This window comes from Pinus tabuliformis, chromosome Q (assembly GCF_031772625.1).
Source record: "Pinus tabuliformis cultivar Carrire ecotype Pingquan chromosome Q, CPIR1, whole genome shotgun sequence".
Taxonomy (NCBI): domain Eukaryota; kingdom Viridiplantae; phylum Streptophyta; class Pinopsida; order Pinales; family Pinaceae; genus Pinus; species Pinus tabuliformis.
Window position 1 is genome coordinate 732,748,447 of NC_142296.1, and position 72,089 is coordinate 732,820,535.

General features: G+C 39.7%; 1 protein-coding gene and 1 pseudogene across 1 annotated transcript; both read left to right on the top strand.

The window, feature by feature from the left end:
• The first annotated feature begins 16,380 nt into the window (after window positions 1–16,380).
• On the top strand, window positions 16,381–17,118 carry LOC149221617 (uncharacterized). The gene has a single exon (XM_089387433.1). The coding sequence runs from the start codon at window positions 16,381–16,383 to the stop codon at window positions 17,116–17,118; it is 738 nt and encodes a 245-aa protein (XP_089243559.1).
• Window positions 17,119–32,106: 14,988 nt separating this feature from the next.
• On the top strand, window positions 32,107–39,911 carry LOC149221618 (COP9 signalosome complex subunit 5 pseudogene; annotated as a pseudogene).
• The last annotated feature ends 32,178 nt before the right edge of the window (window positions 39,912–72,089 follow it).

Here is a 72,089-nt window from a genome sequence, read left to right on the forward strand (position 1 = left end):
GCCAAAGCAAAGAAGGGGAAGAGCAAGAAAGCTTCTTAGTCTGGTGCGAAAGGCAAGAAGCAGGATATGTCCAAGGTGAAGTGTTTTCACTGTCACCAGAACAGACACTATGCCACTAATTGTCCGCAGAAGAAGAAGAACAAGCAAGTTGCTGGATCTGCAGCAGGAGAGGCTCTAGCCTCACAGTTTGAGCGCTATTTTTCATTGATCGCATGATTGGTTTCAAGTGTGATGGGATTGGTGTGGTTCTTGGACAGTGGTGCGTCTTTTCACAGGACAGGAGATCGATATTTGTTTTCTGATCTGGAGAACAAAGATCTTGGAGTGCACATCGAGATGGGCGATGATGGTAGATACAGTGCGACCGGTATCGGTACCATTTCCTTTGAGAGGGAGTCTGGTAAACCCTTCGTATTGAGGGAAGTGATGCATGTTCCAGGATTGAAGAAGAATCTTATCTCTCTGGCGATGTTAGAAGACAAGGGATATGATGTTGTTTTCAGCGAGGGAAAGGCTTTCTTCCGCAGTAAGACAACTGGAGAAACCCAGAAGATAGGGGTTCGAGTGAGGAACCTTTATCAGTTGCATGTAGATGGTTGCGCAGCAATGGCATGCAAGGCAGAAGGATTGGTGAGTCGGGATGGTGGCGAGCTGTGGCACAGGAGATTGGGTCACCTTCACCATGGAGACTTGAAGATACTGCAGCAGATCACTACAGGGCTTCCTAAAGGCACTCTTGCGCAATCAGATCAGTGCAAGGGGTGTACTTTGGGAAAGTTTGTGAAAGCCACCTTTCACGAGAAGGATAGTCGCGCCACGACGATCCTTGAGAGAATTCACACAGACGTGTGTGGACCTTTCTCAGTAGCTTCGACAGCAAAACACAGGTATTATGTGATTTTTGTTGATGATTTCTCTCGTAAGTGCTGGATCTTCTTCATGCAGAAGAAGAGCGAGACATACTCAAAGTTCTGTGAGTTCAAAGCACTGGTCGAGAAGGAGTTGGGGAAGAAGGTGAAGGCTCTTAGGAGCGATAATGGTGGTGAATACATCTCTGGCGAGTTCAAGGATTTCTGCAAGGCAGAAGGGATTCGAAGAGAGCTCATAGCTCCCCATAACCCACAGCAGAACGGGGTTGCTGAGCGGAAGAACAGAACGATCGTGGGTGTTGCACGGGCGATGTTGCATGATCAGGGCCTACCCCTTCACTTGTGGGCGGAAGCATGCAATACAGCAGTATATGTGCAGAACCGTTGTCCTCACAGGATACTTGGCATGAGTACACCCGAGGAAGCTTATTCTGTAAGAAGCCTGATCTTTCTCATTTGAGGATTTTTGGTGCTAACGTTTACATGCATGTGACGAAGGATGCCAGGAAGAAGTTGGAGCGGACCATAGAGGTTGGGATATTTGTGGGGTACACTGATACGCCCCACAACTATCGTGTGTATTTTCTAGACAGTGGTAAGACTATTGTGCGACGGGATATAACATTTTAGGAGGAGAAAGCCATGAACTGTTCGTTGAGAGGGAGCCACACTTGCATGTAGATGAGGAGCTATTAGTTCCTAAAGATGAGCTTCAGGACGTGGATCAGCCACATGACGAGGTTCCTGGAGTGGAAGAGACCACTCATGCAGTGCCAACCATCAGAGGGTGAAAGCGCTTGACAAAAGCTGAGCGACTGGCTCAAGATGCAGAGAAAGTTTTAGGACCACCTACAGCCCAACACAGGTAGAGACAGTCACTTGATCGATACACTGGATACATGGCTCTTATGAGAAAATGTGTTGTGACTGAGCCATCCTCTTTCGAGGAAGCTGTGGAGGATCCCACATGGGTAGACGCCATGGTGGAAGAGTATGATTCTATTGTCAGAAACAGTGCATGGGAGATTGTTCCTAGACCGGAAGGTAAATCAGTGGTGGGTTTGAGATGGATCTACAAAGTTAAGCAGGCAGCTGACGGGAGTGTGGATAAGTACAAGGCAAGATTTGTTGCCCGAGGCTTTTCACAGATAGAGGGGATCGATTATGAGGAGACCTTTGCACCTGTCGAAAGGTATTCTTCCATACGGACGATTCTTGCTCTCTAGGCGCAGATGGGATGGCACATTCATCAGATGGATGTGAAGACTGTGTTCCTCAACGTAGTCATTGAGGAGGAGGTGTACATTGAGCAGCCCGAAGGTTTTGAGATCTTCAGCAACGAGTCGCATGTGTGCAGGCTGAAGAGAGCGTTGTATGGGTTGAAACAAGCACCACGTGCTTGGTACACACGGATAGACAGCTATTTTACCGGACTTGGATTCTCCAAGAGTGAGGCGGATCCGAACCTATACCAGATTGTGGTGGAGGGTAAGTTTCTTATCATTGTACTTTATGTAGATGATTTGATTCTAACGGGTTATGAGTTGTTGATACTTTCATGCAAGAATGATCTTGCTAAGGAGTTTGAAATGAAGGACTTCGGCCTCCTTCATTATTTCATGGAATTGGAAATTTGGCAGCGCAATGATGGACTATTTGTTTCTCGGGGTAAGTATGCTCGGGAGATACTGGAGAAGTTCAACATGCATGGCTGCAAGCCTGTTGATACTCCTCTTCCTGGTGGTTGGAGGAAGGAGGATGCCACTTCGGCAGAAGAAGTGGATGCCACTGTTTATCGATAGTTGGTGGGGTCGCTTATGTATCTGGTCAATACACGAAGCGATATATGTTATGCTGTTAACCAGCTTTCACAAGCTATGGTTAAGACAATCAAGCTCTTCTCGAAGGCGGGCAAGCATGTATTGCATTATTTGAGAGGCACATCGGGATATGGTTTGTGGTACATACAGGAGGATGAGGTGAAGCTATGTGGCTTCACGGATGCAGATTGGGTAGGGAGCCCAACGGACAGAAAGAGCACATCAGGAGGGGTCTTCAGTATCAGGTCGACAACATTTTCTTGGTACAGTAGGAAGCAAAGATCTATGGCACTCAGTTCAGCAGAGGCCGAGTATATGGTAGCAAGTTTGGCTGCATGTGAGGCTATATGGATGAGGAAGATCCTGGTCGGTTTGTTCGGTTCTCACTTGGATCCTACTGTGATTTACTGTGATAACCAGAGTTGCATTAAACTCTCGGCTAATCCTGTATCTCATGATATATCTAAGAACATTGACATCAGATACCACCATATCAGAGATTGTGGGCAGCGGAGAATCATGTTACTTTCATACATTCCAACGGAGGATCGGGATGTTGATATCTTGACGAAGGCGCTCACCAGGAGAAAATTCGAATACCACCAAGGCAAGATACGGGTTGCTGATAATCCATATCTTGTTGAGAGGGAGTGTTGAGAATGCAACAAGATGATGGAGCTTAGTGGAAAGGAGTCGCCTTCACTAAGTGGGCCCGTGGGCAAATTATGGCGCAAAGTCTATTTTTAGACTATGTCTATTTTTAGACATATGGATCATGGTCTATTAGCTGCAAAATTTTGTTTATGGATGATTGGTCATGTTGGGAAAAATAGATGGACTTCTATTTCTGGTTCACAGCAGGAGTGATCAAAGTCTATTTTTAGACGCCATGCTAAAAATAGAAAAGTCAAATATTATTGTCTCATAATAATATTTAGACTATAAACTTTATCTTATCCTCTTGGAGCACTTTAGTTTGAGCTACAGATGTGGCACATGCAGCTGTCAGAAGGAAATACCCTTTCTTTGTGGGTCAGTTGAGTTGTTGCATGTAGGACTTCAGTTAGAACTCAAGCAGTTGAGTTTGGGGGAGTTGATTGTGGAGTTGATGGAGTTGTGTTCAGTTTGACTTGGTTAAACTAGTTGTAATTAGTCTAACTACAAATAGACTAATGATGAGTTGTTAAACTAATTATTAACTCATAATGCAACTGAAGAATACATCAGTTAACTCAGTGCATGTACAGTTCAGTGGAGACAGGTGTTAGAGGTTGAGATTGCTATCAGTTGTGACTATAGTTGTGCATGAGGTCTTGCACAAGCAATGTATTGAGTATGCCAATGAGTATTGCGTAGTGTTTTCCTAGTAGAATAGCCTGTGCTCACGTGATTTCTAATGTGAGTGATTCTCAGTAGGTATTGTGCAATAGAGGCAGGCAAAGCAATGGAGAAGATTTGAACCTGTGACTTGTTCAGGTATGACTTGGTTTGTGTGTAACAGGTGGAGATAGTGCTGGATGCTTGAGAGGAGTATTGTACTATGTAATGTTACATGTTCTCAATCATTAATATACAGATAGTGTGGGGTTTTAAGCTGTAAGATTTCCCCGGGTTACATATTGTGTTAATGTGTGCATGCGATTGATGTTTCATTGTTTTTGATGTTGCTAAATTGGTTATCAACGTAGAGGAGGTTATGTATTATGCATGTATTCTGTAATAGTGTATAATCGGGATAATCTCTGTTGAATATGTGTTTATTATTCAAAATTTCTACATGGTATCGTAGTTGTTGATCATCAGATCTACTATTCAGGAAGTGTTTACATTCTATTTCTTTAGGCAGAGTCTGTAATCGATCCAGGTAGCCTCTAGATTCATCCTTCCCTTGGAAGGTGAGATATCCGGTAAAAGCCCATACAGTCAATCTCTATACGAGAAATACTTTGTTCTCATGAATCTTATATCGGAGGCAGTTGAGTTTGGAGCTGGTGGAATTCGAATTTGCAGCAGTGTTTTCTTAGTGTCAACGTTGCAATGTCTTTCAACGGATTCCGATTGGAGTATGCTCTTGAAGGTAGCTCGAACTATATTGCATGGAAGTATAGGATGAAGGCAATGTTAGATGATAATGGGCTGAAGGAGTTCATAGAGGCTGAGGTCCCAAAGCCTACTAATGCTACCGCAGCTGAGGCTTGGCAAAAGAAGATAGCAAAGTGTCGAAGGATTTTGTTAGAGGGCATGAAGGATCACATTGTGTCCAGCCTGCATGGCAAGGATTCTCCATACTTGATGTGGAAAGCTTTGACAGATCTATTCCAAAGCAAGAGCGATCAGAGGAAGCTGGCGCTCAAGGATAAACTCAAAAACATCAAATGTGAGAAGGGTGACAATATGCCCAAGTATCTCACGAAGTTCACTCAGTGTAGAGATGAGCTGGGAAGTGTGGGGGTAACTGTTGATGATGAGGAATTGGTGAGCGTGGCTCTACTTGGTCTTCTGAAGAGTTGGCATCCCTATCAAGACTTTGTCAATGGTCGGAAGAAACTGCAAGGATGGGAGAGACTTTGGTCAGATCTTGTGCAGGAGGAGATCAGGCGGAGTACCAGGGACGGATCTTCATCAAAGGGAACTGATGAAGAAAATTGTGCTTTGGCTGCCAAAGCAAAGAAGGGGAAGAGCAAGAAAGCTTCTCAGTCTGATGCGAAAGGCAAGAAGCAGGATATGTCCAAGGTGAAGTGTTTTCACTGTCACCAGAACAGACACAATGCCACTAATTGTCTGCAGAAGAAGAAGAACAAGCAAGCTGCTGGATCTGCAGCAGGAGAGGCTCTAGCCTCACAGTTTGAGCGTTATTTTTCATTGATCGCATGCTTGGTTTCAAGTGTGATGGGATTGGTGTGGTTCTTGGACAGTGGTGCATCTTTTCACAGGACAGGAGATCGATATTTGTTTTCTGATCTGGAGAACAAAGATCTTGGAGTGCACATCGAGATGGGCGATGATGGTAGATACAGTGTGACCGGTATCGGTACCATTTCCTTTGAGAGGGAGTCTGGTAAACCCTTCGTATTGAAGGAAGTGATGCATGTTCCAGGATTGAAGAAGAATCTTATCTCTGTGGAAATGTTAGAAGACAAGGGATATGATGTTGTTTTCAGCGAGGGAAAGGCTTTCTTGCGTAGTAAGACAACTGGAGAAACCCGGAAGATAGGGGTTCGAGTGAGGAACCTTTATCAGTTGCATGTAGATGGTTGCACAGCAATGGCATGCAAGGCAGAAGGATTGGTGAGTCGGGATGGTGGCGAGCTGTGGCACAGGAGATTGGGTCACCTTCACCATGGAGCCTTGAAGATACTGCAGCAGATCACTACAGGGCTTCCTAAAGGCACTCTTGCGCAATCATATCAGTGCAAGGGGTGTACTTTGGGAAAGTTTGCGAAAGCCATCTTTCACGAGAAGGATAGTCATGCCACGATGATCCTTGAGAGAATTCACACAGACGTGTGTGGACCTTTCTTTGTAGCTTCGATAGCAAAACACAGGTATTATGTGATTTTTGTTGATGATTTCTCTCGTAAGTGCTGGATCTTCTTCATGCAGAAGAAGAGCGAGACATACTCAAAGTTCTATGAGTTCAAAGCACTGGTCGAGAAGGAATCGGGGAAGAAGGTGAAAGCTCTTAGGAGCGATAATGGTGGTGAATACATCTCTGGCGAGTTCAAGGATTTCTGCAAGGCAGAAAGGATTCGAAGAGAGCTCATAGCTCCCCATAACCCACAGCAGAACGGGGTTGCTGAGCGGAAGAACAGAACGATCGTGGGTGCTGCACGGGCAATGTTTCATGATCAGGGCCTACCCCTTCACTTGTGGGCGGAAGCATGTAATACAGCAGTATATGTGCAGAACCGTTGTCCTCACAGGATACTTGGCATGAGTATACCCAAGGAAGCTTATTCTGTAAGAAGCCTGATCTTTCTCATTTGAGGATTTTTGGTGCTAACGTTTACATGCATGTGACGAAGGATGCCAGGAAGAAGTTGGAGCTGACCATAGAGGTTGGGATATTTGTGGGGTACACTGATACGCCCCACAACTATCATGTGTATTTTCCAGACAGTGGTAAGACTGTTGTGCGACGGGATATAAAATTTCAGGAGGAGAAAGCCATGAAGTGTTCGTTGAGAGGGAGCCACACTTGCATGCAGATGAGGAGCTATTAGTTCCTAAAGATGAGCTTCAGGACGTGGATCAGCCACAGGACGAGGTTCATGGAGTGGAAGAGACCACTCATGCAGTGCCAACCATCAGAGGGTGAAAGCGCTTGACAAATGTTGAGCGACTGGCTCAAGATGCAGAGAAAGTTTTAGGACCACCTACAGCCCAACACAGGTAGAGACAGTCACTTGATCGATACACTGGATACATGGCCCTTATGAGCAAATGTGTTGTGACTGAGCCATCCTCTTTTGAGGAAGCTGTGGAGGATCCCACATGGGTAGACGCCATGGTGGAAGAGTATGATTCTATTGTCAGAAACAGTGCATGGGGGATTGTTCCTAGACCGGAAGGGAAATCAGTGGTGGGTTCGAGATGGATCTACAAAGTTAAGCAGGCAGCTGACGGGAGTGTGGAGAAGTACAAGGCAAGATTTGTTGCCCGAGGTTTTTCACAGATAGAGGGGATCGATTATGAGGAGACCTTTGCACCTGTCGAAAGGTATTCTTCCATAAGGACGATTCTTGCTGTCTCGGCGCAGATGGGATGGCACATTCATCAGATGGATGTGAAGATTGCGTTCCTCAATGGAGTCATTGAGGAGGAGGTGTACATTGAGCAGCCCAAAGGTTTTGAGATCTTCAGTAGCGAGTCGCATGTGTGCAGGCTGAGGACAGCGTTGTATGGGTTGAAACAAGCACCACGTGCTTGGTACACACTGATAGACAGCTATTTTACCGGACTTGGATTCTCCAAGAGTGAGGCGGATCCGATCCTATACCAGATTGTGGTGGTGGGTAAGTTTCTTATCATTGTACTTTATGTAGATGATTTGATTCTAACGGGTTATGAGTTGTTGATACTTTCATGCAAGGATGATCTTGCTAAGGAGTTTGAAATGAAGGACTTCGGCCTCCTTCATTATTTCATGGGATTGGAAATTTGGCAGCGCAATGATGGACTATTTGTTTCTCGGGGTAAGTATGCTCGGGAGATACTGGAGAAGTTCAACATGCATGGCTGCAAGCCTGTTGATACTCCTCTTCCTGGTGGTTGGAGGAAGGAGGATGCCACTTCGGCAAAAGAAGTGGATGCCACTGTTTATCGACAGTTGGTGGGGTCGCTTACGTATCTGGTCAATACACGACCCAATATATGTTATGCTGTTAACCAGCTTTCACAAGCTATGGTTAAGACAATCAAGCTCTTCTCGAAGGCGGGCAAGCATGTATTGCATTATTTGAGAGGCACATCGGGATATGGTTTGTGGTACAGACAAGAGGACGAGGTGAAGCTATGTGGCTTCACGGATGCAGATTGGGCAGCGAGCCCAACGGACAGAAAGAGCACATCAGGAGGGGTCTTCAGTATCGGGTCGACAACATTTTCTTGGTACAATAGGAAGCAGAGATCTATGGCACTCAGTTCAGCAGAGGCCGAGTATATGGTAGTAAGTTTGGCTGCATGTGAGGCTATATGGATGAGGAAGATCCTGGTCGGTTTGTTCAGTTCTCACTTGGATCCTACTGTGATTTACTATGATAACCAGAGTTGCATTAAACTCTCAGCTAATCCTGTATTTCATGATAGATCTAAGAACATTGACATCAGGTACCATCATATCAGAGGTTGTGTGCAGCGGAGAATCATGTTACTTTCATACATTCCAACATAGGATCGGGATGCTAATATCTTGACGAAGGCGCTCACCAGGAGCAAATTCGAATACCACCAAGGCAAGATAGGGGTTGATGATAATCCATATCTTGTTGAGAGAGAGTGTTGAGAATGCCACAAGATGATGGAGCTTAGTGGAAAGGAGTCGCCTTCACTAAGTGGGCCCGCAGGCAAATTATGGCGCAAAGTCTATTTTTAGACTATATCTATTTTTAGACATATGGATCATGTTCTATTAGCTGCAAAATTTTGTTTATGGATGATTGGTCATGTTGGGAAAAATAGATGGACTTCTATTTCTGGTTCACAGCAGGAGTGATCAAAGTCTATTTTTAGACGCCATGCTAAAAATAGAAAAGTCAAATATTATTGTCTCATAATAATATTTAGACTATAAACTTTATCTTATCCTCTTGGAGCACTTTAGTTTGAGCTACAGATGTGGCACATGCAGCTGTCAGAAGGAAATACACTTTCTTTGTGGGTCAGTTGAGTTGTTGCATGTAGGACTTCAGTTAGAACTCAAGCAGTTGAGTTTAGGGGAGTTGATTGTGGAGTTGATGGAGTTGTGTTCAGTTTGACTTGGTTAAACTAGTTGTAATTAGTCTAACTGCAAATAGACTAATGATGAGTTGTTAAACTAATTATTAACTCATAATGCAACTGAAGAATACATCAGTTAACTCAGTGCATGTACAGTTCAGTGGAGACAGGTGTTAGAGGTTGAGATTGCTATCAGTTGTGACTATAGTTGTGCATGAGGTCTTGCAAAAGCAATGTATTGAGTATCCCAATGAGTATTGCGTAGTATTTTCCCAGTAGAATAGCCTGTGCTCACGTGATTTCCAGTGTGAGTGATTCTCAGCAGTTATTGTGCAATAGATGCAGGCAAAGCAATGGAGAAGATTTGAACCTGTGACTTGTTCAAGTATGACCTGGTTTGTGTGTAACAGGTGGAGATAGTGCTAGATGCTTGAGAGGAGTATTGTACTATGTAATGTTACATGTTCTCAATCATTAATATACAGATAGTGTGGGGTTTTAAGCTGTAAGATTTCCCCGGGTTACATACTCTGTTAATGTGTGCATGCGATTGATGTTTCATTGTTTTTGATGTTGCTAAATTGTTGATCAACGTAGAGGAGGTTATGTATTATGCATGTATTCTGTAATAGTGTATAATCAGGATAATCTCTGTTGAATATGTGTTTATTATTCAAAATTTCTACATCTCTATTTTCTCTTGCTCTGTTTTCTTTTTAGATGAACTTCCTTCCTTAGTGTTAGTTACCTTTCTCTTAAGATTCGTCTTTTTAATATTTACTAACATATCTGCGAGAGAAGTCTCATATTTTGAATGTTTTTCTTGTTCTGGAGGTGAATTATCCTTTATGGGTAGCTTCCTTCTACTTCTCTTTGTTTTACCACTGGGCTCTTATATTTCTGCTTCCTTGAAATGATTTCTAACTAAGAAATATTTCCAATTGTCTCCAATGTTTCTAAGATGTGCTTGAATCAATATTTTTACTAGACCATGATGATATAGAGCATTATCAATAGATTGAATTTTTATTTGAATGCTACCAGCCATTTTTCTTAAGCTTTGAAGTAGAAAATATGCTAGGTTAATTTCATTTCCATCTAGAAAATTCATCATTAATCTTGCATGATAAAAGAACATATTACCAAATCTTCCTTCACAAGTTATAAACTTTTGAATTATTAGCAGTAGGTTTCTCCATTTATTCTTCAAAATCATGTATGGTATTCCCTTTTTAAACTCAGAAATGTTCATACCTGGATTCTTGAGAAAACTCCTCCATTCTCTTTCTTCAATTCTTCTGTTCTTAAACCAACTTTCTCCAATTCTTGGAAATCCCGTCACTTCTGCTATGAAGGATTCTGTCAACACCAGATTCACGTCCCCAATTTCTACTTCGATGTTGTCATATGCCCTAGCAAAAGATTTTGTTACCTCCTTCTCATGGCCATCGAATTTCTCCACAAATTCAAGCCACCGAGCTTGCTGCAACATTTGTTTGACCTGTGGATATCCCTCCAGAAACCTAATTCCATTCGAGTCTGACCTTACAATGACCCCCATAGTAGAGGAAGTCCAACCCACAATTGCTCTTTTAACAGTTTTAAGTAATGGGAAGGAATTTGAGTATGAAACGAGTTAGGAAAACAGAGTTTAGGTGAGAGCAGTCTCAACGCTAAAATAGGGTTGAGTGAAATGGAAGTGTTCGACATGTAGAGGAATGATGAATGGAGAGGTGAGGGTGATTATATCACAGTTAAACCCTGACTTGGTTGACAAGACATTGATATTTTCATTAAACCAAAGTCATGTGAAAACAATTAAGGGTAATCATTATTCAATATGGCAGTAGCAATGGTTACTCATCTTTTTATTTCATAATTCAAATGTTTACCTTTATTATATAACTCAATATTTACATACCTTTGCTCCTTTATCTTACTGCTTTTGATTTGTATTTTGTAGTTTGTCTAGTTGCTTCAACTACAATCTTCATTGGATTTTGATTTTATCATCATTTCCATTTTCTCTGGTCATAATCTGCCAATTCAGCTGCAAAATTCTGTTAGAGCTGCAGATTGTTGACAATTCCATAGTTGCATTATTTCAAAGGAGAAAAAGAGGAATAAAAAGAAAATGGGACTAGAATAGGGAAAAGAAAATCTAAGCTACCAAGAACTCTTGGTTTTCAACTTGGATTTTCTGTATAAACATGCCAACAATGTTGGTTTTCATGTTTATATATATATATATATATATTACATTATTTTCTTTTCTTTTTTCCTTTTTTATTATTATTTTTTTTAAGAAAGTAAAAGACTAAGTTGGAGGGGAAGAAGAGTCTTCCTTGACCAACTTCAAATCAAGATTATCTTGCAAATTTCTTATGAATTCCTCCCTTGTTAATGGTTTATGATATATTCGTAATCTATGACCATTTACAAGGAAGGTCACCTTCTCTTCATCAATAGTTCTGATTTTGATTGCTCCATTATCAAAGACAATTTCAATATCATATGGACCAAGCCAATGAGTTTGAAATTTTCCTTGAAAATCTTTAAATTTTGAATCAAAAAGCAATGCCCAATCACCAGGGTGAAACTTTCTTTCCTTAATAAACTTTTCATGCCACCTAGATCTTTGTTGTTGGAATATATTGGTTCTTTCAATAGCATCTTGTCACATCTCATCAAGTTCATTCAATTGCTCCATTCTTTGTCTTTGGGCTTCTAGTAAATCAAGATCCAATTTGGTTGTTGTTTTAAAAGTCTGTATCTGGAACTCAATAGGAAACATGATTTGTTTTCCATAAACAAGTTCATGAGGAGTGCGTCCAGTTGTATTTATCCATGTGGTACGATATGCCCAAAAAAACTTCTGGAATCTTTTCTGCCCAATCCCTTCTATCCAAATGCACAAATTTGGTAAGAATTACTTCGATTACTTTGTTGGTAGATTCAACTTGTCCGTTGGCTTATGAATGATATGGTATTGGCCTTCTATGTTTTATTTTGTATTCCTCCATTATCTTATATACTAGCTTGGATGTGAATTGAGTGCCTCGATCTGTCACAATTTCCCTTGGAACACCAAAACGAGTGAAATTTTCCTCAAAAAGAAATGAAGCTACAACATTTCAGTAGCAGAAGAAAGTGCTTTAGCTTATACCCATTTTGTGACATAATCTATACAAACAAGAATATACATGTTCGTCCTAACAATGAACCACACTGATTGGTTCGAAATGCATCAACAAATGAATTTTGATGTGATTATCACCTTCTTAATAAACTTGATATTGATCACAGAAGCCTAAATTCAATAAGAATATACCTTTTTTGTCTTTATAGTGGATTGATTGGACCAACAAAATCCAAAGCCCATTTTTCAAAAGGTTCAATAAGTACCCAAGGTTGTAAAGGCATTTCACATGATGGAACATGTATTCTCATTCTCTGACAATTGTCACATCTCTTAAGATATTACTTGGCATCCTTAAAAAGAGAAGGGTAGTAATATCGTAAGAGAAGGATTTTATAAGCAGTTCTTTTATCAGCGAAATGTCCTCCACATGGTTCATTATGACAAGCCTTTAATATTTCTGGTACTTCATCTTCTATAACACATCTTTGAATGATTAGGCCAGGTCCTGTCTTGTACAATTCTTCATTTATCCGGGAATAGGTTGCACTAGTTTGAATAACCTTCTTTTTCTCTCAAGGAGACAAATATGATGGTAACTTCCCTGTAGCCAAATAATTAGAAATATCTGCAAACCAAGGAGATTTAATAGATACTGCAAAAAGATATTCATTAGGAAAATTATCCTCTACAGGAACATCATTATTATCATTTTGGATTCTAGATAGAAAGTCAGCAACTGTGTTTTGTTTTCCAGGTCTATCCAAAATAGTAATATTGAATTTTTGTAATAACAATAGCCATATTGTAATTATGCTAGCCCTAAGGGATAATTCAGTTGATCGAGTTCCTGTTGATAATTACCTCGTGTATTGGGAGGTCACAGGGTCAAATCTCCTTGACACTCTTGAGGTTAGACCTTACTAGTTTGGTTGATGAGCAGATCCCTTCGGGTTCATCTACTTGGATTTTACCGTGGATATAGCGGTCACTCAGTGTCCATGAACCACCCTTAAAAAAATATCCATATTGTCATTCTGCCATTAGTAATTGGTTTATTCATTAGATATCTAATTGCAGAATGATCTGTGTGTATGAAGGTTTCATAACCAGTGATGTAATGTCTGAATTTATTGATGGCATGTACAACAACTAAAAACTCATTTTCTGTTACAATGTAATTTAACTTTGTAGGAGTCAAATTTTTACTAGTATAGTAAATGGCATAAGGAGTTAAATCCTTTTGTCCTAATACAACTCCTAAAGTTGTATCTGAGGCATCAGTTGAAATGTGAAAAGGTAGTTTCCAATTTGGTCCTCTTAAAATGGGTGCTTCAAAGATCTTTTCTTTCAATGTTTCAAAAGCTTTTTGGCAGTCAGAATTCCAGATGAATTCACAATCTTTTGTGAGCAATTTGAAAAGTGGAGAGGCTATTTTTGTAAAGTTTTCTATGAATCTTCTATAATAACTAGTAAAACCAAGAAAACTTCTAACATCTCTTTGACAGGTTGGAACTGATAATTTAGAAATAACTTCCACTTTAGATGTATCCACTCTAATTCCATTTCCTGAAATATGGTGTCCTAAAACAATTCCCTCAGTAAACATCATAAAACATTTTTCATGACTTAATGAGAGATTTGCTTCTTTACATATAATGAGAACTTTTTATAATTTTTTAATAGCTTCTTCAAAAGAATTTCCATAGACAGTAAAATCATCCATGTAAACTTCTACACAATCATGAATTAGATCAGAGAAAATGCCTAAAACTGCCCTTTGGAATGTTGCAGGTGCATTACATAACCCAAAAGGAAGTACTCGGTAAGCATAGGTTCCCCATGGACAGGTAAAAGTGGTTTTATCTTGATCTTCTAGAGCTACTTGGATCTGGTTATATCCACTAAAACCATCCAAGAATGAAAAATATTTTTTTCCTACCAATGTATCTAAAACTTGATCTATAAAAGGAAGTGGAAAATGATCTTTTAAAGTAGCTTTATTCAATTCCCTATAATCAATGCATACTCTCCATTTTCCATTATTTTTCAGAACAATTACCAATGGTGAAACCCACTGGCTATCTGATATTGGATAAATGAAATTCACATTTAACAATTTTTGTAATTCCTCTTTAACAATTTCCCTTAAATTTGGATTCATTCTTCTCTGAGGTTGTCGGATTGGTTTGGCATTTTCTTCAATATAGATATGATGTATACAAGTGTTAGGATCAATTCCTTTCATATCAGTGTATTCCCATGCATAAGCAGAGGAATGTTCTTGTAACATCTTTATCAATTCTTCCTTTTGAGATTCTTTGAGATTATGAGTAATATTTAAAATTTTCCCTTGAAAAAATTCTATTAAAGAATTTCCAAATTTCTCCATAGAATGTAAAAACATTTGACGAGATGATAGATATTTCTTCATCTATTTGTGAAGTAGAAAATATTTGTCGTATATCAAATTATCATTTATCCATTCTTCACTTTCTACCTCTATTGTTGTTTTTGCAGGAGGGTATAATGTGAATTTCTTTGTCGAACTTCCATCAGAGATAAACATATCACTGGATCTACAACTTATAAAAGCATCAATTGTAGCTAACCATGGTCTTCCTAGAATCAATGGGTATCCTCCTAAATTCTTCTTGGGTGTCAAGACCATAAATTCAACAAGGTATTCCCAAGAATATAAGGATACAAATATATCTTCTAACACACCATCAGTTTTGATAACAGATCTATTTGCTAATTGCAATAATGTAGGTGTATATTGAAGATTAGGGAGTTTCAATTGATTCATAGTTTGTTTACTCATGATGTTTATGGCTGCTCCTAAATCAATAAATGTGTTTGGAATTTCAATACCATTAATGTGTGTTTTCACAATGGGACTTATAGGATGAATTTTGTTTTTTCCATCATGATATCTGCAATTTTTTCAACTCACTGAATTCTTTTTACTTATTTTCTTTTTCTTCCAGGTTTTTTAATACTTAACTCCCTAAGTGTCTATGAAAATATTGGTATTCCTTTGATAGCTTCTAACAGAATTATGAAGAAACATTTGCTCCAACAACTAGGTACACTACCATCAGATTATGACCTGATTAAGGAGGTACGGCTCTGCAACATGGACCATCGGAGACCCGTATGAACAGGGTTTACAGGCCGGAAACGGCCCTGTAGCCTCCCCCGACCCCGTCTCCATGCACTATTACTTATTCTCTGTGCCGAGGTTTTTACCCCTCATTGTCTCCCTGCTTGGTCCTCCTTTCCATTACCCCGCGTCTCGTTTTTTACCCTCTTTGGTTTTTACCCCGTCACGGGTTTTTCACTCTTTCGGTTGGCGCTAGGGTTACTTCAGCTTTGCCAACCGCTAACGATAGGGATTCCGCCTGCGCGACCTGGCTGAGCGCCTAACTCCTCCAGTTTTCAACCCTAACGGATTTCCCTTACGGTCGGTGCCGATCCCTGGCGGTTTCCTGGATTCGAGGTCGTTCCTAGCAGCTGGCGACATGGACATTGACGAGGTGGACTATTCGGACTCCCCGCTGGCTGAAAGCTCCATCTGGCGCTCCACGTTCTCGACTTCTGGAGGTATGTACAGTGAAAATTTCTCCGCCAGCTTTGAGGACCCATCTCTGTCGACCGATCCGTCTATTCCCACCTCTCTGCTCCCTGGTGAACCCTCCTCCTGGACCACTTTTTCTGCTCCATCTCCGGCTACCCTCGGATTCCTTGCAGACTGCTTACATTCCTCCCCTACTGTCGCCGGTCCTTCTCTTCAGCCGGGACTCCCTGTCAACCCCCTCCTGCCCACTGACCCTCTGGAGACCCCCGCTCCCACAGATCCGATCCCTCCCCCTCCCCCTCCGGCCTCATCTGGAAGCTACCACGCTATCCCCCCTCTCCCGGAGGCTTCCCCCCCCCCCCCCCACTCGAACCCTATCCCCCCCCCCCCCCAAGCTCCCCACAGGCAGAGCCCAGGGCTCCTGAAAACCCTAGACGCATGTCCTCCCGCCCCCTAAAGAAACAACGTTGTTTTAAATCTAGATCTGAGGACGTCATCCTTAGACTTGAAGAAGACATCCAGTGGGGAGACGCTATGGATCTAGCGGACAGAGTTCTTGTGGGCCGCATTCGGGGCAGACACATCTCAGCGGAAAAACTGAAGACATGGGCCACGGAGATATGGGGCCAATATCTGGCGGAAATCCCCTCTGTCCAGACATTCGTGCGAGGCTGGTTCGCACTGAGATTTGCAAGGGCGGACCACACGAGCTGGGTACTGTCTTCGTTCTGGCATTTTGAAAAAGCTCCGGTACTCCTCAAACGTTGGACGCCCCTCTTCGACCCGGAGTCGGAACAGATTGGGATCGGGCCAGTATGGGTCAGACTCCCGGGCCTGCCTCTACAGTATTGGTCCGAGGACATCTTCAGAAGAATAGGGAACTCACTGGGTACTTTCATGGAGTCAGATAAGTCTTATATTCAGACGGGGATGATGGCGTACGCCAGGGTTCTTGTCCATCTTGATACCAGAGGGGGTTTGCCTGAACACATCACCATCCAGTGGAAATCCTCCTCAAGGAAGCAGAAACTCGACTACGAAGGAATCCCTTATCGCTGCAGAAGATGCCATCAAGTGGGACACCTCTACAAAGACTGCCCTCTCCTCCAAAAAGCACAGCAGACCCCCATTACTCAGGATCAACCCACTACTGAGGGACTACCTGACCCTCCGGCAGCGGCGGTTCCCAGAACGGAGCATAATATAACCTCTGATACGGTGGAAGCGCCGCCTGCACCTCGGCAAAGGAAGCAAGGAACGATCCCGATCTAGCCTCCATCTCCTCCTCTGACGCGTTCAAAGGCTGCAAAAGGAGTTGTTTTCTCTTCGGGTACGTCTTTTCCTTTAAATGTCTCTGCTTCGCTTCTTAATTCTTTGAGTTTATCTCTCCCCTTCCCCTTGCCCCACCCGATCAAGATCCCCCCCCCCCCTCTTCCCCCTCTGCCCTTGATCTGGTCAAGGTCTCCCGCCCGCCTCATCCCCCTTCCCGCTCGCACTATCCGACCTGCCCCATCCCACAACCCACGGGCTTACCTACTCCCAGCTCCCTTCCCTCCATCCCCCCCCTCTCCTTCCCCTCGCCCTCCCCCTCGGTAAACTCTACACAGAGGTACGCCACCCGCTCAATCACCAAGCAGTATGAAGCGGACGCCATTGGGCTGTCTGCGGAGCCTCTCATCCTATCGCCCAAGCAAGGAAGAGGCAGACCTTCCTCCATCAACAAGGCTAAGATTCAAGCCGGGGACGATGTCATCCAGGGCAAACAACATACCATCAAAAGGGTTCTTAGAGCAAAGGACACCCTCCCCCACCCCCCTCCATGAATATTTTATCTTTCAACTGTAGAGGGCTGGCCAGCCCAGAGAAAAAACTAGCCCTGAAACGACTCTTTTTCTCAGAACCGGTTGATATTATCTTTCTACAAGAAACCTTATGCAAAGCAGACTCGGCCACATCCATCCTCGGCTCTTGGATGCCAGGATGGTCTTTCTTCGCCTTAGATGTCTCTGGGCGATCTGGGGGCATAGCTATCGGTTTCAAGACCAGCTCCATCAATCTGAAGAATATCTGGGGCGGAGTTGGTTTCTTGGGGGCAGACATATACTCTATGGATCTGGAGGAGGATCTAAGAATTATAAATGTCTACGGACCTTGCCTCAACAGGGAACATTTCTGGAGAAAGCTTTTCAATTCCCCTCTCCTCCTAGCCGAGAATACAATCATAGGAGGAGATCTGAACTTCTCAAAGGGCCACGCTGAATCTTGGGGACATATGGCGCAGATCGACCCGCTCTCGGATTTTTTCGAGCAGCTGCTTGAGGATCATCACTGGATAGACATTCCCTCGGCAAAGATCCAGCACACATGGAAGAATAATCGAACTGGTGATCATAGCCTTGCCAGGAGGCTGGACCGCTTTATTATCAAGGAGGATTTCCACTGTAATCATCCCAGATCCAGGCAATGGGTTGGAAGCGGAGGGATATCGGACCACAGACCGATATACCTTGAAGTTGGAGCAAGGCAACAGAAACACAAGGCCCCTTTCAAGTTTAATTCCACATGGCTCCGGGACCCCTCCTATATTAATCTAATATCAGACTATTGGAAATCACATCCTTTCCCCGAAGGAGCAGACCCGGCTTCCTGCTTCGTAAGGAACCTCTCTGAAATCAAGGTGCTATCCAGGAAATGGGCGCACCAGAAGAGGCAACAAGATGACCAAACGATCTCCCTTGCAGAGCAAGTGATTGCAGACCTAGAATCCCACTCGGAGGGAACCTATATCTCCCCGGAGCAAAAAGCCAGGTATGAAGGCCTTATCAATCAAAGAACACAAGTCCTAAGAGATCGTGAGGCAAGCTGGAGATTAAGAAGTAGAGCAATCTGGCTCAATGAAGGGGATGAGAATACAAAGTTTTTTCATCGGTTCGCGAATGGACGAAAAGTGATCAACACCATCTGGGAGCTGCAAAATGAACATGGCCAACAGATCCATACATCCAAAGAACTTGCATTCCTAGCCTCCTCACACTTCAGAAACATATATAGGGCCCCGAGAGAAGCAAGTCTGCTAGAGATCATGAGAGTAGTCGAGCTCTTCCCCAGGTTTGTGGACGAAGAGGAAGCAGCTGAGCTCACTAAAGAGATTACATTGGGGGAGCTGGAAGCCACCATACGGGGGTTCCAAAGGGACAAAAGTCTGGGACCTGATGGCTGGTCCATAGAGTTCTACCTAGCTTTCTTCGAGCTATTAGGCCAGGACCTCCTCAAAGTGATCAAACATTGCAGCCTCTCTGGCAACATCCCCTCGGCCATCAAAGCCACTTTCATTGCCCTCATTCCTAAAACCGACAAGCCTGTCTCTTACAATGATTTTAGGCCAATCTCGCTCTGCAACTGCCTCTACAAGATCATGGCCAAAATCCTTGCAAATAGACTCAAACCCATCCTTTCAGCCCATATATCCCCTGAACAATTTGCTTTTCTCCATCGCCGCCAAATCCATGAAGCTATAGGTACTGCTCAGGAACTCCTCCACTCGATGCAAAGCAAGCACCTAAAAGGAATGATCCTTAAGGTAGACCTCTCCAAAGCTTTCGATAGGGAAAACTTGCTCTACATTCGTATGCTTCTCACCCATCTGGGGTTTCCCTATATGTTTATCAAATGGATTATGAGTTGTATATCTGATGTGTCGTACAGTGTCCTTCTAAATGGTGCCCCCACCCCTTTCTTCACAGCTGAAAGAGGTCTACGGAAAGGGTGTCCACTATCTCCTTTACTTTTCCTTCTCATCATGGAAGGGCTTAGCAGGTTGATCGCATCAGAACACAGGCGAGGAAGGATAAATGGGATAAAAATCACGGAAAATTGCTCTCTCACTCACCTTCTGTTTGTGGATGATGTGCTCATCTTCTTAAACGGAAGCCTGGCCGACACCTCTGCCTTACATTTTGTCTTTGATCTATTTCAGAAGGCTACAGGTATGATTATAAATGTCCAAAAATCCACTCTCACAGCAGCTGGCTGCTCACCCCATGAGATCATCTATATGAAAAATCAGTTCCCTTTCCATCTACACCCGATGGAGGAAGGACTGAAATATCTTGGCTTCCGAGTGAAACATGGAGGCTACAAAATCGCGGACTGGACCTGGCTTATTGCAAAGGTGGAGAAAAGATTACATGTGTGGTATAACAGATACCTCACCAGGGCTGGGAGACTCACCCTTATAAAAGTTGTTCTGGAAGCAACACCGATATACTGGATGTCACTGGCTTGGATACCAAGAGGAATCTTAACCAGACTCCAAAAGATATGTTGCAGTTTCCTTTCGAAGGGGAACAAACAGGGAAACCTCTTTGCCTGGGTCAAATGGGATACCATAGCAAGGCCTAAGAAGTGGGGAGGATGGGGCATAAAAAGACTGGATTTATTCGCAAAAGCCCTGGCAGCAAAGCTAGGATGGCAACTGCTCACATCCAACAGCCTCTGGAAAAGGGTAGTAGTGGAGAAATATATCGCCCCGGAAAGCATTTTCAACTGGATTCGCAGGGAACATAGGGACAACGGAAGACACTCAATCATATGGAAAGTGGTTCTCTCATCCCTCCCCCTCATCCGGGAAGGTTTAACTTGGAGAATACATCAGGGGAACGCAGTCCGCATAGGTGTAGACCCTTGGATTGGATGTGGCAATGCCCATCAACTTCTAGCACAGCTAACGGAATACCTTATGGACCAAGGTGTCTCTCATATAGCACATATTGCAGACCAACAAAACTCCAGCTTTCTCCAACAGGCCTGGAAGACAGCTCTAGATCTCCACATCCCGGAACAGTGGTGGCAAGAATGGGAGATCTATACAGATGCCCTTACTCAAGCACACATCAGGATATCGGATGAGGAAGATGAGATAGTATGGGCACTTGCAAAAAATGGTTCATACACTCCTAAGGAAGGGTACCAACAGCTTATGCAACAATTTCAGCCTGAAAATGCACAGCAGTGGTGGAAGGCCATTTGGCATCTCAAAGCAGCCCCCAGAACGCGCATGCTTATGTGGGCCATCCTCTTCAACAAAATTCCCACAGGCTCAAATCTGAAAAAAAGGTCATTCCATGGACCTTTCTGGTGCCATTTATGTAGGTGCAATGAGGAAGACACTGAACACCTATTTCTGACCTGCCCTGTTGTCATTGAACAATGGACCCTTCTCACCTCCCATCTCCCCTCCCTCAATCAATGGCATGGACAGACAATCATCGAAGCCTGGCTGCATTGGCTGGAGCACCACTCAGGCAAAGAAAGGAACATCCCCCTCCTCATGAGCTGGGCTATCTGGACGGTGAGAAATCGTGCAATATTTGACCATAAAACTCCATCCTGGCCATCCATCAGAGCACACATCCTGGCAGATTATGCTCTCCTCCCTGATGATCCCCCTCCTGCCCCTCCTCGAACTATTACCCCTAAACACATTGACAAATCTTACCCCAGGGCCTATTTTGATGGCTCACCACAAGCAGATGGCTGTGGGGGAGGAGCCCTCCTCTTCCTTCGGGAAGCACACTGTTTCAAATTACAAATATACCTGGGAAGGGGCACAAACAATTATGCCGAGCTATCCACAGCCAAATTCCTCATCCACTTTGCACTTGAAAATCGTTGCACAAAACTACAATTATTTGGAGACTCACAACTTGTTTGCAACTAGCTCAACAGAAAATCTAACTGCAATGTTTATTCTTTGAGACATATACTGGATGAGACACACAGGCTAACAGCAGCTTTTGAAAAATTTGATTGTTATCACATTTACAGGGAGCGCAACTCAAGGGCAGACCTTCTATCCAAGCAAGCAGCGCAAAGGCAAGAGGAAGACTGGTTAATAGAGGAAGAAGTGGATGGAAGCTTCCATTGTCATTATCATAGGCCTTTTGTAGATCTACGCGCACAAAGAGATAATCAGCTTTGAAAATGGATCCATCCTATCCACACAGGTTTTTTGCATTCGGTTCTGAAGTCGCTGCAAACTCGGATGTTTTTTATATATTACAGACTTTCTATCCAGTCGCCACAGGCCGGCTTTTTGCTAGTTTTTTCTATACGGCTACATACTCTGAAGTCTCCCTGCGTGGAGCACTATAACAAAGTATATCACTGGTTTTTTATGATAAATTAAACTATATGAGTCCAGAAACTCCCTGCGTGGAGGTAAATGGTTTTTTATTGTGCTGAATGTACATGGTCGAAATAAACTATGTATAATTCTGCTACTGTTATGAGAGGCAGTCAGCCTCACTATGCATATGTCTAAACATCTACAGAATGTAATTTCTTTTTGCTAATGGAAATTACGACTTTTTCTACGGGAAAAAAAGCTTCTAACAGAGGAATTTTTATGCAAACATTCTTCAGTTCATCTATCATATCATAATCAGGCAACACATTCTGTTTTTCTACCCCTTTATCGATTTTCAATCTTTCAAGAAAAGGTGGTGTTTGAACATAAACTGAAGGTTGTTCTATGATGGGAATTGAGTTTATTGGATGGTGTGGCACTACGAGGTCATTTGTGGTGAGTGATGATGTTGGAATCAAAGTCCTACCTCTACCTACCTCTAGAATCTCTTTCCCTGTGCATACCATTTTTATTTTTATTTTTATTTTTTAATAAAATGAAAAATACTCCTATATACATTTCCTCGACAATGATGCCAAAATTTTTGGTAATTTAATTGATTTTAAGTTACTTACATAAATTATCAACCAGGGCTAGTAAACTGATGAAGTGTATGTGCATTATATGTGCTAAGAGTCTTTGTCACTCATTCAATTCCTAAGTTAATCTGAGTTATCGAAATGCACATGTTTTTCTATAGCTACGTAACCTTATACAAAATGAAATCAATTCTATTTTACTTGCTTGAATAATGATCACACTCACACTTGCTTTAAAATAAAATCACTCTTGCTCTTGAAATTACACTTGCTTAAATATGAAAAATCACTCTTGAAAACCGTCACTGCTTAAATGTAAATTACTCCCAAAGCCACACTTACTTAAATATGAATCACACTTTCTTGAATGAAAATCAGAAAAACCACGCTTCTAAAATGTAATTTTCACTTGCACTCAAATCAAACCACTCTCTGTAATAAAATCACATTACAAACGAATTTGTTCTAACTTAAAGAAGGATTAGTTATGTAAAGCTTATACTCCTACTACTATGTTAGATTGTACTTTATCCATGTGCATTTGAAATCTCTCTTCACCTGAAAAATAAAATGATTAGCAGAAACAATCTCAAACTTATATCTAAGAATCAAAACTCAATTACTCAAATGAATTGACAAAAATCTACAGGAAATATAAACTGAAATACTAATTGTTAATAAATGAAGACCTTACTATCTCGAGGGGGCCCTCCTACGAGAAGTAGGTAGCACTATCAAGCTTTCACAATTTAATTATCCACGCATCAAGATCGCACAACAAAATGGAATCAAAACAAAGTTTTTATATAACAAAACAGAGTGCTTACAAATAAAATTCAAGTCTATTTTAGCCATGCCGAGAGGCATATTTATAAAACCCTTACGCAATAAATGTTTTTAGAGCTTTACGCCTATGCTAATTGACATTGTCTATAATTAATTGAAGAGATAATATATCGTAATCTTTCTCATGATTTGCTATCAACGCAGCAAATCATGAGGCGGAAAATCTGCATCTCGTTTGCTTGATTCGCCTTTCACGATAGTTGGCTTATCCTTTGATCAAACTGATAGAGTGTCTTCTTCATCGATCGAGATTCTACAAATAGGAACAAATTGTTATCGTCGTTAATTATCAACTACCTATGTTCCCTTTTTCTCGGTTGAGGCTCTGCAACCTATCAAACCTTGGACTTAGCTGCAGAAACATTCATCAGCTACATAATCATTGTAATTCGGTAGCTCAAGTAGATATTAAGCTAAATAATAATAAAAAAATGACATTTATGAAATATAAGATGATTATGTACCTGCTATGCTTTCAACCTTATAATTTGATATCCAAATTGTAGTTATGAAGGTCAAAAAGGAAGGATTAGAGTGAAAAAGAGTTGTTAAAATGAAGCAATTTTGGGGTTCAACAGTTGTTGCAAATTCTTAAGTAGCAGCACCATTATGTTCACTCTTGTTATTTTTATCACTATCAGCATTGCAGAATCTATCATCATTGTCACTGGATTGATCATCATTGATTTTTGTTTGTGTCTACATCAAATACTCCTATGGTAAGTCTTGTGAGGTATGATTCGCTCTTAATTCCTCAATATTTTGTAAAGTGACTATGATTGTTGAGAGGTATATATATATTGATCGAGAGAGAGAGAGAGAGAGAGAGAGAGTATCAGGAAGTACAAGCAAACCCGTCAAGGTACTGAATAGGCCTATTGGCAATGGGGATATACCTGTGTGGCACCAAGGCAAACCCATCGAGATATTGAATAGGCTTGTTGGTAGCGAGGCTATGCCAAGTAAGAGAGATATGTAAAACACACATTGGCACACATATAACTCATTCCAAGCGAAGGCCCCAGGTCACATTTTGAAATAATTGTCATTAAATTTAAAGCTAGGAAGAATAAACCTCATATCTTGGCTTTCAAAGAATGTCTTTAAGTTCCTTCAAGTATTATGCTTTGAAGTTTTATCTTTTAGAAAATAAATAGGTTTTCATGGAAGTGGGACCCTTAGCGTAGGAAATTTATTGTTCCCATATAAAGGGACTCTTTTTATACACTTGGATAATGGTAATACTTCGAGAGACAGAGACAGAGATAACTAGCTCATCATAGGAATGTATCTTTTTGTCATCCTTTTTTCCCCTATTTATATCCTCTTTTCATCCATATTTAATGTCATGGCATTCAACATGATTATGTCACTTCTATTTATAATAAGGCTATTAAGGTGTTGAATTACTATCTTAGGCTACTCATGAGATGTTTTGTAAAAAAATTGATGGTAGGGAACCTATTTAGTTTGGGGGAAGGAAGTATTGCTATATTCTATGGGATGGTAAAAATGAATCTTGCAGTAGCTCAAAAATACTCTTTCATTCACTTTCTAGCAGTTGTAGTCCTTTGGTTTGAAAATAATGGAAGTAGACAGATTGTTGGACTGTTAGGGCAATAATGATTTTAGCCTTCACCTCTTTACAAGCTTCAACATCCATGTTATAATGATTGCAGTTATTCCATGGGTGTTGTTACCCCTCAAATGTTTTTACTTCGAAGGTGTTGTTAGATGATGACTAGCAACATGTTCAGATTTTCTTTGCAAAACAAGATTTATCAGTAGCCTTCATCATACATTAGTGCTCTGTTTTAGATCAAATGAGCAACATTTATGTTTCAGATTCATATTTCCTTTATGAGAATGCCTGGAAAAACTTGAGGTAAAGATTAGCTCAAAAATTTCTGATTTGTTAAAAATTTAGGGGATAATGATAAGAAACTATTGTGACCTTGGCATTTAATTTTGTCTCATATTGTATTTGTTTTTCATATCTGTTTCAACCCTCATATCCTACCAACCCACTGGTCTATATCACTCAACAAACAAGATTCAGTTCTTTCTTACCATTTGAATAATTCATGTTTACTTATAGTTGTTATTTCAGTCCCAACAAGCATTCACTTCAATGTATATTCTCCTCTCACTTTCTTTCCCTACACATGTTGGGCTAAGCTTGTTTCCAATTAGTCATTCAAGGACCATATTGGTACATGGCTTCCATCTACAAACTAGGTTTTTATTAAGTTTTGTCCCTTATGTTAATAACTCAAACCCAGTTGCATGGACCATGTGCCAACCTTCTTTATAATTTGCTTCCTTCAATTCTCCTATGTTTCCAATAAAAACTTTGCTACCAAGAGAGTTGTGTTCCTAACCTATTTTCTAAGTATCAATAATTTGTTATTTTGTGGGAATTTTAACTATAATTCTGCAAATTCACTTATGGGTAGTGTCTTCTAAAGTCTCACTTGAATCAAGACTTGTTTTGATATCCCCACAAACTACAATTAATTTAACAACAACCTCAAATGATGACTATGTTGTTATCGTGGGTGTTATTGGTGTTGAAGACTAAAATTGTTCCTTTTTTACACCTTCCTTAAAATCCATTCTCTTCCTTTTTGACCATAATAACTCCAATTAAGTGTCATCTTGCAAGGTTATTGGCAAAAACAAGTATTTAATCATCTTTTATTCATAGTTGCATTGTTTCTTTATTATTTGATTTAATATTTGCACAAGCTACCAAATTGCATCAATTTTGCAGCTAATAATTGATTCTACAACTTGAAGAATCTACAGCTTCTGAAACATCAGTTGAGGAATGAAGCATATGGATAGGTAGCTGATAACTAGCACAACAATATCCACCTATTTCTCTGATCTAGCAAGATGATAAGGACGCTCGTATGAGCAGGTCAACGTGGAAGTCAACCCACCGGAAAAGACTGAAGACAAATCAGGAAAGCGAGAAGATCATTGATTGAAGCTGATATTTGCCTCGTGATTTACTTCATCAATAGAAAATCATGATGAATCATTATCTTATTCAAGCAATGTTATTTTAAGATGTTCTATTGAGAAGGATAGGCTTAGAAATCTCCAAACAGTTTAACAAAGGAGGTTATAAAACCTGCCTCTCAGCACGATGATACACATGACTGGTTATTCTTTTAAAAACTCTTTGCAATCAATTAATTAAGCTCTTGATCCTACTATGTTGTGTGCATAAATGTGTGGTTAATCTTTGTTGATCTTTCCATACCTACACTAACGGGAGGGCCCCCTGGGAGCTGTAAGGTTTCATTTTTTATTTCTAGTTAAACTTTTTGTTTCATAGGATTAAGCTATCACAAGTGATTTTAACTTTGATTTCTAGAAAAACATTAGTAATAGTTAAGATAAAATTTGTTTTGGATTTTGTATTAGAATTTTCATAGAATTTCTTCATGAATCTAATCTCGTTGTGTGAAGGATGAAGAAAATAATCAAAGGGATTTATTATGCACATGTAAATTCTGATTGATAGATAGAAAGTAGAGTCATTTGATTTAGAGTTTGCAATTAGTTCAAGGTTTTATTCGTGTTAGTGTGAAGAAGATTTTGATTTTGTTAGTGTGATATTTATTTCTGCACTTTAAGATTAGCTTTCTTTTTGTCAATATGAAGGAGATTTATATTTGATTTTTCTATTTATTTCTGCACTTCATATTAGTTTCATTTATTTTAGTGTGATACTTTCCTTTCCTGCAAGAGTGATAATCATTTTACTTTGAGTGATTCTTAGATAAAATATGTGCATGAAAACATCCTAATTCAATTTGAAAATTACTCACATAATAAAGCACCCTAGCACAGATGGTGCACATACACTTCATTAGTTTACAAGCCCTAGTAGATAATTTATGAAGTAATTTAAGGTCAATAAAATTACCAACATTTTGGCGTCATTGTCGGGGACGTGTATATAGGATTTATTTTTTTAGGAGTCTTTTCATTTAAAAAAAATTAAAATGATAAAAAAATATTTATGCACATGGAAAGAGATTCTAGGGGTAGGTTTATAAGTAGAGGTAGGAGTTTAATTCCAACATCACCACTCAGCCCCCCAAGACCTCGTAGTGCCACACCATCCACTAAAACTCATACTCCATCATTTGCAAGTAGACATAGACTTCCTAAGTGATGCAGGAGCATTTAGCTCAACATTATCATTGTATTTTAGTAGACATAGGGGGTCTTGAGTTTCAAGGAAGTTGGTTTCCTGAGTATTGAATTAATATAATTATTTAATGTTTTGAGTGATTTTAATGAGAATAGGAATTAATTGAATATTGTGAGGCATAATTGTAAATGTTCTCGAATGTAGGAGAATATGAGAGAGTTAGGATAGCTGAGAGAACTGAGGGATTTGAGAATTGATTGTAAAATCCAGATTAGGAGTTAGTTCATCATTTTGTGGATTTGAGAGAATCCATAGGGATGAGAAAGACATTTTAGGATTTTGTTGAGAAGCTTATGGATCTAAACTAGGAATTGGTTTTAGAATCCCTTTTTGTATAAATGTAAGCCTAAAAGGCATAGACAAAGGGTAGAGACAGAGAGAGAGAGAGTTAAATAATTAGATAGATAGAGGTGTTTGTAAGCCTACAAGCAGATGATGTAATAGAGGCCATTAATTAGAAGATCAATCCAAGGAGAGACAGAGAGTCTCATTATGTAATTGTTTGTTGATATATATATGCACAAAGACTCAAATTCCAATTTGTATAAGTGCGTTATCGAATATTGAATGATGAATGAATGAATTAGCATATTCTGTGTAATAGAGAGTTGCAGGTGAAGTTCGGCGATTACACAGAGAAATACATGAAGAGGAGGATCATAATGGATTGTTGAATCCATTAGAAAGATCAAAGCCAAAGCTCAGGAGGAAGTGCGGAGTGAAACAACCAAGGGATCAGAACCTTGAAGAAACCCGAAACCATAGACACGTTGAATAAATAGCGTAAAATCATAAGCAAACATAATAGTGGGGGAGTAAAGTTTCAATGCATAGCAACCATTGGACCTCATAGATCAACAATCATCGCATGGTGGAAGAGTGTGAAAGATAACCAGCAAAGAGGTGGTTTCGAAATAGGAAGTGGTATTTCGAGCGACCTCAAAACCATAAGTGGTAAAAAGGACTAGTCACCTGATTCCATTCAGCGGAGGACACGTAGCACAAGAGTGGAGAGAGGAAAATGCTTTATCGGGCGGTTAATCCCCATATTTGTTGTCCACCCGAAATCTCTGACAGTCGTCACATCAAGTATGTTAGATCAACGGTGGAGGATTGTCATGCAAGTTGTTGATCGGCAATCGAAGATCGGAGGAGGAGTAGCGCAACGGAAGGTTTAATATGGAGGGCGGACCCGACGATAAATATGAATGCGAGTGTATAGATTTTGAGACCCACTTATGTGTTTCGGGGCGGGGTTTTGTGTATTTCCTTTGTATTATGTTAAAGTGTTGTGCTCGAGTCTTTTAAGGATTAAGCATTATTTAAACGCTTCCGATAGTCACATATCGGAGTCGAAGGGGTGATAAGAGCATATATGTGGTATGACCATGGTAAACTGTGATGAGCGATTGCGATAAAGGCAATTCTTGGGAAATGTGCAAAGGCTGAGGAAAGGCGGAAAAAGGTATGTTATGCATGTTTTTATGTGTATTCTCTTATAGGAGAATTATAATGGATTAAAGCGTCAATAGAAGGGTTTTAATGGTTTTCCAATTATAACCCAAAGTTATAAAGTGGGGTTTGGATATATGTGCGGCCATAGGAATTAATAAAGGTTTATGAGGATGTATTAAGTCCCGATAGAAAGGATTGGAAGGGCTAGACTATGTGGTTAATAAATAAATCATTCCACATGAATTCTAATTAAGGGGGCCTTAACCCATTGTTATTTATAATGAACCTTTGACCGAAAGGTCATATAAATTCCTGGGCAGAAAATGGTTTATGCATAGGTTTATATGCATACTGTGGGTAAAGCAGGGGTAACCCTGCGTCATTTGGTATCAGAGTAGAATAAAGAAATTATGTGTGAAAGTTTCTTTGGAAGAATTTAGAACATAAATATTTGGAAAGATGTGTATGCAGTCAAGGGAGATTAGATTCTAATCTGATAGTTAAGTGACCACAGTAAAGCTGGGAGATTGGTAAGAGGAATACTAATCTTGATATTTCTGCATTTTGATAGAATGTTTAGATTTTGAGAAAAGTAGAGCAAATGATTTATGGCCAATGAATCTGTATAATTGGAATTGTGAAATGTTTGAAATTGAAATTGGAGAAGAACAGTTAAGTTCTTAGAGGCAGGTGAGTAAGAATTAAGAAGAGACTGCAGAAACATAAAGAATCTACAGCGATGTTTTGAAGAATGGAGATTCACTCGGATGTGAAGAGTGGGTGGAGAAACCATGCAGGTATTGTTTTATTTAACTCTGATTTGAGTTTTGCTAGATAAAGAAATAGATTGAAGATTGATAGTTGCAGCTAATGAAGTATCTCAGCAAAAGAAGATCAAGCCTTAAGAAGCAGTAATGAAGAAAACTGTTAAGGATTTCTAAGTGGGAAAAAACTCAGCAAAGGAGAAATTGTTTCCAGTAGCTAAGCTTTGCCAAGATAAAGCCGGAAGATTGGAAGAAAGAATCAGACTCTAAATCTGATTGACAGTGGCTGAATATTGAGAATTTGTGCATTGGAAGCATGAAGATCTACTGAAACAGATTTGCAAAAATGGTGAGATCCTGAAGGTAGGTGAAGGTATGAAAATTTGTCTAATGATTAGAAGATATTGAATGAATGATATTTAGAGCAGGATTACAGTAGTTAAACTGTAAGAAGGACTTTGTAAGCTCTTGAAGTAACATAGTTTGAAGATACAGCTGAAGGCTAGTGGAAAGGACAGTCCATTCAAAAGTGCAGGTGAATGGGAGGACAAGATCAGACAGAGATCTTGAAGGAAATTCCACAAAGGATGTGGGTATAATTTCTAAGAGATAAAGGAAGTTGGTAAGAGTTTCTAAGTGAAAGCAGAAATGTGGCAGAACCTTGAGGAATTCCAACAAAGATTGGATAAAGAGGACAGTTGTGTTCTTGGAAAGTATAGATGAGTTGAAGCCTAGAAGGAGCAAAGAGAATTGCTCAAAGGAGGTTCCAGAGATAGAGAACCAATTGCTTTCCAAAAGACCAAGTACAGAGGAGAGCTTGGTGAGGTCAATGGCAGCAAGGCAGATTTGTTGTTGTAGAGGCTTTAGTGCAGCTCATAGTGAGTGAGTGAGGAACTCATAGAAATAAAGAGGATGATGACTAGTGACAGTCATAACAGAGGTTCTGAAAGAAACCACAGCCAAGGACAGAATAAAGGAGATGCCAAGGCAAATGGCATATAGAGACAGTTAAGTATAGAAGAATATGAGAGGGAGAAGGCTGAGATAGTAGTTCAGCTTGAAGTATTAATTGAAATGTTGCAGAGAAATGAGATGGACCAGAAATATGGTTATGTCATGAGAAAGAAAGTGAAGTGGCAGAGGCTACAAGAGAAGAGGAATCAGCAGGTGAATATGCAGTTAATAAAGGAGCTAAGGGAACTTGAACAAATTATAGATGCCAAATTGAAGACAGAGAAGCTCAAAAGAGTTGAGCTACAGCAAAAGGGAGATGCTGAAGAAGATGTTGAAGTTTCGATATGTGAACCAGAATGTGGACCATTACTTTTTGAAATTGATGAAGAGCTAGAGGAGTTGGATCATATGAATGATTCTAAGCAGTCAGAAGACTTGATCACTAAAGCATCAAGTGAGACCAGAAGGTCTTGTATTTTTAAAATTAATGATTTGTGTATGATTGCGGGTTTGGAAGAAGATAGGTAGTCTTTTAAAGTTGTCAAAAACATGAAAGAATACCTTCCAGAAGATGAAAGTTTTGAAGCAAAATATGACAAGGAGACTGGAAAAGAATCAGTTCACTACAGTGGACAAGTGCTGAAAGACATCATTGAAATAGATGATGAGAAGGAGAGACTAGCTGACAATCTCAAGAGTTCTTTGAGTTTGAATTAGCATACTGATATGCTGACAGAAGAAGAGAGATCAGAGCAGCATATTGCAGTGTTGCCAAAGGAAGAAGAGGTACAGAAGCCTTATATTTTTTATTATGATGATTGTCTTATAATTGAAGGTTTTGTTGCAGAAACTGGAACATATTTGGCACAGGAGGACAGCCAAATGAAAGAAGAAGAGGAAGAACATCTACTGAAGGATGTTAAGAAAGATTTAGCAGAGGAAGAAGGACCATGTGATGATGGGTCAATCACAAATGAAGAAATAGGAGATTGTGTAAAATTTCCAAAGTTCACTCCAAGTAAAATCATTGAGTTATATAGGGAATTAGACTTTCAAAGGAGGAAGTTAGAAGAGCAGAGGATAAATGTTCAGGATAAATTGCTGAAGAAGGATGACAAAGAAGTTGTCATAAATAATAATCAAGAAGAAGTTGACAGGTGCAGAAAACAGAAGCAGGAAATTGTTCTGAAAGACAATATAGTAGCAGCTAAAAAGGTGCAAAATAATAGTAAAGAAGAAGGTAAGGATGAAAAGGCAATCAGGATAAGTGAAGAACAAGAAAAAATGAGAGTTCATCAATCAAGAGATGGAAACAGTCAACAAACTGAGGATATACTAGACAGAGAAATTGAATTGATAAGAAGGTTAATGATGAAAGTGTCTCAGAAGAAGACAACAGCAAGGAAAGATAGGAGTACCAATAAGAGGAAGAGAGCAGCAGACTATGAAAGTAGGGCAAGTGGAGCATTGCAGCACAAGGTATGGAGACTTGGAGAGCAGCATTAGACAACAACAGTAATAGAACAATGGACAAGCAAAGATAGATTACAAAATAAAGTCTGGGATCTAGGAGGAATCAATTATCCAGACTTATGACCAGGAGGTCATAAATTTTCTTACATGGGGAGTCTGATACAAGAGCATTCAGCTCAACATTATCATTCTATTTTAGTAGACATAGGGGGTCTTGTGTTTCAAGGAAGTTGGTTTCCTAGGTATTGAATTAATGTAATTATTTAATTCTGGATTTTAGACATCTGTGGTTTATATCTTCTGAGTTAGTTACCGGAGAACCCACGGTAATAACCATATTCTGTCAACGTTTCAAATCCCAACATGGATCCATCATCAAGACTATTTCTAAATGTTTTGAGTGATTTTAATGAGAATAGGAATTAATTGAATATTGTGAGGCATAATTGTAAAGGTTCTTGAATGTAGGAGAATATGAGAGATTTCGGATAGTTGAGAGAACTGAGGGATTTGAGAATTGATTGTAAAATCTAGATTAGGAGTTAGTTCGTGATTTTGTGGATTTGAGAGAATCCTTAGGGATGAGAAAGAGATTTTAGGATTTTTTTGAGAAGCTTATGGATCTAAACCAGGAATTGGTTTTAGAATCCCTTTTTGTATAAAGGTAAGCCTAAAAGGCATAGACAGAGGGTAGAGACAAAGAGAGAGAGAGTTAAATAGTTAGATAGATAGAGGTGTTTGTAAGCCTACGGGTAGATGATGTGACAAGGCCATTAATTAGAAGATCAGGCCAAGAAGAGATAAAGAGTCTCATCATGTAATTGTTTGTTGATATATATATGCACAGAGATTCAAATTCCAATTTGTATAAGTGTGTTATCAAATATTGAATGATGAATGAATGGATTAGCATATTTTGTGTAACAGAGAGTTGTAGGTGAAGTTCGGAGATTACATAAAGAAATACATGAAGAGGAGGATCATAATGGGTCGTTGAATCCATTAGAAAGATCAAAGCCAAAGCTCAGGAGGAAGTGCGCAGTGAAACAACCAAGGGATCAAAACCTTGAAGAAACCCGGAACCATAGAAACGCTGAAGAAATAGCATAAATCATAAGCAAACAAAATAGCGAAGGAGTAAAATGTCAATGCATAGCAACCGTTGGACCTCATAGACCGACGGTCATTGCATGGTTGAACAGCACGAAAGATAACCAGCAAAGAAGTGGTTTCGCAACAGGAAGTGGTATTTCGGGCGACCTCAAAACCATAAGTGGTAAAAAGGACTAGTCACTCGATTCCATTCAGCGGAGGACACGTAGCACAAGGGTGGAGAGAGGAAACTGCTTTATCGGGCGGTTAATCCCCGTGTTTGTTGTCCACCTGAAATCTCTGACAGCCGTCGGATCAAGTATGTTAGATCAACGGTGGAGGATTGTCGTGCAAGTTGTTGATCGGCGATCAGAGATCGGAGGAGGAGTAGCGTAGCGGAAGATTTAATATGGAGGGCCGACCCGAAGATAAATATGAATGCGGGTGTGTAGATTTTGAGATCCGCTTATGTGTTTCGGAGAGGGATTTTGTGTATTTCCTTTGTATTCTGTTAAAGTGTTGTGCCCGAGTCTCTTAAGGCTTAAGCGTTATTTAAACACTTCCGATAGTCGCATATCAGAGTCGAAGGGGTGATAAGAGCATATATGTGGTATGACCATGGTAAACTGTGATGAGTGATTGCGATAAAGGCAATTCTTATGAAATTTGCAAAGGCTGAGGAAAGGCGGAAAAAGGTATGTTATGCATGTTTTTACGTGTATTCTCTTATAGGAAAATTATAATGGATTAAAGTGCCGATAGAAGGGTTTTAATGGTTTTCCAGTTATAACCTAAAGTTATAAAGTGGGGTTTGGATATATGTGTGGCCATAGGAATTAATAAAGGTTTATGAGGATGTATTAAGTCCCGATAGAAAGGATTGGAAGGGCTAGACTATGTGGTTAATAAATAAATCATTCCATATGAATTCTAATTAAGGGGGCCTTAACCCATTGTTATTTATAATGAACCTTTGACCGGAAGGTCATATAAATTCCTAGGCAGAAAATGGTTTATGCATAGGTCTATATGCATATTGTGGGTAAAGCAGGGTAACCTTGTGTCACTAAGGTACATACATCTGAGATCCAACCGAAAGATTCACCAACTTCTTCTACTGAAGTCGTAGTAGACAAACCTACATCCTCAGTAGAAGGAGTAATCTTTCTATCTTCAACTGGAGAACCAATTATAGGACAATAATTGGAAGTCCCTAGTGAGGAGGAAGAAGAAACATATTGTATTCCATTGATAGAAGAACCAAAAGTGGAGCTATAAAATTCGAGTAAAGAACCCTATATTAGCTCTGAGAAATATACAATGGAAGGGGAAGTATACATAATGTGAATGATGAACTTAGAATTGGAGGTGGAAGAGGTGGAAGACATAAAGGAGAAAATTGAGGAGGAGGTGGAGGAAGAGGTGGTAGAGGAGATTCAAAACCTTTTGGGTTTCCCATCTTAGATGAAGATACCACAGTTACAATGAATAATATCTCACCCTCCATCCTCACTAATTTCCATGGAGTAAGACATGAGGATCCTGAAACATTTCTTTTTGAGTTTGAAGTCTTGTGTAGATCTTATGACTACTTGCTTGATTCTCAAAAATTGAAATTGTTTCCAGCCACTCTTAAAGACGGAGCACTTAAATGGTTTATGGGATTAGGAACACATACCATAAGAACAAGGGAAGAAATGAAAAATGTGTTCTTAGACAAATACAAAGATTATCGTATGCCTCATAACCTTAAAGATGAAGTCTTTAAAATGATGCAAAAAAGAGGATGAAAATCTTGAAGATTTGCTTATATTGTTAAAAGGGCTAAGATGCATAATCTAGATGAAGAAACTTTGAAAGTTATTTTTCTAAAAGCCATTAGAGATGAGTGGATAGATATTCTCAATTTAATGGGCAAAGGAGATGTTTCTTAGTTATCATTTAGAGAAATTTGTGAATTGTGTATACACATTTCAAGAGGAAAGGCTAGAACCAGGAAAAATCCAAGAGACCTTGTTATGTCTAGGATTAATAAATCTACAACTGGGATAGTAAGTAGAGCAGAAATAGGCAATTTGTTTGACAAATTCAAAACAGATATTTTAGGGAGTCTTAGTGAACAAATAGATACCCTTAAGATTCAAAACAAGCAAAAAGATGAAAATGTTGCATTATCAATTTTTTGTCCTAAATGCAGAAATAAACATGCTCTAAGAGAATGTCCTCTTGATAGTGTATAAATATGTGTTATCTGTGTAGAAATTCATAACACAAAAGAATTCCCTTCAATCCCTAGACTTAAAGCAGTCTTTCAAAATGAAGCTGAAACGAGGCAAGTTGAGTCACTTTGTTTCATTGGTAAAATACCATGGCCACCAAAACAGCCAAACATAGTACAAGGTCTTAATCCCCAATACCAATCATATGCACAACCTTAGAACAATTGGAATACCCCAATGTCTTGGCAAAATTGTTCATCTAAAAATCCATTATGGACACAAGGTTGGCAATATCCTCCTAGGAATCCTCAGTATAATCAATTTCAACATCCATTTATCCCATATCAACCTCCATATTATCATCCTCAATCAAACTCCTTTCCATAATCTCAAATTCAAACTCAACCTTCTAATCAACCACTTCCATGACCATCCACATCATACCCAAAAAAAACCAATCAACTACCTACTTAGCCACTTTCAAATCCAAATAATAAAAATTCACAAGTTGTTTACAATATAGAAGGTCATAATTTCCAAGCTTGCATGAGAACTCCATTACATATAAATAATGTTTGACTTAGATCTGGTAGAGTTTTGTTAAAGAAGTTACCATCTATTGTTATTCAGGAATATGGAGAGGATGAACCCCTTGAGAAAGAAACATTTCTTAATCAAGAAGAAATTCCTCAGAAAGAAAGAACCCTTATAAATGATACTTCAATAAACTCAACTCTCATTGCAGAACAACCTTTTGTTTCTGTTCAAAATCCACCTTTTCCTGAAAGGCTAAATTTGACAAAGGAATATAAAAACAAATTGTGTTGCCTGAATATGACATGTTAGATGAACTAAAGAATGTTTGCATCAAAATTTCTTTGTTACAAGCTATAAGGGAAATACCAATATTGGCAAAGACAATTAGGGAGTTAAGCATTGAAACACTAGGAAGAAAAAGAAAAGAAGTTAAAACATCAAGTTAGTTGGAAAAATTGTAGATATTATGATGGGAAAACCGACAGTTCAGAAATATCTAGATCTAGGTAGTCTCATTGTAAAAACACACATTAATGGTGTTGAGATTCTAAATGCATTGATTGATTTAGGAGCAGCTATCAATATCATGTGTAAACAAACTATGGATCAGTTAAAACTTTATAATCTTCAATACACACCAACATTATTACAGTTAACATATAGATCTATTATCAAACCAGATGGTGTGTTAGAAGATGTATTTGTCTCCTTAGATTCTTGGGAATATCCTATTGATTTTATGATTTTAACTCCAAAGAATAATCAAGGAGAACACCCATTGATTCTAGGTTGACCATGATTAGCTACAGTTGATGCTTTTATAAGTTGTAGATATTTTGATATGTTTATCTTTGATGGAAGCTCTACTCTGAAATTCACACTATATCCTCCTGCAAAAACAACAATAGAAGTAGAAAGTGAAGTTTGGATAGATGACGAAAACGAAGACTTTGATATACAACCAATATTTGTTATTTCACAAATAGATGAAGAAGATCAAATTTTAAATGTAATGAATAATAATGATTCTTCCTCATATTGTGAACAAAACCAAAATTTTCAAGAACAATGCAATGTTTAATATTTATCATCTCATCAAATGGATTTACATTCTACAAAAAAAATTGGCAATTCTTTAATAGAAATCTTACTAGGAAAAACTTTTAATATTAATGATAATCTGGAAGAATCCCAAAAGAAAGAATTGATAAAGATGTTACAAGAACATTCCCCTACTTATGCATGAGAATATATTGATATGAAAGGAATTGATCCTAATACTTGTATGCATCATATCTATATTGAAGAAAATTCCAGACCAATGCGACAACCTCAAAGGAGGATGAATCCAAATCTAAGGTAAATTGTTAAAGAGGAGTTACAAAAACAGTTGAATGTGAATTTGCTTTACCCAATATTAGATAGTCAATGCATCTCACCATTAGTGATTGTTCCAAAGAAAAATGGAAAATGGAGAGTATGCATTGATTATAGGGAATTAAATAAAGCTACCTTGAAAGATCATTTTCCGCTTCCCTTTATAGATCAAGTCCTTGATACATTGGCAGGGAAAAAGTATTTTTCATTCTTGGATGGTTTTAGTGGATATAACCAAATCCAAGTAGGTCTAGAAGATCAAGGCAAAACAGCATTTACCTATCCATGGGGAACTTATGCTTATTGGGTACTTCCTTTTGGATTATCTAATGCACTTGCAACATTGCAAAGGGCAGTTCTAGTTTCTGATCTAATTCATGATTTTGTGGAAGTTTACATGGATGATTTTACTATCTATGGTAATTCTTTTGAGGAAGCTCTTGAAAATTTAGAAAAAGTTCTCATTAGATGTAAAGAAACAAGTCTCTCATTAAGCCATGAAAAATATTTTATGATGTTCACCAAGGGAATTATTTTAGGCCACCACATTTTAGGAGATAGAATTAAAGTGGATGCATCTAAAGTAGAAGTTATTTCCAAATTATATGTTCCTGCTTGTCAAAGATATGTTAGAATTTTTCTTGGTTTTAATGGTTATTACAGAAAATACATAAAAAAAACTTCACAAAGATAGCCTCTCCACTTTTCAAATTACTTACAAAATATTGTGAATTCATTTGGAATTTTGATTACCAAAAGGTTTTTGAAACATTGAAAGAAAAAATTTATGAAGCACCCATCTTAAGAGGACCAAATTGGAGTCTCCCTTTTCATATTTCAATCAATGCTTCAAATACAGCCTTAGGAGTTGTAGTAGGACAAAAAAATTTAACTCCTTATGCTATTTGTTGGACACCTAATCCTCAATGGGTTAGTGTGGAAGCCGAATAGACAAAAGGAGTCCAAGAGACCTTAGGATGTGGAACCCAATGGTCAAACCATGTACTATAAATGTATATCACTTGTTAATAAAAATGTATTCTCATGTTTTATCTTTCAGATTATCTTGTTGCCATGTGTGTGTTTAACATGGTATCAGAGCAGGCGTATTCCTGTCCAGCATAATTAATTTGAGCCATTTGTTTTATGGTCTTTATGCGCAAGTCATTTCTGCCATTACTTATGAATATTTTCTCAGCTAAATTCTAGCTGCCACCTCTGTCATTTCTCCAGTGCCATTTTTGACTTCCTTCTGCATTGTAACTCCCTATTCTGGTTATTTTCTACCTTGCATACAGAGTGTTGCCCCTCTGCTCTTCTCTTACTGGTTTTTTATAATTACCTGCATATAGTGCTGTGCTGCCCTGACATATAATCCTGATGCATATATAATGCGTTGCCCTGACATGATATAATCCGTTGTTTCATATAATGCGCTGCCCTGACATGGTTTGCCTGTCCTGCCCATATTGCAGAAACTGACATCACTGACAGCTAGAGCGCAGACTCGTCCTTCCTCTCTACCTCTGCCTGATGGTTAATCGATCTCTTACCCTGATGAAACTCGGAGCCGCGAAGAAGAAACAAGCTTCTACCAAGAAGAACGGAGGTGTTCCTTGATCTCTATGATTTTCGTTTTTATTTTAGTTTATATTTCATTCCAAGAGAAAGCATCAAGATTGATTTTGCAATAATGCTCCGAGCATCTCCCACGGGAGTGGCTGAGTTGAGCCTCAATTTGGTTGCTGGCTTTCTGGTATTGATGTGCATACACAGGTTTCTAATCAATAGTTTCAGGAACCTTTCTTAGCAGTAGTCATAGACCCCATAAGAATTGTATTTGCTAGAAAAGTTGAGATTGGTGCTTTTTGAACATACCTTGATGGATACAAACCTCCTGATGAGCCTGCCTCTGAGTATCAAACAATCCCTTTGAATAAAAGTGAGGATTTTGGTGTTCACTGCAAGCGGTATTATGCTCTGGATATTACATACTTCAAGTCATCCCTTGATTCTCACCTCTTGGACCTCTTATGGAATAAATATTGGGTGAATACTCTTTCATCTTCGTCACTCTTAGGGAACAGATTTGCAGGTCAAATTTCAGATCTTGCGGAGAAGCTAGAGCAAGCAGAAAGTTAATTGGCACATTCACGTGTAAGATCATTTCTTGCGCCTCCACAAAGGAAGAAGGAGGAGGAATCACAACTTGCAAAGATTACGAAGGAAAACTCAAAAATTAATGTTGAGCAAGTGCATGGACTGATGTCACAGGTTATCAAGGACATCTTGTTTAATTCAGTTCACCAGTCAACAAAAAAAAGCGAAATTGCTTTTGGTGAGGTATCAGGACCTGAGCCCATGGTTGAGACCTGATGCTTGACTGAAAAGGCCTAGCTAATTGTGCAAATTCGTTTGCCAATTAATGTCTCACTTTTATCTTTCATTGATCTGTTATTTTGCCATCGCATCAGTCTCTTGTTCTGAATGTGTAAATCATTGCCATAATTTGCTAGGCGGTGGTAAAATACCATTAGCTAGGCAACATCTGATATTTCTGTTCCCATAAACGTTGCTATGCTTTTGGTGGAAGACCGTGGATTATGTTGGAGTGTTGATCACTGGTGGAATACTGAACGACCCTACATTAAATCATTTTTATTAAGAACATGTGTTGACTAGGAATTGGAGTTATATTCTGGTCGATATATATTTTGAAGATCAACCATATGATATAGGTCGTGTGTGAAATATTTGTGTTCAACAAATTGAATATATTTTTTGTCTTATCTTGCACATGCCTCAACATGATCTATATGATCAAATAGCTATAGATGTGAAAGTCTGGAGAATCAAAAGCACCGCAGAACAGCTTCGCAATGGCGTGGAGAGCAAAGAGACTCGCACAAGAGAAGCAATGAGCTGGTCGGTTCATCTCTGTGCATTCATACATGCATGAACATGTGGAATAATCCTTTCATTGGTGCGTAGCTCCTACAAGTGGGTCATTGTTGTGTTCATCATTCTTATTGGAATGCTGGAGGTATCGTTGACTCTCTATATATTGAATTCTGTCATATGCGTTGTTAGCTCTCCATAAATTCTGTGTGATATATGAGGGCAAACTGTTTTCTTTGAAGAAGTGGCAAGATCAGAGAATATTTTTTCATACCCTAGTCAAAGCATTTATATATGAGCATTCAAGTCTTGTCCATGACATGGTGCTATAGTTGTTGAAGTTTTGATAGCCATCATTTCTGCTTTGAAAGTGAAGGAGTATTTGAAGGATCCAAGCAAGTTTGCAATTGTTGTTGCCCTAGTGTGGCATTGTATTTAAAACTCATTATAGTTTTTGTCTACATATATATGCATTCATTCCTTGTTACTTCAATTGATGCATAAGAGTTTGGTTCGTTATATAAAGCAATGATTGTTTTGACAAATAAAAGTAATCTTTTCTGGAGAAAAGTTTAGTCAGTTGTATTGTCAGAACAAAGTGTTGGTCATGAGTAAACTCTTATTTTTATATGGATTGTAATTGGTGCTTGTTGGTTGCACATTGATCATTTGCTGCACATTTATAAAGGATATTGCTAGTGGGTATTACTCTTTTGCATTGAGTAGTAGTTGTGATCAGTTTTAAGGTGTAATTCTGACATTAAAGAAAAAATGGCCAAAATCAAGGAAGTATTAGAGTCCCTAAAAACTTTGATATTGTCTGCTACTCATGATACATTAAAAGTCAGCAAAGTTTCTCTCACAGACATTCAGGTCTGTCTACAAAATGCACAAGAGAAAATTGTTTTTTTGCAACTCGAATCTCAGCTATATCAAGAAGAATTAAAACAGAGGAGTCATTCTGAACCTGTTTATGTTCAGAAGATTGAAACAGACTCCCATAAAGCAGCAAGGTTACATGCAGATGCAGAAGTTCAGATTGCACTTCCCAAGCCCATCATCAGACCTTGGGAAGAGCTTGTCCATAACAAGCACAAAACTGGTCTTGGATATGACAAGGATGTGTCCTTTCATATTCCAGACTATTCCAAGCCCGTCAAATTTCAGAGTGCAGATTTCTTGATGAGACTTCACCTTCACCTGTTTCAGATTTTGCTCCTTCACATTCGTAGTCAAAAGTTGTTAAATGCCAACACTGTGACCGAGTTGGCCATATGAAAGATCACTATTTTGATCTTCATCCATGTAAGCATTGTCATAAAACCAGTCATTATTCAAATAGATGCTTCAAAAACAAGCCTCCTACAAGAACAAATATTCATCTTGGATGGATCGCTTCTTGGCAATGGGCATCAACAGCCAAGAAGATATTCCAGTCACATGTCAGAACTTGTTCTAGAGTATTGAACAGTCTTGCAGTTGAGTTTTCTCCATCATCTCACCTTGTATTTGACAGGGGGGAAATGAGTCACATCAAGCGAGCCTGAGCCACAACCTGCCACACCAGTTTCAGAGTTGTAGCTAGAGACAAAGATGCCCCTGAGCATGCCTTCAGTTGGTAATCTGGGACACTTCCTCTAACAGAAGACTTCAGCTTCTTGCCAGTTTCGGAAGTATTCCAGGAATGAAATTGAGGACACTTCCTCTAGCAAAATACTTCATCTTCTTGCTAGACTTGGAAGAGTTCCAGGAATTGCCTTAAGCATTCCAGAGGTGTTGGTCATCCTTAAACCATCATAGGTTGAGACTTCCCTTTTCAGGGTGAAGTTCTCCCTTTTATGTGGGGTGAGACCTCCCTTTCATGGTTGAGGGTTTCCCTCTTCAAAACAATAGGAGCACTTCCTCTAGCAAAATACTTCAGCTTCTCGTCGATTTTGGAAGAGTTCCGGGAACTACACTAAGCGTTCCAGTGTTGGTGGACATCCTTAAACCACCACCCTTTATACCAACATTTCAGAGAGCACATTCAGCCTAGTGCTGCCATGCATTTTTGCACATTTTGTATTACAACTTTCTTCTTGGACTCATACATAACCCTTCAGATTAAGGGGGGGAATGTTGGACATCTAATCCTCAATGGGTTAGTGTGGAAGCCGAATAGACAAAAGGAGTGCAAGAGACCTTGGGATGTGGAACCCAATGGTCAAAACATGTACTATAAATGTATATCACTTGTTAATAAAAATGTATTCTCATGTTTTATCTTTCAGATTATGTTGTTGCCATGTGTGTGTTTAACATTATTTATTACACGAGTAAAAATTTGACTCCTGCAGAGTTAACTTATACTGTAACAGAAAAGGAATACTTAGTTGTTGTACATGCCATTAATAAGTTTCGACATTATATCACTTGTTATGAAACTTTTGTTGACACAAATCACTCTACAATTAGATATTTAATGAATAAATCAATTACTAATGGCAAAGATACAAGATGGTTATTTTTATTACAATAATTCAATATTACTATTTACAATAGGCCTGGAAATGAGAATACAGTTGTTGGTTTTCTATCTAGAATCCAAAATGATAATAAGGATATCCCTGTGAAAGATAATTTTCCTGACAAATATCTTTTTGCAGTATCTATTAAATCTCCCTAGTTTACAGATATTGCTAACTATTTGGCCACAAGAAAGTTACCTTCATATTTGTCTCCTCGGGAGAAAAGGAAAGTTATTCAAACCAGTGCATCTTATTCATGGATAAATGGGGAATTGTACAAAATCGGGCTTGATTTAATCATTTGAAGATGTGTCAGAGAGGATGAAGTATTGTAAATATTAAAGGCATGTCACGATGAACCATGTGGAGGACATTTTGCTGATAAAAGGACTACTTATAAAATCCTTCTCTTAGGATATTATTGGCCTTCTCTTTTTAAAGATTCCAAAGAATATGTTAAGAGATGTGATAGTTGTCAGAGAATGGGAAAGCTTGTTCCTTCAAATGAGATGCCTCTACAACCTTAGGTACTTATTGAACCTTTTGAAAAATTGGCTCTAGATTTTGTTGGTCCAATTAACCCACCATCAAGAAAAAAAAAGGTACATTTTTGTTTGTAGAAATCATGTCACAAAATGGGTAGATGCTAAACACTTATATTTGCTACTGAAAATGTTGTAGTTTCATTTCTTTTTAAGGATATTTTCACTTGTTTTGGTGTCCCAAGGGAAATTGTGGCAAATCAAGGTACTCAATTTACATCCAAGTTGGCGCAGAAGATAATGGAGGAATACAAAATCAAACATCATAAATCCACTCCATATCATCCGCAAGCAAATAGACAAGTTGAAGCTACTAATAAAGTAATTGAAGCAATTCTTACCAAAACTATACATTTTCATAGAAGGTATTGGGCAGAAAAGATTCCAGAAGCTTTATGGGCATATTGTACCACATGGAGAAACACAACAGGTCATAATCCTTATGAACTTGTTTATGGGAAGCAAGTCATGTTTCCTATTGAGTTCCAAATAAAGACCTTCAAAAAAACTATCAAACTGGGCCTTGATCTATCAGAAGCCCAAAAACAAAGAATGGAGCAATTGAATGGACTTGATGAGATACGACAAGATGTTATTCATGGAACCAACATAATTCAACAACAAAGATCCATATGGCATGATAAGTTTATCAAAGATAGGAAGTTATAGTTGGGTGATTGGGCATTAACTTTTTTATTCTAAATTTAAATATTTTCAAGGAAAATTTCAAATTCATTGGCTTGGTCCTTATGAGATTGAAAGTGTCTTTGATAATGGAGAAGACATAATTATAACCACTGATGAAGAAAAAGTAACTTTCCTTGTGAATGGTCATAGATTATGAATATATCATTAACCATTAACAAAGGAAGAGTTCATTAGAAATCTGCAAGATAATCTTAATTTGAAGTCAAAGAAGATTCTTCTTCCTCTCCAACTTAGCTTCCTAATTTCTTTCTTTAAAAAAAAAATTGTATAAACATGAAAGCAAACATTGTTGGCATGTTTATACATAAAATATAAGCTGAAAACCAAGAATTCTCGGTAGCCTAGATTTTCTTTAATTTCCCTATTCGTGTCCCATTTATTTTACTCCTCTTTTACAGAAACAAAACAGATACAGAATTGTCAATAATCTGCAACTCATGAAATTTCGTAGCTGAGTTGACAGATTACAACCAAACAACCTAAATGGAGATCGTAGCCAGAGAAACCTACAAAAGAACAAATCAATAAGGTAGAATGAAAGGTATGTAAATATTAGTCAAATATTAAAAGCCATTGAATTATGATATAAATAGATGATTATTTTTAAACTAATACTTGTTGTGTCCATTTGATTTGGAAGGAACGCGCTGCTTGTTGAAGGAGATGCACATCCCTAACCAGCAAACACAACAAGAAGCATGCAACAGCTCACAGCTGCCCCTCAGTGGCATCCTACTACTAGGGACTGAGCACCATGGACGCATTAGAGGACGGAGAGCCTCTCTCAGATCAACAGCAAGAAAATGAAGGAATAGCAAAAGCTTTCGCCTCTCTCATTCGTGCAATGGGCCTGACAAAGAACAGACCATCAGTCACTAAGTTTGTTAAAATATTGGAAGATATTCTTGAAATTTGACTCCCTCCTGCCCTTCCCCGTAGAGCAGCATTTTCTCTGGTGGAGCGTGGATTAGTGGGGCAGTTCACTGGGTTATGACCATCGCCCAAAACTGTGCAAAAAAGGGTAGAAACGAACTGGACTGCATCAATAGATGGGAAAATCTCAATTAGGTTTTATGGAAGAGGTTACTACACCTTTCACTTTGAAACCAAGGAGGATCGCGATCTGATATTTAGGAATGGACATTATTTTATGGATACAAGGGGATTGTATATAAATAGATGGACATTGGATTTCGATCTAGAAATGGATGTACCCAATGTCGTCCCCGTTTGGGTCAGACTGTCACACCTTCCCCTTCACTGTTGGGGGGGTGATTGAGTCAAAGCAGTTGGGAAATATATAGACAAGTGCGAGCCAAAGGAAAATATCCATGCATGCGCCAGAATCTGTGTAGAAGTGGATCTTGGGAAAGGGTTACCAAAAGCCAACAAAATCAAAGTGGACCAGTGGATGCACATACAATAGCTATATTATGAACAAATCCCCTTCAAATGCAAGGTATGTCACGAATACAATCATTTTGCAAATAGATGTACAAAAAAAAAATGAAAATGAAAAGAGTGAAGATCCGGAAAACAAATGGAACAGGTTAAACGAAAGAAGACAGTCCACAAACAACCAAATCTATCTTCCTCGCAGTCCTCCACATCCTCTGATCTCCATCCTCCATCACCAAAAGAAGATAATAACCCCCTTACTAGCCTTAATCCTTTTGAGCCTTTGGATCCTTCAGCTCCCCCATCCCCTGGACCAAGATCCAAATCCAGATCCCCACAACATACCCCCAACCCCCCTTCATCGCCTCTGGTATCAAACACTCATACCCCTCCCCCCCCCCCCAGTAGACAGAATCCTAACCAGAAAGCAGTTAAAGGAAGCACCCCCAAATGTAGAATATCAAAAAAGAAGAAGGAAGAAATACAAACAAAGAACTCAAGGATGAAGCAGTAGCAAAGGAAATGGCATTAGGAATGCAGCAACCTATGGAAACCTTCTTAGGAAGGAGTACAGGAAACAACAAAAAAAGCCAGCAAAGAGGGAAAGGAGCCATGCACCACCCAACAAGCAAATAATGATAGTGGTCTCCTGGAATTACAGAGGAATGGGATCATCCGTCAAAGAAAATGCCGCAAGAGACATTCTAGGAAAAGAAAACCCAGACATCCTTATGATTTAGGAGACAATAACAAACAGCCAAGAAACTGAAAATATAAAAATAAAAAATAAAAATAAAAAAAAATCAGAAATTATGAAGGGGAAGTAATACAGGCAACAAGAGCGTCAGAAGGTATTTGCACAATATGGAAAAAAGGAACCTGGGAATTAATGAAATACAAAAAATATCAGCACTAGATCCAAATGGATCTAATGCAAATCAGTACAAAAGAGAAGTACAATGTCATAAATATATACACCCCAAATCACTACAAGGAAAAAGAGCAATGCTAGGCCACCATAAAAGAAGCACTAAAAGAAATGCAAGCTGGGAAAATAATGCTAGGAGGAGATTTAAATTGGTAAGAAGCATAGAATAAAAGTTTGGAGGAACATATCACACAGACCCATCCAGGGATATTCTAGAAGAAATAATTTAACAGCACAATTAATAGACATCCCGCCAAGCAACAAGAAATACACTTGGAGCAATAAAAGAGTGGGCAAAAGCAACACAAAAGAAAGGTTGGATAGAATTATGATACAAGAAAACATAGTAGTAGTGCACAACTCCATAAAATCAAAAATTTTACACACCACAGCATCTGACCATAAACCGGTGACAATAGTCATGGGCAAAATGGAAAACCAAGGACCGCTCCCATTTAGATACAGGTCAATTTGGGATAGCAACATAGAAATCAATGAATTAGTCAAGGAAGCATGGGAGCCAAGAGTAACAGGATCACCACGGTATATTTGGGAAAAAAAAATTAAAAACTGCAAGAATGAAATTAAAGGAATGGGCAAGAGCAAATGAAAAAAAAAAAACAAACGGAATGATTCGCTTGGGATTCCTTGGCGACTGGTTCGATAATGGAGTCTTAACCTAACCTGTCTAGGGTTTAGGTTTTCCTCTGCTGCAGACGCACTGTTCTCCATTAGCTCGTTTCGGGTGTCACTGTCCTATTGCGGGGCAGTGGGTTCGGGAAGAATGGGTGCCGAGGGGTCCAGTGGGACCCCGTCGTTCAAACAAGTGGTAGCGCATTCGCAACCACAGAAAGCTACGGTGGGAGTGAGAATCGAGGGTCTGAACAGTAAGATGCTCAGCGGCAAGAGCAACAGGGAAAAAAAGCAGCCACATTCTGACAAGACAGACAAAGCCGCAGGCGCTAGGAATACAGTAAAGGGAAACACTGCAGACAAACAGGACAAGAATGATGACCGAAAGCAGCCATCAGAAAATGAAAAGGAGAAAACCATAAACGACAAAGAAGGGAAAGGTAAAGGAATAGTCTATCCGGAGAAGGAGGGGGAGACAAACGCAGACCCCAAAAGAACCCACGTGAACAACAGTGCCTGCAAGCCAAAAAAAGAAGACAGTCTGAGGGTAACTATCAACGACCCTGAAATCCAAGCATACAGGGATCACATGGCGGAACATGCCATCATCTGCAAATTCATGGGCATCTGGCCCTCTGAGAGAACCCTTTGTCAATGGATACGACAACAATGGAAACCGAAAGGGGACGTGCAGTTGCACTTAGGAGCCAAAGGTTTTTTCACAGTTGTTTTCACCAGTTTAGAAGACAAGGACAGAGTGTTTGAGGGAGGCCCTTATTTTCTAGCAGCAGTCGGGCTCTACATGAGACATTGGAAGCCAAACTTTGTACCAGAGAAGGAAACTTTCACTCAAGTGCCTGTCTGGATCAGACTCTTCTCCCTACCCATCGACTATTGGGGTCTTAATGCACTGAAACAAATCGGAGACAAGCTTGGCACCTTTGTCAAAGCCTCAGAAGCAACCATGCAGAAAAGATACACCACCTACGCGAGAATTTGTGTTGAACTAGATGTGTCAGGAGCGCTGCACGAGGGGGTTTGGCTTGATTACAGGGACGAAGAATACTTTCAGGCGCTAGATTACGAGCAAATACCCTTCAGATGCCGGAAATGCCACGAGCATGGACATCTAGTAAGGGACTGCCCCTTGAGCAAAAAGGAGATAGAAGAGGAAAAAACACAGACTACCAGAGATAAGAATAACTTCATTAAACCCAAGAACAGGCAGAGAGCCATCAGAAGGAAAAATGGTAAAGGAAGAGTAGATAGGAACTATTTCAGCAACCCCTTTGAGGTTCTTGACCTAGAGACGGACTCGGAGGAAAAGCAGCACACTCCCCACGGAAACATGAGGCAAGAGAAGCAGGGACAACCCACAGAAGAAGAAAGGCCGGATGCAACAACAGGAGGGGAGGTCCTCATGGCCGACAGAATCGTCGAAACGGAGGAGGAGACAGATATGCAGACAAGTGAAGCAGGAAGTGAGGACTGGGAGCTGGAAAACACCCTCGCAACGGATGGAATGGACCTAAAGGCGCTGGTGGCAAGCTGGAAAGCCAAGGGAATGGAAGCAGTCCCAGAGGAAGAAATAAGGAAGGTTAATGACCTGTTTATCGCACGGCAGAAGGCACTTATGGAGAAACAGAAAGGCAAACTTGGAATAATCAAGGGAGGTTCTCCACACTACCAATTGCAGTTGGGAAGAATTTCCGGCCCAAGACACAAGCGCAGACGGGGCCGGAAAACAAACACAGAGCAGCTACAGGAACTTGGCGAAATGTTAATCAATGCTGGCTTGATTAGGCAGCTAGATGAGTACTCGTCCTTCCAACCAAATTGTTAACTATGAAGGTCATCTCTTGGAACGCCAGAGGAATAAGTGGTCAGGCCAAACAGAGGGTCCTAAAACGAATAATGGGGAAGTATAATCCGGATATGCTGTTTCTCCAAGAAACCAAATGCAACAGTGAACTCATAGGCATGCTACGAAGGAAGATAAGCAGGAATCTTGAAGTTATGGAGATTGAAAGTAAGGGACGTGAGGGAGGCCTAGCCACCTTTTGGGATACTCGAAGGTTTCATCTCTTAACAGCTGAAGCCAGCAAGCACTACCTGGCTTTGGAGATGCAGCCAACAGGTAACTCTTCTTCTTTCATCTGTATTAATGTCTACAGTCCCCAAAAGATAGAAGATAAATTTTGTTTTCTAGATTCGCTCACCAAACTTATAGAAAGACAACAGAATGCCAATTTCATCCTGGGGGGAGACTTCAATATGATAACCTCCCTCCTGGAGAAGAAAGGAGGCCTAAGAAAACTACACAGGGATGGAGAGGCCTTCATAAGCTTCATAGAGAATGCAAAACTGGTGGATGTTTATCCCAAAAGCGGAAAATATACCTGGAACAATAGACGGGGGGGAGATAGGCTCATTGCTTCTAGATTGGACCGTTTCTTAGTTTCAGAGAATCTGATACTGGAAGGAATAGACGTAGAATCAAACATCCTCCCCAGTGGAGGATCAGACCACTGGCCGGTCTCTCTGGCAGTTGAGATTCAGGAGACTCCCAAAAACAAACCCTTCCGGTTTGAAAAATTCTGGATAGAACATCCCTCTTTCCTAGAAATGGTAGAGAAATGGTGGAAAGAGCCCACAAGGGAGGAAGGATCCAAAATGTTCACTCTACAACAGAAACTAAAAAACATCAAACTTAAACTGAAGGAATGGAACAAACAAGTCTTCGGAAATATCTTCCAGGAGAAAGCAATTATCGAAGAGAAACTGGAACTAATACAAAAGGAAGGCATGGAAGGCCGTAGAGAGGAGGAGACAAGCAAACTAGAAGAGGAACTCACGCAGCAATGGCACACCAGGTGCAAACAGGAAGAAACTCTATGGAAACAGAAATCCAGAATTCTTTGGCTGAAAGAAGGGGAGCAAAATACAAAGTTCTTCCACAGATCAGCCATGGATTACAGAAGTGCTAATAAAATCCTGGAGTTAAAAGATGAGGAGGGGAACCTCATAAGAAATCATAATGAAATCTCAGCCTCCCTCAGAAATCACTTCAGCCTCATAGCGCAGGAACCAGACATTGATAGGGAGGAAGCCATTTCAAAGATCACAGAAGTAATTCCCAGAATGATTACCAAAGAACAGAACTGGTCCCTCCGAAAAACAATTACAATGGAAGAAGTTGAGGAGGCTGTCAAAAGCATGCCCAATGATAAAGCTCCGGGCCTGGATGGCTTCACCATCAACTTCTACAAAGCATGCTGGAACATCGTCAAGCAAGATATATGGGAAATAGTGGAAGACTCCAGACGCTCCAAGACCATTCTTAAATCCTTAAATTCCACCTTCATAGCTCTTGTTCCTAAAATGGAAGCGGCCAATACTCCGGAAAAATTCCGGCCTATAGCTCTTTGTAATGTCATCTATAAAATAATTTCAAAGGTCATTGCAAACAGGTTGAAAGCTATCCTTTCGGGCATCATATCTCCAGAACAATCTGGCTATGTGGAGGGAAGGCAAATCATGGATAATATCTTGCTTGCGCAGGAGATGATTCACTCTCTTCATTCCAAAAAAGAAGCAGGTATGCTCATGCAGCTTGATCTCTCCAAGGCTTATGATAAGGTTAGCTGGTCCTATCTGGAAGCTGTGCTTGTAGCATTTGGATTCAGCATTCAGTGGATCAAGTGGATTCTAGCCCTCATCAAGCCACCTAAACACTCCATCCTTGTGAACGGGGTTCCCTCAGCTCCCTTCCAACCAACCAGAGGCATTAGGCAAGGCGATCCCCTCTCCCCCTTTTTGTTTATCATCCTCATGGAGGGACTTGGCAGACTAATAACAAGGAACAAAGAAGAAGGCATCGTCAGAGGCCTTCAACCCATTAGAGAATGTCAAGCCACAACCCATCAACAATTCGTGGACGACACCATGTTACACGGTATCCCTACTGTCAAAGAAGCCTTAGCCTTCAGAAACATTCTCAATCTTTTCAGCCATGCCTCAGGGATGGAGATCAACTTCTCCAAATCTACTCTATTCTTCTTCAATACTCACCCTTCCATTCAGTCTCACCTCTCCCATCTCCTTGGGTTCAAAATTGGATCCCTTCCCTCCAGATATCTTGGAGCCCCCCTCACTCTCAAACCTTGGCAGAAAGGGCACTGGGAGAAAATTTTAGCTAGTTTGGAAAGGAAAAGTAAGCACTGGACTCACCGCGCTCTAAACTTTGCAGGCAGATTAATCCTCACAAAGGCGGTTTTGCAGGCAATCCCTCACTACATGCTCTCTATCCTTCCGGCACCAAAAGGAGTCCTAAACCAAATTCGGAGCATTCAACGCTCCTTTCTATGGAGCGGAAGCAGCAAGAAGAACAAATGGGCGCTCGTGGCTTGGGAAAAATTATGCAAACCGAAAACCCAGGGAGGACTAAATCTAGTGGATCCAGCCATAGTAAACAACATCTGTGGATCCAAGATTTGGTGGAAGTGGATCTCAGATATAAGTATTCCCTGGGCCATTCACTGGAAAGAGAAGTACATGCCGAACAGCAACAATCTAGACATAATCAGGATGCAGATCACCCGCCAAGGCTCACCAATATGGAACCACGCTCAGGCCAATAGAAGCATAGTCCAGGATCATAGCTTCTGGGAGATAAGAAATGGCAACAATGCTCTCTTTTGGGAAGATGCCTGGCAACAGCTTCCCAAGTTGGATTCCCCTCTTCTCCTTCCCTTGAAACAAAGTCAGCAAGAGGCAGGCAAATTCACTGTAAGTCAGTACTGGTCGACCAACAATGCTGACCAGGATTGGAGGCAGTGGACAGCTTTTGATTTAAATAACAATGATCTCCCTCAGGAAACTCTACAAGATTTAAATCAACAAATTTCAAAAAGGAAAATTAGAACTGCAACCGAGAACGACAAGCTCAGATGGGGGCCCAAAGGGAACGAGAACTTTTCTCTGAAAGAGGCCCGGAACATCATAGATGAGGAAGGACCATCAAATATTCTACCCTGGGCAACTAAGGTGTGGGACAGTTTGCTTTGGCCGAAAATAAGAACTTTTCTATGGCTATTAATGCAGAAGAGGACTCTCACCTGGGAAAACCTTATGAAGAAAGGCTTCAGTGGACCATCCAGGTGCCCTATGTGCACTAAGGAGGAGGAAACAATGAACCACCTCCTTAACTCCTGTGAATGGGCTTCTACGCTCTGGGAATGGATGGAAAGCATTCTCGGAGCCTCTGACCGGAACAGGGATTCAATACAGGAAACTATCTCCAACTGGAGAAGCAAGTTCTCCAAAGTGAACAGAGTGGAAAGCATCTGGAAATCTGCCCCCGGCTTTATAGTTTGGACCATCTGGAAAGAACGCAACCGCAGAATCTTCAGAGAAGAAACTAGAAGCCCAGAATTTGCAAAGGAATCCATCTCAACAAATATCAAACAGCTCATACAAGCCAAATGCAAAGCTGCAGCTGAGGAAAAACCAACTATTCAGGATTTAAGAATCTTAAAGGCGTTTCAATTGGAAACTGTGTGCCATCAACCAACAGGGGGAGGTTCTAACCAACCCGCTTCAATTTCTTCGATGTGGCAACGACCTCCTATGGGCAGCCTGAAAATGAACTTTGATGGTGCCTCTCGGGGAAACCCTGGTATAGCAGGTATTGGGGGAGCTGTCCGAAATCAAACAGGGGAAATCACTCACATGTTCTGCAGAGCTTTAGGTGAAGCAACTAATAATGAGGCCGAGTTTGCTGCACTTGAGCAGAGTTTAAAAATCCTAAAAAATCTCAGAAGGGGAAATCTAATAGTCGAAGGAGACTCTCTTCTGGCTATCATGGCGGCTAAACGCCTACAGACAGGCACGGCCATAAGCAAAGCGACCAAACATTGGAGGCTGGCCAAAGCAACGGAAAACATAGCTGAGCTAGTTATGGGGATGAAGGGTCTTATCTTTCAAACAACCAGAAGAAAAGCGAATGGTCTTGCTGACCATCTGGCAAACTGTGGAGCAGACAACCCCAACATAGCCATTGACAGATGCTGGCGGGAGTTTGACGACCCAACCATAAAGGAAGCATGCATACAACTGGCAGCGAAAGATCTTACTCAGGCTACCCAACCTTAACCGAGGATGGCACTTGGCAACAATCTCGAAACTACGAGAAGACAGGTAAGGAGTGTCAACCTGAAACCATCAACGGGCTGATTGAACATAGGGGGCGGTGGTACTCCCGGCGGCAACAGCTCCTGCAGATTGGAGATCATAACGATTTAAGCGACGGGATCCGGCACATCAAACACTGTCCTTTCAGCACGCACGGAAAGGATTTGCATGGAAAGGAATCACTACCATTAATGGCAATTCTGAGTGGAAGACGGTGGTACAAGGCCCGAAGGATCAGCTTCAGGCATGATAGCACAGGGAGCATACCCACCCTCACGCGCCACCACCCTTTGCGAAGGTTTTTACCACACACTTGGCACCTGGCTCGCCCACCTTGCAGTTACATCATGAGCTCCAATTCCTCCAGGGACAGGCCCGCTTGTGCGACTCCTCAGATCACCTACCAGCAAGGTACCACCACTATCAGAAGCATTTACTCTGATCCCCTGAGGAAGCATCACTACTATCATTATAAAAACAGGGGCAATTGCCCTGTTCTCCTTATTGTTCTCAACGTCTGTGTTGAGAGTGGTTCCGCCTACAATTCTGGTTCAACTCGGGCAAGCCACGAGAGGTTCACCATGAAAGAGGGGAGCAGTCGCTGCGAGGCGGCTAACAGGGAACTTCAGGCAGCAAGAAGTGGCTACGAAACCAGGACTGCAACCAGGATCAAGCGCAAAATGGCAGAATTGGAGGCTGAGGCAAAGCGTGAGGAGGACGGTCGCTCGGAGATGGAGATCGCCGCTGAGGTCAACTGGGTAACAGACCCCGGCACGCCTGCGAAGAGGGCCACACAGTTTGTGCGTACCAAGGCGGAATGCTGGCGCATGAAAACCTTAATTGCTAAAGCGCTGGAATCAGTCACAGAGGTTAATCTCACCACTCAGGTCAATCTCACCACAGAACAGATGGCCAGGATCACAGATTACAACAGCTCCCTGGACAGCAAATTAACCGCGGTGAATGAATCGATCAAAACCCAGAACCGTCTGATGATGCTGCTCATCCAGCTTCTCAAGAACTCCATTAACACTGCTCCTGTGGCGCAGCCAGCCACTTCCAACGTGAACTACGCTGCTCAGCCATCGACCTCTGTAGCGTTTCAGCCTGCATCCCTGGAAGAGCTGCAAGCGAGGATCGACAGCCAAGTCAAGAACAGTGGCTTGGATACCACCGCCCAGATGGGTAATTACTACCTCTAAAGTCTTCATGTCAGCCCCTTTCCTGACTCGCGCTCTGGCTTCTCTGTTATCTTTTTACTCTGTTATCTCGGCTTTAGTCTGTGTTTGTTGCTCGGCTAATACTTCTACCATCGACTCACGGTAGCTCCTGTGGTCTAGAAATGTTTTGCTCTGTCTATCGCCACCCTGCGTGGTGTGCCTCGTTTTGGTGTAATTGTAACACGTCTTCTGAGCAGGCGATTAGCCCAGGAATATTGTACATCCCTGCTCACACTGCCTTTGCAGTTTTTTGTATTATACTTGTTATATAATATAATCTTCTTACTTACAAAAAAAAAAAAAACAAACAAACAAACAAACAAAAAGAAGAAATAAAGAAAGAAAGATTTACAGTAGAAAATGGGCAGCATGCAAATTGAAAAAGAAAGCAGAGAAGAAGGCAAGCAAGATTATCTAAGAGAGAAGGAAATATTTAGGGAAATATATAGGGAAAACAAGAAAGAAGAAGAAGAGGCAAGATTGAAATTCAGAAGTCTGTGGCTCAATGCAGGGGATAAAAACACATCATTTTTCCACAACACTATGAAGATAAGAAGAGCAAGAAACCCCCACGGAGCTTTGGATTGACGGTGAATGGGTGCACTGTTAAGGCACTCCTTGTGATAGGTCACTAGTTCAAATCCCCCGTGGGTGCTTACCTACCAAAAAAAAAAAAGAGCAAGAAACCAAATAGAAAAAATACAAGTCGAAGGCTAAGAGGTCAAAGGTGTGGAGGATCTAAAAAAGCAGCCTATCAGCACTTTAAAAACTTACTTTCAGCTAACAAAGAAATGGCTGAAAGTGAAGATTTCTTAAAGCACAAAAAAAAAAAAAAATATCAAAATGTAGCAATGTGCAAGGATCCCACAGAAGAAGAGGTAGTGATGACCATATGGAGCCTGCATCTGGACAAAGCCCCAGGGCCAGATGGTTTCACAATAGCATTCTATATATTTCATTGGTATACTATCAGAAAGGATTTCTTAAGAATGATGAAGAATGTCTTCAAAAAAAAAAATAGGAGGCAACACAAAATCCTCCTATCTTGCTCTAATCCCAAAGGAAGCAAACCCCTTAACTTTCAACAGGTTTCGCCCTATCTCTCTTTGCAATTCATCTTATAAGATAATAACAAAAATAATTGCAAATAGAATCAAGGAAGTACTTCCAATAATCATATCTGAAAATCAAGGAGGATTCATGCCCAACAGGAAAATCATAGATAATGTAGTTATTGTACAGGAAGTTGTACACTCTAGTATGCTAAGGCAAACTAGAATTAGCCATCCATATCTAATAGATGTCCTCCAGAAACTTGGGTTCTCAAGAGAAATAATGGAAGTCATACAGGCATGCATTTCTACTCCATGGATTGCCCCCCTCATAAATGGAAGGCCCAGTGACTTCTTTCAAAGCACAAGAGGCCTTAGGCAAGGTTGTCCTCTCTCTCCCTTCCTATATATTATAATGGCGGAAACATTAAGCAGGGCTCTGGAAAAACAAAGAAAGGAAAGAAATATCACAAGGATCAGAATAGCAAAAGGAGTAAAAACAATAAACCACTCACTCTTTGTTGATGACACATTGCTGCTGGGAGGGGCATCAACAATAATAGCAAGGAGGTTCAAAAAAGTTATGGATGATTTTTTACAGGTTTCAGGTGGGCTATTAAACAATACAAATGCAGGATATATGGATGGAATACCCCTCCCAGAACTATGCAAAGGATCTCACAAATATTAGACATCCCTGTACAGGAAAAATGGACACATTTCTTTTATCTGGGACTTCCAATCTCAAAAGAGAACATGAAGACAGAAATATGGACTAAACAAATTGAAAAAATGAAAAACAAAATACAAAGTTGGGGTATGATGTGGCTGAATATGGCATGAAGGGTAATACTAATCAAAGCACTCCTTGTAGCACTACCTATCTACCAATATGCAATAATCATGGCCCCAGCAAGTGCCCACAAACAAATGGAGTTAATCTTAAGAAGCTTTTTGTGGCAGGGGGGAAGCAAGAAAACAAAAAATTTAGCCTGGTCAGGTGGGAGCAAGTAGTACTACCTTATGAACAAGGAGGCCTATCAATACGAATACCTGGGCTCATGAATGCAGCACTGGGAATGAAAATAGTATGGAGACTAATTACAGGAAAAGAGAGTTGGTGGAAAAAGACTCTTATATCAAAATATATGGATGGCACCAGGAAAAGACTGCTTAATGGAAATATCCTAATAAGACAATGTACCCAATTATGGAAGTTGGTTTACAAAAAAATTCCATTAATGAGTAGATACATTTCTAAAATCCCAGGCAATGGAAAAACAATTTCAATTTGGGAGAACAGAATCATGGGAAAAGAACCACTACAGACTCATCCAGAAATTGAAGACATACAAGAGTGGATGAAAGGTAAAGGTTTCAATACTTTACACTCAATCTCTCTATGGAACCAAAAGGAGTGGCAAGACTGGAAAATCTCAGCAATTCTGGCAGATCTGGAAGGGCAATGGAGAAAAATCAGGCAGCTCCTAAAAGGGGCAACGCCAATCCACCATGATGAGGAAGATGATTATCTCTGGGACCCAAGCGGTGGACATTACACAGTTAGGACTGGATATAAAATCCTTCAAGAACAACCAAATCAACAAGACTGGGATTCTTGGAAAATAGCATGGAAATCAAAAAGTCTGCCTAAGATCAAAATGTTCATCTGGACTCTTTTAAAAGGGAGAATATTGACCAGTGAAAACTTTTAAAAAAATGCTTTCAAGGTCCAACACGATGCCCATTATGCATGCAGGCTGAAGAAAATATATAGCACTTATTCCAAGAGTGCACTTTTGCCAAAGAATGTTGGCAATAGCTGATAAGTCCATTGGAAATAAGAATAAATTTTGAAAATCCCTTGTCGGATTTTCTTGAGACCCTTGAGAAGGCTTACCCATACACAACAAAGAAGGAAGTCACAATTCAAAGAATATGGAAGTGCATTCTAGTAGTTTTATGTTGGCAAATTTAGTTGACACGAAACAAGTGCATCTTCAAAAATCGAATTTCAATGATAGGGAAGACCCTCTAAAAAACGTGGGGATTAACTTCTGAAATCCTCAATGTCAAAGGAACAGCACCAACAGACTATAACACTCTTCAACAAGAAGAGCGAGATTGGCTCAGCAAGGCCATAATAAATAATAATGGACAAAAAGGACATAGGAAGATAAACTCACGAAAAATATGGAAAATAAGAATGAGTGAAGAGGAACTGACAAACTGGAGGAAAAGTCAGAATAGATACTATATATACTTTGATGGGGCCTCAAAGCATAATCCGAGAAAGGTAGGGGCAGGGGGAATAATCCTCAATCCTGATGGGAAAGAAAATTTCATATGAATGGGGATTGCGACAAATCTCAAATAATAAGGCAGAAGCATACAACTTGTTGATGGGAACAAGAATAATCAAAAAAAGAGAAATTCAAAATCCTATTATAATAGGAGACTCAGCCATAATAATAGAGGCAATGGCAAGAAACAAAAATCCAAGCAATGAGTTCATGAACAGAAATTTTTAGAAGAATCAGGAAGAATTTGGAAAGCTCTGGCGATGTAATCTTCAGACATGTCTTGAGAGTTCACAGTCAACAAGTGGATTATTTTGCAAATCAAGCAGTGGAAAAAAATGAAGGGCGTGTTCGTGAAAACCAGGAGGAATATCACAACTCTGTTCCTTAATAAGCAGCAAAAAATCACAAGTATAAAGCTCACCAAAATCAAGGGGAAAATCACAATGATAAAAGCAATAAATCAAAAAACAACAAAGGACACATCACTGCAGTAACAGCCAGGAAATCACAGGAATGCAAAGGAAAAATCATGAAACTTTAGACTTTAGTATGAACAACAGCAGGAAGGACAATTGCAATCCTGGTCACAAGAACCATGTTGCAATCCATCTCACGGAAGGCAGGTTTCAGGTTGCATTAAAGCACTATAAGAATAGAGGGAGCATTCACAAAAATTGCAGCAGCAATCTCAGCGAAGAAATCTTCACTTTCCAAGTTAGTGTAGTGCTACTTTGGTTTCAAAGCCCCCCTGCCTTTTCTAATAGCCCACAGTGTTTCCTCTGTTCAACACGTAGACTTCATCTTAAGCCCCCACCCTTCTTCTTACCCAACTTGCTCACCCCATATCCCTTCACCCCCTTCACTCCTTCCACTCAGCGATCCATTACAGCGCAAAGCCCTTCTGAGCATCCACACCCTCCATCTGCCCCTCCCATTACCTCAGACCTCCCCCCTGACTATTATATCCAAATTTTGGTCTCCCTTCAATTCTGTCGTTCACAAGGACTTCAACTCTTTTGCAATACATGGGAAAAACCCGACCGGGAATTTAAACCAGACTTCAAAAAAACTTTCATTCGCAACTATAATTATCGTCGAGTCCGCTCTCCCAAGCCATTTCTGCAGCGCTACTCCTTCCTTTCTCCGATCTCCGATCAAATTAGGACCGTTGATATGGCACTCGATCTGACGGTTGTTGCTTAGCCTGACCAACCAAATTTGCACAACACTCCTCCACCATCGATTTGTACTTAATGGATCTGACAGTTCACATCGATTTCAGGCCAACATCAAGCATGGAGATTACCAGCCCAAAAAGTGGTTTTCTCTCTCTCCTCCGCTACTACGTGTCGCTCGGTCAGTGGAATCGAGAAACCACTCCTTTTTACCACTTACGGTTTCTACCCCACCCGAAGTACCATCTCCGCTTATAAACCCGCCTCTCTTCTTGGTTAACATCCGGAATTGTTTGCACCCGATGACCGTAGATTTCAACCATCGACGGCTACGATGGCTCCTTCAGATTCCTCTTCCACCAACGCCTCTGGTTAATCTCCACCGTTCATCCCATGATTTCAATCTATGCGACTTAATCTTGGTCGCTATTAATTTGACAACCTCGTCCGTTGATCTCCGATATCCAACAATTCTCGTGTACGACAAAAGGAAAGCGGTCAACATCAGCAAAAGAAGAAGTACCTCAGGCAATACAAAATCAAGGAAGCACAGCAAAACAAGGAGCAGTAAGTAGAGCCAAAGGAAGAACAAGAAAACAAATCAAATGGAATTCAACCCCATTGAAAAGGCAGCAAGGAATGATGCATGCCTAGCATGCAAAGTGAATAAATTCGTGATCCAACGCTTGCAAGAGTCACTCAAGGATGTCAGAAACGAAATGAGAATGGAGTATAGCCTCCAAAAAAGAAACATGGCAATGCAGAAAGAAGAAATCATGGAACTGAAAACCAAATGCAAACATCTAGAAGAAGCAGTGGCATATTACAAAAACAACACTACGAGCAATGAAGGAGAGAACTCGGTCAATTATGACAAGAAGAACCAGCCAACTCAGGAGCAATCAGTCTACAAGCCATGAAAAACTATCAGAGAATCCATGACATGTAAATTTCTCTTTCTAGTAGGTTAGTTTGTTAGGCAGTACACTAGAATACTCATAAAAATACATGAAGTTTTGAACACAAGCCTAGGAGAAGAGACTGTGTTCCTATCTCATGGCTTAGATGTTTATCATGTTACAGTCGATTGTAATAGGAGCTTGCTCCATCAAAGCTTTTGGTAATATATCAACTACCCAACCTTGTTAAAAAAAGAAAAAGAAAAAATCGTTGCGTCCACCATATTACATAATGATTATCCTTGTCATGACACAACATTAATTTTCACAATTCAATGAATGAAACTTTTTATCATCATGTCTTATCACGAGATATGAATGTCATTAAACCTTGTCATCATTCGATTTCATTCCACTTCATTTGTATACCATTCCACTTCATCCATATATCATCCCACTTCTTTCATACCCTATCTCATCTTCTTCGCATCATATCCCACTTCCTTTGGCTCTGTTTCATGTTTCTTTGCTGAAAACATATCAACTGCTACCCAAATCTCGTCCTTGCTACCAAAACTCCATAATCTTGTCAAAAAGGACAATTAAGGACTGAAACATCCTCAACATGGGAGTTATTGTGAGTTCTGAGCCAAATGGGACCAAGTTTCTTGAAGCCTATCCACAAGTGAAGCAGCAATTACAACAGGCACAATGGTTATAGTTCTTGGAGAAGTTCGATAGGCGTGACAAGGAGGTCACAAAGTCGTTTTCTCGAGCCTATGATGGGATAGAAGCATAAATTGGAGATATCAAGTTGGTCTTGACAAAATCGTTTATGGCAGAAGCTACAGGATTACCAACAAACGAGGAAAGTTGGTTTAAAAACTGGTAAATCAAAGAAAAGGATTGGTAGATCTTCCTTAAAAACCCAAGTATGGACATCTCCATTTTCAAGAAAGGAATTCTAGTAACAAATTTAAAAAGTAAATGGAGAAATTTGTTATTAATCATTCAGAAGTTTATAACCTATGAGGGTAGGTTTGGGAATATGTTCTTCTATCATGCTCGGTTGATGATGCATTTTATTGATGGCAACAAAATCAATTTGCCATATTTCCTACTCTATAGTTTAAGAAAAATGGTCGCTAACATCCAAAGGAAAATACAATTTATTGACAATGCTCTGTATCATCACATGTTAGTAAAAATTTTGATTGAAGCTCATTTGAGGAGTAAAGGGGATAATTGGGAGGATTTTCTAGTTCGAAATCATTTTTAATAAGTTGAGTAAGAAGAACCTAGTTCTAAAATAAGAAGAAGTCGACGATAATTTCCCTCAAACCCTAAGCTTCAAAACAAAGATTTACCTACACAAGAAATACAACAAGATAGGCATACACAGAAGGATTTTGATGATCAAACCCCTCTTGAAAATGTTTTAGAAAATCTTAGAAAGAGGAAATTTGTTAGTACATATGAAGACCCATGAGAAGAAGGAACAGAGCAAGACAAAATCAGCAAGAAAAAGCATGCTCTCACTGTTGAAAAACCATCAAAAAGAAGTGCACGACTTATGAAATCAACCATTAAACAGTCTCCAGTTTTTTTTTTTTTTAGAAGAAGAAGAGGAACCAAGAATACTATCTCCAATTGCAAGTCCAGTAAGAAAGACCCCAAAAATCGACCCTCTCCAACAAGGAATCTATGATTATATAGAATCTCTTAAACAAAAATCCAAAAGAAAATTTGTTGATTTATCTTCAAATCAAGAAGAAATTCTAAATTAAGAAGTTCATTTCAGCGCTCTAGAAGAATCTAGAATTGAATATACTATTAAACAGGAAATTTGTGAACTGGAAGTGTTAATAAGTATTTGAAGCACGAACATGAAGCAATGAAGATACAAAATGACATTCAAAGAACTCAAAACAATAATATTCTCCTACATCTTTGTCACCGGTACAAGAAAAACATGAAGTTAAAGGCTAAAAATAAACTTCTTAGGAGTGAAATCAAGAGTTTGCAGTGTATGATTTTAATGAAGAAGCCAAGGATGGAAATCAAAACCAGAAAAATAGAGAATACTAATTTAAATGTTCTTTCTCAACCCTCTGAGGTAGCTCAGTGACAGAGTGGGTTACAAAATTTTGAATTTTTATGCATGAGGACATGTAATATCTTTTGTGTGGGGGAATGTTGAAGACAAAAATTGTTCCTTTTTTACACCTTCCTTAAACTCCATTTTCTTCCTTTTTTACCATAATAGCTCCAATTAAGTGTCAACTTGCAAGGTTATTGGCAAAAACATGTATTTAATCATCTTTTATTCATAGTTTCATCGTTTCTTTATTATTTGATTTAATATTTGCACAAGCTACCGAATTGCATCAATTGTGCAGCTAATAATCAATTCAATAACTTACTTGAAGAATCTATAGGTTCCGAAATATCAGTTGAGGAACGAAGCATATGGACAGGTAGTTGGAAACTAACACAACCATATCCACCTATTCCTATGATCTGGCAAGATGATAAGGACGCCCGTATGATCAGGTCAATGTGGAAGTCAACCCAGCGGAAAATACTAAAGACAAATCAGGCGAGCAAGAAGATCGTTGATTGAAGCTGATATTTTGCCTCATGATTTGCTTCTTTGATTTAAAATCATGAAGAATCGTTACCTTATTAAAGCAATTTTATTTTAATATGTTATGTTGAGAAGGATAGGCTTAGAAATCTCCAAAAAGTTTAATAAAGGAGGTTATAAAACTTGCCTCTCAGCATGATAATACACATGAATGTTTATTGTTTTAAAAACTCTTTGCAATCGATTAATTAACCTCTTGATTCCACTATGTTGTGCATATAAATGTGTGGTTAATCTTTGTTGATCTTTGCATACCTACATTCACGGGAGGGCCCCCTAGGAGCCGTAAGGTTTCATTTTTATGTATTTCTAGTTAAACTTTATATTTCGTAGGATTAAACTATCACAAGTGATTATAACTTTGATTTCTAGAAAAGCGTTAGTAACAGTTAAGATAGAATTTGTTATGGATTTTGTACTAGAACTTTCATAGAATTTATTTCATAAATCTAATCTCATTGTGTGAAGGATGAAGAAAATAATCAAAGGGATTTATTATGCACATGTAAATTATGATTGATAGATAGAAAGTAGAGTCATTTGATTTTGAGTTTGCAATTAGTTCAAGGTTTTATTTTTGTTAGTGTGAATAAGATTTTGATTTTGTTAGTGTGGTATTTATTTATGCACTTTAAGATTAGCTTTCTTTTCTGTCAGTGTGAAGGAGATTTAGATTTGATTTTGTTATTTATTTCTGCACTTCATATTAGTTTCATTTATGTTAGTGTGATACTTTCCTTTCCTGCAAGAGTGATATATTTTTACTTTGAGCGATTCTTAGATAAAACATGTGCATGAAAAAATCCTAATTCAATCTGAAAATTACTCACATAATAAAGAATCCTAGCACAAATGGTGCACATACACTTCATCAGTTTACAAGGCCTGGTCGATAATTTATGAAGTAATTTAAGGTCAATTAAATTACCAACAATTGGTCATATGTTTCCAACTCTACCGTGTTTTCATGAGCACATGTAAAACTGCAGGCATGGGGGAGAAATGTTTACAAAACATGGATTAATAATTTCTCATTCAACTGCATTATTTTTCCATATAAAATGGAGAAATTGATTCATGGATATTTCTCAAATCACGTATCAGATTGTTGCAAAACTCACGGGACAGAAGCATTAAGGTAATATGAACAAATCTGCAAAGTTTCGGGCAAAAATGATTTATAATTTTCAAGAAATTAAACTTCCTCACCTATAGTCGTTTTGCTTATATCTCGATGTTTGTGCATTGGATTTCTCTACTTTTCAGTGTGGAGAAGCATTAGAATAGTAGAAACCTACCCACAAAATTTCATCGAAATCCAGTTTTTACTTTATGATAGATTTGTTAACAAAGTTTGTTGTTACACCTATAAAAGTGTGCTGCTACACCTATGAAAGTTTGTTAAAATTCTTGTAGCGACTTATTTGTTATATCTCAAGATCTGTGCAATGATTTAATGTCATTTTTGGTAGATAAGGACATATATGGTGATGAACACACCCACCCAAAATGGCCTCAATTTGAAGCGTTGTTTGCTTGAAATTTCAATGTGTTTGAATTTGATGCAACTCCATGTACATATTGCTACGAATCATATTGTTGCAACTCCACCAGAAATGTCAAAAGGATACTTTTGAAGGTATGTTGGTTCTGAGAGTTCAACATAAGATTGATACATTGATCTAGGTAACCATGGATTAAAATATCATAAGTTAGATCAATTGGTTGTGTTCATGATTGGCTAATTGATCAAGGTCATCAACATTATTTCAGTAGAATCATTCATGGAAGGACAATGGATAGACAACAAGAAAATTATTCAATGTAAGGGAAAATTGTTAGCAAAGGTATTGGGTTGCGTCATAGTGGCATTTTTTGTAATGAAAAAGAAATTTTGATGCATTTGTGGTCCTACAAAAACTTGAACAACAATCTACACCAGTGGTAAAATGAAAAATGGAGAGTGTCATGGGAGATGGTATTCATGAAATTGAGAAAAATAGGGTAAGGATGGAAAATTGCATTCCACTACACTTGTTGTCAATGAGATGCTTAGTACAATCATGTAGGTTGTGTGCATTTGAAAAGTTGGGCAACTTTTTGCTATCTATTATACTATGTTTGCATGAGGACATGCAAAATTACAAGTGTGGGGAATATGTTGGCTCGCCCAATTGGCCCATTTTTCAACATCATAAGCAACCATTTTCAATCATTTATCACATTTCTTTGATTGTATATCACCCATCTTGTTGTTTTTCTTTGTGAATGTGTCACATTAATATTATGAATATTAAAGTAGTCAATTATCATTATTTTCCTTTATTTTTGATGAATTATAAAGGATTATTGTTGGTTTTGTTGATGATGGTTTTCTTAGTGTTGTTCAAGTAGTTCCCAGGTGGTAACATAATGGCCTGTGATGTTGGCATACTTACACGGGTCTAAGAGAAATTATGCACCATGGGTTTTGTTCCTAGGGATGTTAACATGGATTTATGTTACCTAATTCATACCTAGGTCAACTACATTAGGATCTAGCTCATGATATACAATACAAACAATTTGTGTCACGAAGAATTAGGTGACTAACTTCAGACACAATTTTTGGACAAATGAAGATGAATTTGGAAGATCAATGACATGGTTTTTTCTCAGAACATCCCCAGTTAGGTGACATGCAAGTGATTTCTCCAAAAAGTTCATAGATTGAAAGATACATAAAATTCTTTCATGTTGTGTTCATTGACAAACTACGTCCCAAACAAATCAATCAATCAACAACTGAAACAACTCCAACCTATTATAAGAAGATTCTATTAATCAAATGTAATCTAATCCTGAGTTGTTATACAACCAAGATCTCCCAAAAACAAATAGAGTCAGTATTTTGTAATATTTCCATAGTTGTTACAATCCATATTTGGGGGAATTAGTTCTAATTTCCCCCCTACACTTATCTTGTATAAATGTATGGACAAAGAGCAGGTTAAGAGTTAAGGTAGTGGTAGAAGTTAGGTTAAAAGGGAGAGGCATCATCATACTGTTACTATGCATCTTGTAACCTCATTTACAAAATTAATGCAATCTCTGCAAATTCATGGCTTATCATTGAATTTATAGTTTGTGAGATATGAATCACTAGCACCCTGCTAGGAAGGAAGGGCCATCCTCCTTAGTAGGGATCGTTGTGTCAATAGAGGTAGCGTAGTTATTTTATTTTAATTCATTTGCAGATTATATTAATTTAGTTCCTATTATAGTTTCAATTACCACTGTCACATATTATAGCTAATATATTGTTATTGTTGGATTAGACTGACTTGCAAAATGTCTTGTTTAATCACTCGTATATCAACATAGTTGTTTTTGGGGTCGATCCTCACTAACTGAGTGTCGTTACCATTTTTTTATTGTTGGTATTGTTACAGGTCTACGATTTACTATTGATAGAGAGTGTTAGCTAGTTGTTGTTACATTTAATATAACTTGTCATGCAGTTACTGAGTGGATTGATGTTGGCCGAATGAATGGTTATGTGAGGGTGTGATCAAATGATGATGTGTAATAGAAGGGTTGATTTCAAGAATTTTGTTTCTATTTCTTGTGAGAGTGGTTTTGATTAATGGGTGTTATCTAATTTCTACAAAGGTGATTTTCAATTCCAGCATTGTGTGCAAAGTGTATTTTTATGCTAGGGTTCGACAGTGAGATTGATTTTTATTCTTGCAATTGTGAAGAGTGACAACTTTCATTTGATTGTGTGCCAATTATTGTACGAGAAAGCATAGCATTAGGAATTAGCCAATTCCAATTAGCAATTGTTGCATGCATATACTTTGCACAATAACCTTGAAATAAGAAGACTTATCCTAGTTAACAATTTAAGTTTGATCAAATTGACTTGTTTTATTAAGACATTTCATTTTCCCAACATCCATTTTGATTTATTTTTAACCTAAAATGCAGTTGTAATAAACAATTTCAACCATTATTTTGATGCCTCTTCAACCACTAGTTCAATGGGTATTTTGACCAAAAATTTCACCTAACTATCAATTGTACTTTTTTACTTGTATTTTGATGTATTGCCCAAATATTATGTCTCAAATGGGGCTAAAAACAAAATTCATGTGGAATTTTGACCTATATTTGAAACATACTTTTGTAACCAATAGAAGTTAACAATTAGGCTAATGCTTGTAGTGTGCCTTTGAATCTTTCTTTCCCTCTATCTTGATGGCCATGCCAGTGAAGACCTTTAAAAATTCCATTGTAATGATGAGTCTCCATTAATGGCTCTCTCCTTAATCTCAATCATTCACTAGCCCATGGACTCTTCTCTTTGATTAGGGTGTGGCTTATCATTATCCATTTTCTTACATGTGTCCATAAGTTTTATCCCTTTATTTGGTAATGGAGGTAATGATGATGGTAGAGGAGATTAGGCATGGTACCATTTCAAAGTTTATTTGATTTCATATAATCATGATCGCTTTCCTCCTCATAATGGACATCACTCTCCATTTTATGTCCCATACTTTTCCATATGAAATTTTGCTCAAGATTGTATTTTTCCCTTTGTCTATTGTGACTTTTGTAGTCTTCATCACACTAGAAAATACATCACTTAAATGATTGTTGGTGGAATTATATGTATTCTAATTCCAACATTTAATTATCAATACAGGGTCATAAGACTTAGAGATGCAAGCACAAGAAATGTAGGATTAGAGCCTAAGTTAATCTAGTTGAGAATACAAAACAAACTTTAAAAGATTGAAAGGAAATTTTATTCTAAGTCTATTAAATAATAAATTAACCAAGCGCTAGCCACATTCTTATATCTAAAATATAATTTAAAATATGTTCAAAGGTAAATGCTTCAATCACAATAGAAACCGAAATCTCCCTGTTATATTCTTCACACACCTTTCAGAACTAAATAACACTACTCAAGGAAAGAAAGCCAAAGAACAACATAAATCTAGAAACTACTATGTTTCTACAAATTAACTAAATCATTTCAATACTTTCCATTTACTAGCTCATGAAGTAGAAATATGGAACCTTGAAGTGTTCTTGTAGCAACACACTTGAAAAATAAATCTCAAAGCAATTCTGCAAGGGATTGGAAATGAAACAATTCTATAAATTCAATAAACAAATCTAAATAAATCTATAAAACTACTCTAAAGCAATATGCTTGTAATTACCTAAGAAACCTGGGGCACCACACACCTATTAAATTCACACAAGATCAATCATATAAGAGAATCACTTCATCACATATATACAAATCAAATTAACCATAAACATTCAACACTCTGCTTTCATTGTATGAACTTGACTGTAACATAGGTACCAAAAAAGAAAACTATATTAGCATACATAATAAAACAAGTAAAAAAATAAAACATCTAAATTAATCATGTAGAATAGCTTACCAAGTTGGATCAATGGGCCCTTTCTGACACCAACAAGGTAGCTAAGAACTGAAAAAAATTTGGCCATGCCCGTGCGCGCTCGGCAACCCTAGCTGCTGCTGCGTGCGTTCCCTCAGCGTGTCCGCGCCTGGCAGCGCTGCTGCTGGGCTGCTCTCCCCCTCTGCTCGTTCCCTTTCCCTCCCTGGGGCCTCCTGCCCGTCTCATTGGGGGCCTGCGGCCCTTCCCCTTAGCCTTTTGCTGGAGCGCCCCCTGCGCTTCTGTCCTCTCCTGCAATGGATCCGCCAATCCATGATCAGGAAGATTTGGAGAAGATGTTTGCCTCTCTCAGCAAAGATATCACCTCAGAGAAAATCCGCCCTACAGCCACAAAGTTCATTAAGAAGCTCGATGAAATCCCGGAAGTTTCGCTCCCTCCTGCCCTCCCGAGGAGAGCTGCAGTTGCCTTGGCAGATCGTGGCCTGGTTGGCCAGTTCACCGGACTATGGCCCTCACCCCGCACAGTCCAACGCTGGGTGGAAAGAAACTGGAACTCAATGGTCCAAGGTAAGATAGCAATAAGGTTCTGCAGGAGGGGATTCTTCACCTTCCTCTTCGAAACGGTGGAAGACCGTAATCTCATCTTCAGGAATGGTCCTTACTTCATGGACACAAGAGGCCTGTATCTCAACAGATGGACCCCCGACTTTGATCCCGAGATGGATGTCCCCAGTGCTGTCCCGGTCTGGGTCCGCCTTCCCCATCTGCCTCTCCACTGCTGGGGAGATGAATCGGTGAAAGCTATAGGAAACGTTGTGGGGAAATATATTGATAGATCGGAACCAAGGGAGAACATGCATGCATGTGCCCGGATATGTGTAGAAGTGGATTTGGGGAAAGGATTACAGGAAGCGATCAAACTCAAGGTAGACCAGTGGACGCACATACAGCAAGTGGACTACGAGCAGCTGCCGTTCAAATGCAAGGTATGTCATGAATACGGGCATTTTGCTAATAGATGTAGTAAAAATAAACCAATGGACTCTGATAATGTTGAAGCTTCGGAAGAAACATGGGAAAAAGTCAAGAAGAAGAAGTCAAATCCACCCCCTGGAACCTTCTCAAAACCCCCAAATGAAACCCCAACCCCCCCCTCCCATCCCTCCGGATCTGGCCCTTCTATTCCCTCTTCCTCCAACCCTTTCGAATCCCTTTCGGCAGAGGATCCCCCATCCCCCCCCCCCTCTCCGAGAGGCCCCACAGCAACACCTCCCTCTCCCCCCCGGCCTCCCACCCCCAACGGTTGAGAGAATCCTAACAAGGAACAAGACAAAGGAAAATATCACATCCACCGACCCACCCAGAAAAGTAGGAAGAAAGTCAAACAAAGAGATAAGGGATGAGAATGCAGCAAAGGAAATGGCTACAGGTACCCAGCAGCCAATGGATACATATCTAGACAAGACCAAGGGGAGCGGGGAGAAGACGAAGGAGAAAAGTGGAATACATAATAAACAAAGTAAATGATGAATCTGGTCTCTTGGAATTGTAGGGGGATGGGCTCCTCCCTAAAAATTAATGCAGTCCGAGACATTCTCAAATCGGAACACCCAGACTTTCTACTACTCCAGGAGACCAAAATCAATGATCAGGATTTTCAAAACACTATCAAGCGAAGCAGAAGCTATGAAGGAATAAGATTGAGTGCAATAGGCGCCTCAGGTGGAATAGGAACAATATGGGACAAAAGTAAATGGAAACTCCAAGATAGCAGACAGAATAAATGGTGGCTAAGAACAGATATGCAAAACATATCCAAGACTGAAGAATACACAATATACATTGTCTATGCACCCCCACACTATAGAGAAAAAGCCTCTTGCTGGGAGTCAATCATCATGGAATTAATGAATGCTCAGGACAAAAATATCTTCCTGGGAGGAGACCTGAACTAAATAAGAAATGCGGAAGAGAAGATGAGGGGAAATTTTTTTGCAGATCCCTCAAGGGATGCATTAGAAAAAATCATCCAAACTCACAGCCTCGTGGACATTCCCCCTCAGAACGGGCGCTTCACATGGTCAAACAAGAGAACTGGTAAAAACAACATCAAAGAGAGGTTGGACCGTATTTTGGTTCAAGAAAGAATTGTGGCCAACTTTTCTAGGATCCAAAGCACAGTAATACAAGGATATATATCAGATCATAAACCAGTGGCACTGCATCTGGTTAAAGGAGAAAATATGGGACCAATACCCTTTAAATATAACAGAGCGTGGGAAAACAGTGAAGACTTCAGGAACCTGGTAAAGGAGAAATGGGCAACAGAAATTATGGGCTCCCCGCACTACATATGGGAGACAAAGATCAAAATTCTACGGACAGCCATCAAGCAATGGGCAAGAAATTTCGCAACAGAGGAAGGAAAAAGGAAAATCGACCTCCAAATGAAACTTGAGGAGTGGAATCAAGAAAAAGAGAAGGGCCAAGACACAGAAGAAGACTTAAGGAAAGAAAACGAATTGTACATGGAGCTGTACAAACAGAATCGAGCGGAAGAGGAAGAGCAAAGGCAAAAATCGAGGTGCCTCTGGCTCAAATCAGGCGATAAGAACACCTCTTTCTTTCATAACAGTATCAAACTGAGGAGAGCAGGGAAAAATATTGGGAAAATTGCAATGGAGGGCAGAGTTCTAATAGAGCAAGGGGAGATCAAGGAAGCAGCGTCTCGTCACTTTCAAAATCTTCTATCTGCTGATCCCCATTACAAAGAAAATCCAGATTTTCTAAATATAATAGAGAACAAAATCTCAGAGGAACAAAATGCAGAATTAGAAAAGGAGATCACGAAGGAGGAAATAGAAAGGACTATTCACAGCATGCCATTGGATAAGGCTCCAGGCCCTGATGGATTTACAGTGGCCTTTTACAAAACCCATTGGGAAGTTATTAAGAAAGACTATATTAGAATGGCAAAAAACTTCTTTACAAAATGCAAACTGGGTAGCAGCATTAAGTCCTCTCACTTAGCTCTTATCCCCAAAGACCCAAATCCCCAATCTTTTGATAGATTCCGCCCTATTTCCCTGTGTAACGTTTCCTACAAAATCATCACTAAAATCTTGGCGCACAGGCTAAAAAAAATCCTTCCCTCCCTCATATCCGAGAATCAAGGAGGTTTTGTTCCTAGGCGACACATAACGGACAATGTCATTCTCATCCAAGAGGCAATTCACAGCAGTTTATCCAGGAAGGAGAGGGGTATGATCATCAAGCTGGACATGGCGAACGCCTTCGACCGGGTAAACCACTCATTCCTTCAGGCAGTCCTATTGAAATTTGGCATCTCAGAGTCCTTTACAAGCAGGGTCATGGAATGCATTTCCCACAATTGGACAGCCCCACTCATTAATGGAAGGCCCTGCACTGCCTTCAAGAGTTTAAGAGGATTGAGGCAGGGATGCCCGTTGTCACCCTTTCTTTACATTATTATGGTTGAAACCCTCAGCTTACATTTGGAGAATAAGCGCAAATTAAAAGAAATTACAGGGGTGGATATAGTTAGAGGATCTAAGGGAATCAATCACTCCCTTTTCGCAGATGACACTCTGCTAATAGGGGGAGCCTCTAGCATCATGGCCCGAAGATTCAAAAAAATTCTGGAACTCTTCCTTCAAGCTTCAGGAGGCAAACTAAACAACAACAAGTGTATGATATACACCTGGAATGTCCCAAGAAACATAACCCAGAGAATCTCCATAATCATGGAAATCCCTGCCCAAGGGAATTGGACCCACTTCATGTACTTAGGGCTCCCCTTAGCCAAGGAAACAATCAAAGCTGAGATCTGGGCAAAACTAATCGAGAAATTGAGAGGGAAACTTCAGATTTGGGGTGTGTATTGGCTAAACTTGGCAGGTAGAACCATTCTCATAAAGGCCATACTATCAGCCCTCCCAATCTATCAATTTGCTACCACACTCGCCCCGGCAGGCATCCACAAGCACATGGAGTTGATCATCAGAAGTTTCCTGTGGCAAGGAG

What these genes read in the sequence shown, in the direction of transcription:
- LOC149221617 (XM_089387433.1), top strand. Translation starts at nt 16,381, where the DNA reads ATGGATCTAGCGGACAGAGTTCTTGTGGGCCGCATTCGGGGCAGACAC.